Source organism: Amaranthus tricolor, chromosome 2, assembly GCF_026212465.1.
Source record: "Amaranthus tricolor cultivar Red isolate AtriRed21 chromosome 2, ASM2621246v1, whole genome shotgun sequence".
Lineage (NCBI taxonomy): Eukaryota > Viridiplantae > Streptophyta > Magnoliopsida > Caryophyllales > Amaranthaceae > Amaranthus > Amaranthus tricolor.
In genome coordinates, this window is record NC_080048.1 from 3,723,641 (window position 1) to 3,784,829 (window position 61,189).

General features: G+C 30.3%; 2 protein-coding genes and 1 long non-coding RNA gene across 3 annotated transcripts in view; 1 reads left to right on the forward strand and 2 right to left on the reverse strand.

Annotated features, from left to right (window-relative positions):
• The first annotated feature begins 14,623 nt into the window (after positions 1-14,623).
• LOC130805127 (reticulon-like protein B6) lies at positions 14,624-19,160 on the forward strand. The gene is made up of 5 exons (XM_057669783.1): positions 14,624-15,194; positions 17,559-17,739; positions 17,817-17,958; positions 18,552-18,621; positions 18,715-19,160. The coding sequence occupies exons 1-5, from the start codon at positions 14,651-14,653 to the stop codon at positions 18,882-18,884; spliced, it is 1,107 nt and encodes a 368-aa protein (XP_057525766.1). The 5' UTR covers positions 14,624-14,650; the 3' UTR covers positions 18,885-19,160.
• Positions 19,161-19,693: 533 nt separating this feature from the next.
• On the reverse strand, positions 19,694-26,444 carry LOC130805126 (calmodulin-interacting protein 111-like). Its single transcript, XM_057669782.1, has 12 exons — positions 25,737-26,444; positions 24,464-24,585; positions 24,184-24,272; positions 23,971-24,006; positions 23,248-23,341; positions 22,816-23,006; positions 22,112-22,690; positions 21,887-22,003; positions 20,860-21,564; positions 20,697-20,765; positions 20,478-20,612; positions 19,694-20,247 (listed from the first exon to the last, which is right to left on the reverse strand). Exons 1-12 carry the CDS (start codon positions 25,946-25,948, stop codon positions 20,134-20,136), a joined length of 2,463 nt encoding a protein of 820 aa, XP_057525765.1. The 5' UTR covers positions 25,949-26,444; the 3' UTR covers positions 19,694-20,133.
• Positions 26,445-59,431: 32,987 nt separating this feature from the next.
• Positions 59,432-61,189, reverse strand: part of LOC130806145 (uncharacterized) — a 3,609-nt gene continuing 1,851 nt past the window's right edge. Inside the window, exons 1-3 of the long non-coding RNA XR_009040264.1 lie at positions 60,483-61,189; positions 59,968-60,405; positions 59,432-59,881 (exon numbers count right to left, since the gene is read on the reverse strand). The exon at positions 60,483-61,189 is cut by the window's right edge and continues 1,851 nt beyond it. This is a non-coding gene — a long non-coding RNA (uncharacterized LOC130806145). The remainder of the gene's footprint in view (positions 59,882-59,967; positions 60,406-60,482) is intronic.

The following is a 61,189-nucleotide window of genomic DNA, read 5'->3' on the forward strand; positions in this document are numbered from 1 at the left end:
GTATATGAATCAATTAATCAAAAATTTAAGTTGATAATTAATTGAGACCTCATATACTATTACACCTTCACATGAAAAACCTTTGGGATAGAAGTGTGAATGATGCATATCAACATATGCTCTCTTCATACGTGACACTTATTATTTACTTCACTTTGAAATGAGAAGTTGATGAGATTTGAACTCGTGACCTTATGTTACATTATTGACTTTAATAATACCATGTAAAGAATTCAACTTAACTAAAAGTTAAATTGATGGTTGAGGCCTTATAATATGCATGTTATATATTCTATCGATGGATTAAAGATTGCACGAAAATTGATGTCAAAAGTTGTTTTTTCTTGATTAGTAATGCTAACTTTGTATGGGCTCGACGGGAAATCGATGCATTCCTATATAGCATTTGGAGTTTTTTCTGACAAGAATAATAATATATTTAAAAGAGTAAATTAGAAAAAAATAAATAAATATAAATAGTATAATATATTTTAAAGTGTACCTTAATAATAAATTTTATATATTATATGATATTAGATAATATATTCTTATTAACGAATACACAAGATACACCAGTGACGTACGTTAGCAAAATCCTAAAGTTTTTTATTTTTAGGACTAGTCGATCAAGCAAAAATGATTTTGTCATCATGGATTTGCATTTCCATACTTAAGCTATATGTTATGCCTCTTAATGATCCAACATACATGAAATATAACATCACAATATCGAATATTCCAATGCCCTTGTCTCATATGTGGTTGAAATTATTTTTAAAATTTATCTTATTTTTTTAATTTATTCTATTAAATCTGTTTAATTTTTATTTTTAATCTTCATTAATAAATTAAATTTAAATTTTCTTCTTATCCATATATTTCTTGCACTTTTTCATAAAATATTAATTTATTATATTTGAATTTTTCATTAAATATCTATAAAGCAAATTAAATTTGATTTTGGTGAGACAGTGAAAGTATTAAAACAATCTAAGACCTTCAAATAGTTTTGATTTTTAAAAAATTTCTTTCTAATTAATTAAGAAAACAGTTACAGTAGTACAATACCGTTTAGGCTTTTAATCCTTTTATCTCATAATTTGATTGAATTAAAATTATTATATTTAGTGATACAAAAATATGCTAAAATTTTTTACAAATTCCAATTATGTACGTCATTTACTCATTTTACCTTATTTTTACTGATTATTTTTTATAAATTGATCATGCTTATTTGACTTAATTAGAAAATGATCTTAATATATACATTCCTAACAAATACCTTTAATTAAAGTCATGCTTTATTACATGAACTCCATAATCCAACAATGCATGCACTATATGGTCATGCATGGTTTATTATTATCCCCTTTACCTACTTATTTAGGTACTCTCACTTTCAATACAACCTTTTAAGTTAGGTAATTTTTATGGTTACCCAACGTTAGCACAAAACTTTAAAGTTGAGCCATTTATTGGATTTAGGTACTCTCCTTTATGATATGAGTTGTCGTCTTTTTTTTCCTCTTTAAATTTTAATCATAATTTTCTAGGAGCGGAATACACTAAATATTGAAAATGGAAAATGATGATGATATATGTACCAATTCGTCATGTTGGATTGATGGTTGAGAAGTTTATCTTCGACCTTAAGATCACAGATTCAAATGCTGGGATCAAACAATAAAAATATTTATCAAGTAGCATTAACATAAATTGGATTTCTAGTTTTTTAGTTGACCTTTTAATTTATCAAACAACTAGAAAATATATTATATTAATGACTTATAATTCAAAACAAAAATACTAATATTCGTAGTTTTTTCCATAAATTTTTAGCGCTTATTCAGTTCTAGTATTATAACATATCTTAGAGCCTCAACCAATCATCAACTTAAGGTGAAAGAGAAAGGTCTTAAACCCGACATTGATGAGAAGAGATGTAAAAGAAAATAGAAAAAACATTAGATAAACAAAACATGCACACACACAAAGATTAATCCACCAATTGCTCGGCTCCTTGCCTTGTTCAAGCACTCCCAAGAAGCTCTCTTCTTGTTTTAACCAAGCGTCCAACTAAGGTTTCAAACATCAAATGCTCATGCCCCATTGCACACCGATCATCATCCTCCTTTAGCGTAATTTGAGACTTACACTAACATAAACTTTTGATTTAATTAATTTTTTAATACAAATATTTTCCTTTTCTTCCCTTCAATTCAATTCTTTTAATCTAAATAAAAGTTTAAATATGAATCTTACAAGGACCACTTAGAGTAACTCTCAATGGTCTCGCTCATCATAAAAGTGATATTTAAACAGTCGAAGCAAAATCTAAGTACATGCATTAGGGTTGTTCATCTTTTGCACTTGTTACACCATTTAAGAACACGCATTAAATACCTAGTAGATTTTGACCTTGCACTTGTTAGAAATTACTTGAGGCAAAAAATATGTACACGAATGTTATGACAAATTCAAGGGCTCAAGAACTTTCTAGTAGGAATACTAATTGTTTTCTAGCACACTATAATAAAAAAATTAACTTTTAGTGACATGTGTTTAGTGATATTGAAAAAATATCATAAATTTAAATTTTTAGTGCTATAATTATTAGTTTTAAGTTTGAATTTAACTATAAAGTGATTTGATGACACTTTATTTAGCCGTTAGTAACATATATAAGTATAACTATAGTCTATAACGACATTTATGGAAAGTGGTACTAAATCCAATGTTGCGAAAAGCTTTAATAAGGTTTGTTATTATGTTGCTAAAGGGTCAAATAAATTTCACCAACACCACCATATGTACCACTAGAAATTTAAATTAGTGACCATAAAATTAAATGTCACTAAATATATGCCCCTAAAATTATATTTTATTGTAGTGGCTTCGTCTCTTGGAGTTTATATCATTTTTCTTTTTAAACTGTTTAGTTAAAATTGTTATAATTTTATTTTTGACTAGAACTCTACACTCTTTCTTTGATTTTCATCCATATATTTAACTTTCTTTTCATCCAATTAATATTTTCTCTTCAATTCTTTTTTTGGTAAAGAGTAAGCCGAGAGAAGAAGCTAATGGAAATAAATTCATAACTTTATATGAGAAAAATAATACATGTTTTAATTGAGAAAAGAACTAATTCTCTTCTCCAACTCTTAATAATATGAAAAACTATAGTTATAGTAAATTTCATAAGACAAAAATAGAGGCCAAGAACTCTCTAGTAGGAATAAATACTACTATGTAAAAGTTGTACAAGAATTCACAAAAAGAAAAGCTAAAGAAAGTGGGAGTTAATAAATAATATGAGTGAGTTGAAAGAAAAGGCCAAAAAGAAAAGAAAAAGAGCATCTCAAAAACAAATAAATGTACAAATGAAATGTGTATAGCTAATTACAAAGTGCTTTTTACCTCTTCATTTTGGCATTTGCTAGCTTGCTTTTATGCTTTAGAGCCTTCATAAATCTGCAAAATAAATTGGACACTTTCACAACCCAAATGTGTGGGTGGCTTGGCCCACTCTTTTGCTATATTACTTTCACCATCTCTTTCCTCATTAAAAGGAGTTCCATAGTCTTCTAATTCTAACATTTATACCACCCTACTAAAGAAATTAAAGGTTTGACCTAAAATTTTCCTACATATACTTTTATTAGACATTAATTATTTTTTATTCATTATAATTTAAGAATTTAAAATAAAATTTACATCATTTAAGATTAAATGTTATTTATTTAGATAAATTAATGATATTTCTAAATAAAAATTAACCTCATAGAATATTTTGAAGCGAATGTATTTGAGAAATGTATGTATCTTGATTGCCTTATCTTAGATACTGAAAAATAATTTTTTTCTTGACAAACTAAAGAGGGGTGTTCGTTCGAGTTTTAGTCAATTTCGAATTATGTATCTTAGGTCGATTCAAATTGAGTGTTGTGTTCATATTGATTTTATATAATTGTAAATTTGTTTGTAAGTCAAGTCATATCAAATTCGATTACAAGATTGGATGACTATCAAATAATTGGGTGAGTTTTCAACACCACTAAAAACTAGTCAATTGAACTTTTCTCTCCAATTGGCCTAAAATTGTTCTTTAGTTGGTGGAAAACAACAATATTTTGCCCTATTTACATCATGATAATTTAAGTTTAATTTTGCAATCTAATCATATATATTTTCATTGCTACATGACGTATAACAATGTGAAAGCTCTTATAAATAGAACAATGGACATAGGAAAGTATATAGTATATAACGAAACATGAAACATCCCTTGTGATGGATAATGATGAACTCTAATTTATTATTTTATAAAAAAATTTTATATATGCTTTGATTTTCTTTTATTGAGAATGTTAATAATATTAAGACTATCTCCTAATAAATTATTTGTGCCAAATATAGAATAACTATAATTTATTTATTTATTTTGATAGGAAAGTAGGGACTAGGGAGTAATATTTATTTTAGTCATTCTTAAAGTACAAGCTATGAATAGTTGAGTATTATTGTTAAACTAATTAAAATTAAATCTTCATTTAATTAATAATCTTGGGTTTACTTTAATTTATTTTGTCTTCCTTTTTAGTTATTTATAGTCCTACTAATCTATGGTTTGAAATCCCTTTAACCAGCCTTTTTATCCTTTCGAGTATTTAAAGGTAATTATCCATTTTGACTCAAAGAAAAGAAAAGAAAAGAAAAGAGAAGGGTATCCGAAGTTGTAAAGTCCACCTAGCTTATACAACATGCATTTGTGTAAGTAATACAAAGCACTTTAATTTACTCACCCAACTTTAGTACAAAAGGATAAAGAACCAAAGAAATTTTATTACAAAATGTATACAAATTTTCTAGTTTATTAAAAGATAAATTAAAAAGCAAAGACTCAAAGGAGCCTTACCAAAAAAAGAGTAAAGTTGATGTGACATGAATCATTTGTTCAGTTGTTGATATTAAATGTTGGTATCAAATTGAATTTGTAGTGTAGATTTTCATGAAATTTATCATGTTATTCTTGTGAAATTTTAAATGTAAAATGTTTTTTGTTCACAATTATTCAATTACCGCCTAATACCATATCTCCTATCATATAGAAATGTATTAAAGTAAAGTTTATGTTGAAATAAGATGATTATTAGTGTAAAATAAATATGATCTTTAATTTGTAAAGATTTTGCACCAAAGTTATTTCAACTTTCTATTATAATTATCACGCTTTAACATCAACAACCAAATGGGTCGTAAATGTTTGTTATGGTGAGCTATTAACAACTACTAAAACTGCACTATATTGTAAAATTAATAAGAGTAAAATTGGTCTATTAAATTTAACTAAAATAAATAAATTGAAATAATTTAAATTGAATCAAACTAATTTATGATAAGAGTATTATTTATTTTTAAGTTGGAAATCAAATGTCTTATTTTCATTTGTCAATAGCCAAGAATCGACCCAACATGTTGTTTGATTAATCACAAGAACAAGACTTTCATCAAAGGACTTTCACTTATTTAGAATGTGATTCCTTTCTATTTTGTTGGTAGCGATAGAATATAATATATTTTAAAACTTCAATTAAAATGTTTTTATGTAATATACTTTAACGGATAGAGAAAATTCATATGAAATAAACCCTCGTATTTTTGTCTTTCTTTATAACTTTGTGAGCTTATATATTTATTTCAAGTTCTTAAAAATTATTAATCAAATAAAAATCTAAGAATTGTTTTCTTCGACCTTTACTATTATTACATTCATATTTTGTAGGAGGTAAAAGTACTTTTCATAAAAAAAATATCACTTTTAGTTTTTTTTTTCAACTTATTTCAATAAATTTCACTCTATAATTAAGGGTTTTTTCACTATAGTTCTATCAAGCTAATTAAACTCAATAAATAGACAATTTATAATTATATTTGAAAGCAAAATTAAGTGATGAGCTAAACTAATTAGTTAAACTGAATTAATTATAATTGATGAAGTTAAACCAAATTTAAATAAATTAAAATAAACTGAAAATAAGTCAGAGAGAAAATATGATTAGATATAAACAATAATATTAATTTGATATCATATTAATATATTACGACTAATGCGTAGTCTAATATCAACACTCTAGTGGTACCAAATTTGTCACTAATAAATTGAAGTTTCCTAAGTGCAATGATATGAAAGAATGATTTTGGAAAAGAAAACATGTGAAAAAGAAAAAGAATGAAAGAAAAACAAAGCAAACAAGATAATCTCGTGAATAATCGAAGACTTTACAATGGGCTAGGCTTGTCTGCTCCTTTGTCATTCTAGTCACTAAATTGTTTATCAAATAATTAAAAAATTGAGAAGCGAATAAAATTAGATTAATAAATTGTACGGATAATTAAGTCATGTTTCGATTATAATAAGTAATAATGTTTTGAATTTGATTCTCATATAATATATTATCTATTGTCAAAGATGCAACTCAATTAAAAACTTAATAATGGTTGAGGTTTCAAGATATGTTATATACATTAATACGTCTTCTTACACGAGAGTCTATTGGAGTAGAAGTGTGGATGCACAATGCTGAATATTCTACTATAAATGAGGGGTAATTGAGATTCAAACCCGTGACCTTTTGTCTCTTTGGCTTCTGATACTATGTCAAAAAACCAACTCAATCCAAAGATTAAGTTAATGGTTGAAGCCCATAAAATATTATATACTCTAACATCTATTTATTTTTCCTTCAACTTAGCTTGTAAATAAAATAAATAAATAAGTAAATAAAGAGTACAAAATTCGTCATTTGTCACATTAAGATTCATGGGAGGAAATCTTTCAATCAACATAACGATTTCACGAACTTGTATAAGGACATGTTTAATCATTACAATCAAATATTCTACATATATCCTCAAATCCATGATGATGATTATAAGAAAAACATTTTGGATTTAGGGGCCCCCACTTTTTCTTGTTTTTTCTACTATATTCGATTGATAATATTTGTATTAATATTTTGAATACAACTAATTTAGGTTTTTAAGGTATATTTATCGTTGAGTGTGACTCAATAATTATCTATTGGATTGTTGAAATAGAGATCTTGGATGCGTTGGTGAGCAAGGAAGTTTGGAATTACGTAATTCCTCGGTCCCAATTAATTTTCAGCATTTTCTATTTTGGTTCGTCTCATTTAATTTACATTATTTTTATTTTTGGATGATGGCCCACCACTTTTTTTTAATCTCATTCATATATTTTAACTCTTTTTTAATTTCCTCCACACAATTTATTTTCTCTCTTTATTTATTATCACATTTTTAAAAACTACTCTCTTTCTCTTTGATGCAAATCAAAAAGAACAGAAGGAGTATATTATAGTAAAATTGTTGTATCATCAGGGATATGTGGTAAAAATTTGAATTCTATAGGTTTTTGTAAGCTGTGAAGTGATTTTGGTGTTGCTAGAACGAGTAGAGATACTTCTCAAATGAATGGCACTGGTCGAATAAGCATTCCTTTGTTGGAAATATTTTATATGTGAGACAAGATCCTACATCAATAAAATAGTGGACTATTAACTTGCATATATATTGGGTGAGCTAATCTTCCTACTACCATATGGTTTTGGGAAACAATGAACCCCATCAAGTGTATGTGCTTTGTGGGCCTGAGCCTACTGGTGTCCCGTGTCCACACGAGTGGGCCACAGTGAGATTATGTGACGAATTGTCACGGTCTAATATCCTTAAATCCTTAACTCGAGCGAGCTCCGGATTTCTTGAAGTTTGTGCCTTGCCATGATGCTGTTGCAAACAATCACTCATGCTTCGTAAATGGGTTTAAATTAGATTTTTTTTTTAATTCATTGATGCATAATACCCAATACCCATGCACCTAATTTTAACCTAATAAAAATCTTTATTGGGGAGTTTAACTTAAGGTTTGGAGAACAATAAAATGTGAGGATTGAAAGCAACAAAAAGAAACGTTGGAGGGATATTAAACACACAAAATCTTTGAGGTTTCATTAGTGAGATTAGTGAGACGTTCTTACTTGTAATATCTTGTACTCAACCACCCATTAATATAATTGATTTTCTCTCATTTCGTCAAGTTTTATAGTCTTCAAGTGATTTTGTTTGAATTTTTCCACCTCCCAAATTGATGCATTGTTTCTTATATCTCTTCTTTAGTTTCTTGTTCATGTTTACTTCTCAATTACCTAAGCTTATACTAAACTCCACATTAGTTAGCCTTTTAGTCCTAACGTTCTGCTATCATGAAAATTCTATCTTACTTTTTTTTTTTATTTTTTTTATTTATATATCAGTCTTGAATAAGGACATATCAAAATACTCCATACTTTACTCTCTTTTCTATTTTAGTAATGGTCTCCACATTTCTTTTATAATTTCATCTACAAATTCATTCTGTTTTATTATTTTATTCGCTCATTTCTTTACCCTACTTATTATTTATTTGTCTTATTCATCAGTTACAAATTTTTATATATTTCTATAAGAAATGCAAATCAGATGAGACGGAGGGAGAAGCTATAATTAAGGTAACTAGGAGTATGAAGTTTGTTTACCTCGGATTAATTCCTCTTTATTTGCTTCTATGTAAGTGGGTTAGGGGACATGAATAAGTTAATCCATAGTGGTAGTTGGTAGTTAGATTAATTTTGTTGGATTAGAAATAATGATGGTAAGCATACTATTATGAACAAATTATTTCTTTAACAACTAGATTGACTTCATTTGTATACCGCGTGAAAATAACAAGTAGAATAGAGTTTGCACAATATCGGTTATATTTTTTTAAAAAAATATTTTTAAGCATAATTCATATACCTTAATATTTATAAATATATATCATAAAAATTATAAAAAATAAATACAATTCATAAAAAATTATAGTTCTATACATCAATACGAGGTTGCATACATTTGACTGTTCAAACCCGCCCTAGGTGATAGGCTGAGAATCACCTAATAACATTTAATAACATTGGGTAATGAAATGTAATGGAACATCGATAAGACTCTAACAAAATCTCACATAGATATATTTTAACTTCTTTATATATAAACATTAAAAATATTTTTGTTCGAGTAGAATAAGATTAAAATAGCCTTCATATAAAGTTTAATTTATCTTAATTTTGTATTTTTGATTATATTGATATATATCTAATTGTTGAGTTAATAATTAAAAATCCCTATTGATATTGATACACTGGCTTGACCATGTATTGGGTGAAGGAGATAAATGTATGGAGGAGTATAAGATGCACGTACAATGTTGTGCAAGTAATTGCTTGTTGGCCTATCAAATGAACATGGTCTTTGGTTTAACGAGCAACAAGGACCTAGATTATATGTAGTTAGTTCATAAGCAATCATGATGCTTGGACGAGCGAGTAAGGAGCCTGTTCGTCCAAGCATTTTACTGCTAGACAAGCTGCTTTTCTCGATTTTAAGTGTTCAATGCTTCTTGTTTGTAGAATGATAGAGATAAATCGAGTTTATCTTTTGTGCTTATGTATTTATACCTTGGTGCAATGTCGGAAAAAGTTATTGATAGAGCATAAAACATATATTGAGATTTGAGACTTCAACTATCAACCTAAACTTTTGGTTAATTGTCTGTTATCTTATATGATATCAGAAGCAAACATATATAAGAGTCACGGGTTTAAATCTCATCTACTATTTATTTCAAGTGGAATATTTTGCAGTATGCATGGGGAGGACATTTGTTGAACATCCACACTTCTAGCCTAAAAAGTTTTCGTATGAGAGGGCGTGATACAATATAAAACATTTATTAGGACTTTATGTATCAGCTTAAACTTTAGATTAAGTTAGATCCTCACTACAACATAATTTGATTTTAGTGGGATATATTTAGCAACATTTAAAGACCAAATTTCTAATAGTATATATAGAGGATGTAGTGACATTTATTAGACCATTTAGTAGCATAACAAAAACTCACACTAAAGCCTTTTGCGACATAGGATCTAATGATATTTTTCGTAAATGTCACTATAAACTATAGTAACAATTACATATGCCACTAAAGACCAAATAAAGTGTCATTAAATCACTTTATAGTGGAACTTAAAATAAAACCAATAATTATTACACTAAAGATATAAATTAGTGACTTTTTTTAATGTCTTAAATCCAATATCGCAAAAAATTAAATTTGTTATAGTTGTCTTGACACTTGTATTATAAAGATTGGATAGCCATAAATATATTAGGCTTTAAAGTGAATTTATCTTGGTAAGTTTGTACATTTGAGAGATTAATCGGTGAGATATTCTTGTAACGCTAATAATCATCAATTTAATGAATTTTTTCCTTTGTTAGTGAATTTCAAATAAACCTGATCATGGGCGGCCAGGCCCGCCAGCTCGACCCAGCCCGACCCGAAAAGTGAGGGTTTGGGTACTAAAATATGGCCCGATGGGCGGGTTTGTGGTCCGAATTTTTTGGGACGGGTTTGGGATTGACGTTTGGCCCGCGGGCTGGCCCGGTCCGAAAAAGAGCTTGTTCATGATTTGCATTTTGAATTTGTTTTACATTATGTATAATATATAACAATTGTATTTATTTATTTCAATTATTTGTAATTTGTGGGGTGGGTAGGGCCGACAATTGATTGGAATTTGGAAGAAATTTTAATTTTTTTTAATTATTCGTATCAAATATGACTCTATTTCACTCGATAAAAACACGGATGCTTCTTTAATTTCAAAATACTTGTAATATTTTATTTGTTATGAAGTTTGATGTACTAATTCAATTATTAATATTTTTAATTATATGTAATGAAAATTACAAAAGTTATATATTAATAATCTTTGCAATGAAATGAATCAAACAAGATATCACTTAATTATATTTCAACTTATAAATAAAAAAAAATTAAAATAAAATTAAGATTAAGGAATTAATAATAACATTTTTCTAAGTTGCAATTAATTTGAAACGGAAAAAATAATATTTTAATTTTAGTTTTATTGTATGATACAATTAAATAATATATAACATAGGCCTGCAAGCCCGCATATTACGGGTTTGGGCAGGAACTTTTAGGCCCACATTTCGGCACGACCCGGCCCGGCCCGCATCAATGGGCCGTTTTTCCCACCCGGCCCGGCCCGACCCGATGTTTGATCACCTCTAATTTCAAATCACTGAGTGAATTTACTCAAATGATTTTTCAATCTTTCAAATTGATTGTTCTTAAGGTCGACCGGGCCAGGGTGGGGCAAATAGGGGCCTGTGCTACGAGCTCATATAAAAAATGAGAAAAATAATATGGAACATATATATACAGCCTTAAGGGTTGTATATAAGAAGAAATCTTACATTCTTTTTATGTATTTATTATTGTTTTTGCATTGATAACATAAGATTCTTAATTATATTTTATTATTTTGTCATTAATTCTTTCTTGGGAATATAAAAATAATTTCCAAAAAATAATAATTGTTTCATAATTCTAGTTCTAGATTATCTTGGAAACCAAAAATTTTGGTAATAAATAGAATTTGTTAATTTTTATGTACAATCTTAAGGGTTGTAAATATTATTATTCTTTTAATATTTATAATTAGGAGCCTATAATAGTATATTTAGTAATTAGAGATTAATAATATATATTTTACCTCGGGTCTCTCAAATCTTAAGACTGACCTTACTTGTTATTAATCTTCAACTTCAATCTTCTTATTCTTTAACTTTACAATTATTCTCTTTGAATGTTGTAACCTAATTATCCACCATTTCCCCCAACACAAATGAATAAAAATAAAGCCAAAGTGAATAGTGAAGAAATAAAAACCAGCACCATAGTCATGAATAGTCAAGGCACTACAATTTGTTTGTAAATAAATTACAAAATGCAAGTTCGTCGCAGTTGATTACTCATTCATTGGGTCTTTGGTCAATTGATGACATATGTCATCCATCAGCATGATGGAGTGGTGTATAGTCTCCTATCACAGCTAAATAACCTCATTTATATTTTTGATACAAAAACTAAAAAATTTGATATAATATGTTAAAATAATACAGTATTTAATAGTAAATGAGAAAATATAGAAAGAAAAAATGATTGGTCATATGTTCAAATGTGAGGAAAATCCTAATATCACTAATAAGCAAGTTAAGGACTTTTATGTTTGATGTTTGGTGGATAATGTTCCTACTATTATATTGTTTTAGTAAAGAGCGAACCTCATCAAGTGTTAATGCAAGTCAACGCTCATAACTCGTGAGTTTGTGGGCCCAAGCCTACGGGTACCTTGTGGGTGTGCCTAAAAGGGAGGGCCCACAGGATGATCGTGTGACGAATTGTCACGACCTAACATCATACCCAAAAAAATAAAGCAAATTTACTAAAAAAACTAAAATAAAAAATAAAGTAAATTAAATGAAATACAGATGTATATTTTAATTACTTGTAAGAAAGGTCTCATGTAATTTTACACTTACAATTTTTATGATAAAATAATGCCAAAATCATGTTAAAAAAAAAATTAAAGTTTTTCTATTTGTATGTTAATAATAAGGATTTTTGATCTATTCATAACAAAATATTGTGATGTTTTAAGAAATTAAAAAACATTAGATTTATAGTTTTGAATTATGACTTGTGCAAGTTATAAATCTTTTTTTAATAAAGAAAATTAAGTCAATAATTAAAAGAAAATTAAGATTTTCTAATGTGCTTTTTTTCAGAATTAAAATTAATTCATTTATAATCTTAAAGTCATCATTTATAATCTTAAAAATGACTTATTATAACTTTAAAGTGATCAATTTTTATCTTCTTAAAGTGATCACTTAAATGATTACTTACAATTTTAAAGTGAACAATTAAAAAAACTAATTATATGAATCTATCTCATAATGAGATGGTCTCATACAAGACGAGCTAAGTTAATCATTTAATAAAAGAGTCATTTTAAATATAATATGTGTCAATGTAACACAGTGACAAACAAAAGTTGTTTTGGATTCATCTTCGGTAAGCCCAAATGCCTAACAGATGAATGTCAACCAGTTAGAAAGCCCAACGGCAATTAAAACAACGAATGACAAAGTAGTTGTATATCTATTTTCTTACAAGGCCATAATTAAACGTCAGACATTCTACACTTTAAGCCCATCCGATAATTATAGGACAAAAGCTTAATGGTAGGCCCACTTGCCCAGTCACTGATTAAGTTTACACGAATTGTTGTGAGAGATAGTCTCTTTAAAAGACCACATTAAATATATGAGCTAAATCATCATCATCATCATCATCATCATCATCATTCTACCTAGTATATCCCGCGCATAAAGGACTAAGGCCAAGGTCTGGTGAGGGAAAGACAGCGGCGACTCATACCCATAAAGGAGAGCGCGGCCAAAGGAGTCCCTCGGCTCGAGGAACATAAAGACACGTGATTACACGTGCAAGATAACTTAAAGGCCTAAAAAAGGGGAGCTACTACAGAGGAAAACACAAAACTAAAAGAAAGGAAACGATAAGAGCATGAGGTTACGGGCACTAAAAGAAAAGCTAAGCGGACATAAAAAGTCTGGGACATGGATATGTCGTCTTCAACTGCTCCTATCCCTAGTCAGGTCCGCAGAGAGGTTTAACTCATGTAAGTCAACTCTTATTTGCTCATCCCAAGTTCTCCTGGGTCTTCCTCGACTCCTCTTACCCTCTACTTTAATGCTTTCTACACTCCTCACAGGGACGTCGAAAGTCTTTCTCTGCACATGACCAAACCACCTTAATCTATGCTCGCGCATTTTTTCAGATATAGGGGCTACCCCTAGTCTGTCCCTAAACTCTTGGTTTCTAATTCGATCCATCAAAGTGCGCCCACTCATCCACCTCAGCATATATAGGCTAAATAACCCAATTAATACAAATTAAAGAGAAAATAAGAATATGAGTCTTTTGTTTTGAAGTCGTCTCTTTGAGAGACAGTCTCTCACAAGAGTAGCTGGTAAGTTTATCAGATGGGCAATTTATGAAATGTAGTATTGAACATTTGAACATTTGAACTAGAGTTGTTTATAGTTGAGTTAGACTTGATTTATCTGACTTGAAAAGTTTTCAAATGGGGCCTTGAACAACATTCTTGAAAAAGGTTAAAAGTATTAGCCGGCCAAGCCTGTCCATTTATAAGAGCGAGTAAGGATACAAACAATTGAGCGAGCTTTTTTGTTTCAATGAGACGCGACTTCAAAACAAGTCGTCTATATAATAATAATTTATAATAATAGTTTATGTAACCCATATATAAAGCGTGTCTCAAAATGAAATAGTCTAATACAAAACTTTTCATGTGAGACAATTTTATATTGATATATTCTCCATACATGTATATAAGAGCCCACTAAATACATTTATTAACAAAATTAGCTCCTTGTTTAACGTCTGTTACAAGAGTAGCTTATAATTATTATGATATGAGTATACGTAAGAAATCCTTAGGCTCGAGAAGAGTATAGTGAATAGTAATGTAGATCCCAAATAATGTAAGAAGAAATCAAGAAACATAGAAAAAAGAACCCAAATGGCAAGCAATGAGTGCACCACATGTAGACACCACTACTAAATATGATCACTTCCTTCCCCCACAAACATCAAAAATGGTATGCCACTCCTAAATTTTTCTTCTACCACGTGTCAACAAACTCCTTAAATATCTCTCCCTCGTCTCCTCCACGCCGTCACTTCCTCCCGTTCTCCGTCAACTTTCTCTCTCCTCGTTTCTTTCACCCTCCATCTAACTATTCTTCCCATTTTTCTCCCATCTCCAATTTTCTTCTTCTTCTTCTTCTTTTTCTTTTCGGCCATTCACGAAGCTTATCGATCGCCATGGCTGATCACGCTGAAGAACAGCACGAGTCGTTGATGGAGAAGATTGCGGAGAAGATTCACGGTCAGGATTCATCGAGTTCGTCTTCGTCTGATGATGAAGATTATAAGAAGGAGAAGTTGTCGCCGAGTGCAGTTCCTTCATCTGCGCATTTTCCTCCTCCTGAAGTTGTTCCTGAGGCTGAGATGTCTGAGGCTCCGGCTTCTCCTTCATCTTCAGCCAAGAATTTTCGCCTTTTTGGTCGTCAGAAACCTGTTCATTCCGTCCTTGGCGGTGGCAAATGTTCGTATTATTACTATCTCTCCACCATTAATTCGTTGTTCTTTTTCAATTGGCGTTTTTTTTTTGTGTGTTTCTAGTTTTACTTGATATGAACTAGTGGTGATAATTTGAAAACTCGCTTTTGCATTAGTGTTGTTTGATTTATTAGAAGAAACTACATTTGATGAGATGATTATGTGGTGCGTTTTTTAACTTGGAATTCGAGTGGTGCAATGTGAAAATATGGTGTAATGATTTAAAGGGCATACTCTAGCTCGACTTAATAATTTTGATTACATTAGTATTACCTATCTGCTGAAGTTGCTGTTATACCGATGTACTACTAGCTATATGTAGGTCATATTTTACGTGTTTAATTAGCTTATTTGTTTATTGGACACATTCTTTTTTGGGAGAAGAATTTCTGAGATTTTTTAGGAAACTGTCATCTTTAATCGCAGAAATGCAGAGTTTTGGTTATTGTGTAAAACTCCGTATTTCCATAGATTTTACTCATTTATTAGATCTTTGAAAGATATGCATCCATTTTTTTCATTGTTGAGACTTGAGCTTACATATTTCAGGATTTGGTAAGCATAACTTGGAATAACCAATGAGATTTTTGTGGTAATGGCAATAATAGAACTGCATTGTAAAGTTAAATATTAGGGCCTTAAATATATGCAAAACTAGATCAGAATTGTTCTATATGTTGCACGAACACACAATCATTAAAAGTGTTAGAAAAAATTCATATGAAAAATACTTGAGCATTTCTTGAGCAAAATCACAATTACAACAAATATACAACGAGCCATCAACAATACATCAATATGCTATATTTCATACTCTCTCCAATTCGGCCTACTTATTACATTTATCTTTGCTCACACTTTTACTTGTACTTATTCAAATCGAATACCCTATTTGGTTTGGAACCAATTTTAAGAAAATGGAGAGAGATTACATGAGAGAAGTGAGTTAGAGAAAAAGTGATAATTTAATGGCAATTGTGTAATTGGATCTCATAAGGGCATAAATAAGAGAAAAATGTTATCCCGTCCCCTTGAATAAGCATCAAAGAGAAAATATGTTTTTTTCAAGATAAATGTGGATATTTGAAAATAGTCAAGAAGGAGATTGAATTGTGTGGAGGATATTAAAACAGAGTTAAAATTTAGAGTGAAATTAAAAAGATAGTGATGAGTCTTTTCAAAATAGAAATGATGCAAAATGAGAGGAATGGGGAATACCATATAATGAAATGAAATGAGACATTTGATGTGAATATGTCTAAAAAAGAAAATGGAATATTTGATTAGAATAAGAGGAAGTATGTATTGGTCATAAAATTGCAGATTTCTTTAGCTATCTTAAATATTTAGACACAAATGTTTTCTTTATTTGCTGGACAAGGTGGCAGAGCGTATTTATTCTGCAATTTTCAAGGAGAATTTTGTATTTGACCTATTGCTTTGAGAAACTTTTACTGTTGGACTTCTCTTTAATTATTGCTGATTTATTGGTTTCTTATGCTATTATAACATCATAGGATTTTCCTGATGGCCCGATTTTGTGGGCTGATTTCAATGAATTCATTTTTGAGCATGCGTTTGTTATTTTCCTTTGTGTTGGTGTTCTATTGCTAAATTCCAAGTACGCAATGTTATTGAACATTTCTACGGAGGGACTTCTTGCATTTCTTACTGGTGAGCAAGATTTTTCTTGCTATTGACTATTCAGTGTTGCCATATGATATATTCTTCATTTTTGGGTTCTTATCTTGCCGTTGAATTTTGAACAATTAGTGCTTGGAGGAGGCTGTGATAAATTAACATAGTGCATTTTTCTTACTGGATGCTCGATATTGAAGAATCCATGATAAAGATAGCTATGATGATAATTTATTTTCAAGTCCATCCCTTGATTCTGAAAGGACTCCATTACTGTCTACAATTTGTTATTTTTTCTTGTTGAGAGTGCATATAAGACTATAGGAGATGATAGTCACTCTCAAGCATAACATGTATTTTACTTGTATCATGGGGAACAGTTCTTTTATCTTCTAGCTAGATCATCTGTTGGAAGAATGGTTGGAGGGGGGATCCATTTTGGGAGGAAACTCTTGAATATGACCATATCGCTATAACAGCAAGGGAGAGAATACTGTCTGTTAGATGGCAGAGGATGAGAGTGTTAATGTGAGAGCGTGACAAGTACAGAATGGCTGATAGGAGCTGCAGAGGATGCTCTTTTGTTTTCTCATACAGTCTTTTATAATCTTTTCATCCCTTATTCGTTTCTCAGTGTCGGTTTCTGTTGATGGTGGACGTCTGAAAATGTTTTTCCCCATCTAAATTGAGTGATTTGAACTTTTGTCAACAGCTGCTGATGTTATCCTCTGGAGGGACAAGAAGATTTCGGCCTTTGCACTTGGTGTAGCTACTGTTGTTTGGTTTCTCTTTGAGTTGCTTGAATATCACTTGCTGACTCTGCTCTGTCACATTTTGATATTTACGATTTCGTTTCTTTTCCTCTGGTCAAATGCTTCCGCCTTCATCCACAAGTAAGAAGTTTATCCTATGAACTCGTCCGCATTTTTTGAACACAACATCCTTCTGACTATTGTATTGTGTTGGCTAGGGCTCCACCACGGATACCGGATTTCCACATTCCTGATAATTACCTCCTGGAATTCATCTCAGTACTAAGATTCGAGATCAACCGTGCTCTTTCCTTGCTACGGGATATTGCCTCTGGGAAACAGCTCAAGAAATTCCTTGGAGTATGTGTTTTTAGCATCTCTTGTTTTGGTTGATATTTTTTCTTTTTCTTGATGTCAAATCCAAATATTCATAGCCACTATATAGCAGCTCTTTAGACGAATCAAACAAAATAGAGTAAAAATGTAGTAAAGTGACATTTTTTAACGGAAAAGAAAATTAAAAAAAGTTAACGAGTTTGTTTGGGACGTTGGCCGGTTTGACCACCTTGAAGTATTGGCACAAGCTGTTATGGAGGTTTTCGTAAAGACTAATTGTTGGTTGTTTAAAAAGCCAAATGCCAATAAAAAAAGCTACTTATAGTAACTTTTTGGTTTATGTTTCTTCGGGTGTTTCTCAATATAACCATCCAAAAAGCTATAAACCAAAAGCTAACCAAAAAGTTGATGAAAATGCCATTTACCACACACCCAACTATATTTCTTCTGAAAGCTTTTGTGGCTTTCCACGATGTTTTGAGTATCTATATTTCTCAATAGTAACTTTATTGTTGTTGTTGAGTATCTACACTAAAGAGAAGTTATAATTCACATTCCTTTTGGGTGTCTAGCAACGTTGCTTTATCCTAAATGGGTATTGTTGTCTTTGCCAACAGGTGATAGCAGGTTTGTGGGTTGTATCAATTGTTGGGAGTTGGTTTAACTTCGTGACTCTTGTTTACTTGTGTAAGATACTCAACTTCTCGACTGATATCCAATACTGCCGTGATTTTCTAATTATTTCACTAACACGATTTTACCGGGTATATTTCGGATCAGTGTTTGTTCTGTTACACACCGTGCCAGTGTTCTATGAGAAGTACGAGGACCAGGTAGATGCATATGCTGAGAAGGCAGTAAAGGAGCTCAAGAGGCAATATGCAATTGTTGATGAGAAGTATTTAAGTAAGATTCCAAGAGGGCCATTCAAAGACAAGAAGGCTGCATAAAGAGTGAGCTTATAGCTGGCTATGACACGGTTTTATGCTAACTTTTCGCCTTTAATGCTTATTTTGTATGGTTGTATCTGATGAGTTCATATTAGATATGAACTAGGTCTTTTGTTAGAAAGTTCCATGTCCTTGATTCTGTTAAAAAAACTCCTCCTCTAGCTTCTAGTTTATGTTCATCATCTTATGTTAGGGATGGCAAGTGAATATAAGTTTGCGGTAAATCAACTTATCGTCGCCTTTTCTCTTTCTAGTTATTACCAGAATCGTTTCGTATGTTTTCCTTTTTAGTAAATATATCAGAATCGGTCATAAGCTGTGAATATGGTAGGAAGACTATAGAAATAGACCAAATACTCGAAAGGCATGAAAATGTCTTTCAAATTGAGCTTAGAATTTGCAATTGTCTTTGTACATGGATGAAAGAGATCATGTATTCTTTGGTGTGGAACTCTTCACCTGTTTATCTACCACAAGATGTTTGACAAATAGCTGATATAGTTAATAGTTGGTAATTGACAGAAATGGTTGATTTAACTAACTAGCTGGTTTTATCATCTAATCTAACTAGGTGATTTTAAATAAATTAGGAGCAATTTATTTAAAAATAACATATTCATAACAATAAACCGTTTTAACCAGTTAATTTATTAAATACTAGCTTTCTATGGTTTGGCCAACCAACTATTAATTAATGATCATATTATATAAGCTAAAAAATTATTTAATAAACTATTTTATCAAAAATGATGGACTAGCAAGATTCGTAGTATTTTTTTTTTATAGGATCATGGGAAGACTAGCAGTAGTACTAGAAGTAGAACAAAGACTAATAGAAGTAGGACATAATATACAAAATAGGTATTGCCACAGTAATTGGTAGATAAATCACACCAATAATGGAGAGACTAATAAATTGTTTCATTTCTAATAACCTAATTACATACTCCATAGATAAGGCTCTTTAGAGAGCTATAACAAACACAAGCAAACTCTTAGTAGGACATGCCATCTATATCTTAAAACTCGTTTTTTCCACACTCGCCCACCAAACGCACCAGCAAGAAATACAAAAGCTGAACGAACTATATCCATCGCTAAACAAGACTTCAACAATGGAGCTTTCGATTTAGTCCCCTCAATGGAAGTATGTCTATGGAACGTAGTAGATGTTTCTCGTGAGATTCTCCTTCGGCCTTACAGAAAAGCTCGAACATACAACACCGAATCTGTGAAGAAGATGGATGGTCTATAAGAAGTAAGTAAGTTGCTCCTTCTTTCTAGATCCGCCTTCTCCATAGAGCTCGTTCCACTGCTTCAGCTCGTTCATTACTGCTCCCTCAGAAGCGAAACTTGCAGCAACCTACGGTAAAACATTATGCAAGGGATCAAAATATAAGCAAGCTTTTTATAATACAACACGAGAGCCTTGATCTTAAAAGATTAAGTCGGCTACATGAATATCAGTTCCAGTCGTCATCCACATAGATTATCTTTCTCTATTTATTTCGGTTTTCTGCCATCTCGACCTCTAAGTCTAAATTTTCCGTATATGGAAAAAATAAATTTTAGTCATATGATTTAATTTGTTACCTGGTTCTTGGCTTGCCTCATATCCTCCATGTTCAGAGGCCTCAAAACAATAGGTTCTTCCTGCTTTTCGGCTTCTTTGGTCTCAGTTGAAGCCTCGGAATCACTGTTATTCTCTTGAGCTTTCTTCTTCTTTGCCTGTAAGATCATATTCGATTTTGGGTTTTAATTCCATAGCAACACTAACTGAAAAAAGAGGAAGTTTCGAAAGAGAACACTAACCAAATCCTTCTTCCTTTCCCTCTGGAGCAGCTCACGAACAGGCCGGTATGCAGCAGTAATACAGAGATTCTGTTGGGCAAATGTAAACAAAGGTTCGGTTATGAGACCGCAATGGAAGAAACTTAGTACAATGCTTTCGATTTGAATGGAAACAAGTAATAACCTTAAGATCACTTCCGGTGTATCCTTCAGTCATGGTAGCAAGCTCATGGAAGTCCAAATTCTCGGCATGTTCTTTCGAAAGAAGAGTTTTTAAGATCTTTTCTCTATTCTCGATGCTAGGCAAACCCACCATAATCCTGCGCTCAAATCGTCTAATAATGGCTTCATCAAGGTCAAATGGCCTGTTGGTAGCAGCAAGAACAAGAATTTGTTCACCGGGTTTAGTCATCAAACCGTCCCAGTGTGACATGAACTCGTTCTTGATTTTCCTCATCGCCTCGTGCTCCCCGACTCTGGTTCGCTGTCCAAGCATACTATCAACTTCATCAACGAAGATAATGGTGGGTGAAACTTTGGCTGCAAGAGTGAACAATGCTCGGACATTCTTTTCGTCTTCACCAAACCATTTCGAAGTGATGGTGGACATTGAAACATTGATGAAGCTTGCCCCAGCTTCATTGGCAATAGCCTTTGCCAACATAGTTTTACCAGTACCAGGGGGCCCGAAGAGCAGCACACCTCTGCACGGCTTCAAAAGCCCGCCTTTGAAAAGGTCTGGCCTTCTCAATGGAAGCATAACGAGTTCTTGAAGCGACTCTTTTATGTCATCCAAAGCTCCGATATCATTGAATGTGACACCTATTTCATTTGCGGGAATGACCTCTGGCCTAATGCGCTTCTCAAATTCATTGTCCGGGGGCACTTCCTGTTCAAAATAATCACCTTTTCAGTAAAAAGACTTTTGAAAAGTAATAGAACCATGATAAACCGACTATGGTGAATGAGTGATTCCGACTATGGTGTTATTTAAAGGTGTTCATTCGGGTCATCAGGTTGATTTCGGGTTGGTTTGAAATCATGTTTGTGTCCATATTGTTTATTTACATAGTTGTAAATTACTTTTGAAGTCAGGTCAAATCGAATTCGATTACAAGATCAGGTAAATATCGAATCATCAAGTTTATTTTGAACACCTCGGGAGCTATTATTGTCATATCAATTCAACGTATCAGAAGCATGAAAGTTACCTTCACAGGGGGTGCATTTTCAGGATTCTTTGTCAGGGAACCTGTTTCGCCTTTGTTTTCAGCACCTGAAGTGTCGGACTTTCCATCTGTCTTCACGACACCAGCATCATCGGTTTGCTGTAAGTCGTATCGAATCAGATAATAATGTCAGTTTACCTCTTGAAACCAATCCTCGAAACGCAAAAGAGACTGTAAATTACAAATATAGAGAAATGAAAAACAAACCTTTCCGGTTTCACCATTAGTTTCCATTTTAGGCTTTCCCATTTGCTTTCCTTCCTGGAATATACTCAATCCATGAGACAAACTACTAGAAGATATGACGAGTTTCCCATTTCGGTACTCAGGAACCTTGTTATTCATCAAATGGAACGATATTGCAGACATCACAATTTCGTCAATGTGATTACTGAGGGTTATTGTGTCCGAATGGCAGATAGAAGCAAGATCGTCACAAACAAGATCATTCTCCGCAAGAACCTCAGAAATGTGGTTCCGCGTATCCTGAAATTGGATCGTCTTCATGTCCTCTTCCAACTGGGTATTCCAATTGACAAAATGGGTCTCGTCATCTGGAGGCCTAACATCAATGTTGTAGGGAAACAACGCAGAGAGTTGCTCATCGGCTTCTTCATAGTCAGTATCAGCATCGAGCATACGAGATCCCAACACCAAGACGGAACCCTCCAACTTATTCAACAGTTTTTCAAACAAATTGTATATCCTGTCTGACTGAAGCAGCAGCCTTTCGATGTCTCTGATATATAATATAACGGGGCTCTTTTCTGATGTCGCGACTAACACCTGCAGGGATGAAACGATATCTGATTTATTGAATGTTCATATATTTAAAACTGATTTTTAACACGTGAATAGACAGTTAGATCAGAGATCGACAAACAATCAAGCAATGAGATACGAAACTTTACCTTGTAGAGTGCTTGTAGAAATAGTTTCTCGTCAAAAGACCAGCTGCTTGTGCGCTTCGCTGAAGTTGATGCAGACGTTTGAGAAACAACATTACTCATATCGGTTGATGTTGAGGCGTTTCTACGATGCTTTGCAGGCGCAGGACTGCCAGATTTGATGTCCGTTGTGCTAGCTTGCCTGCGTAAAGACCCTGAAAGAAAAATTCATGAGTATTACGGAAAAAAGCCATTGTTGAAAAGAATTGCCCGAGATTTGTGAAATTGTTGGGTAAGTCACATGATTCCTAATCTCCTCGAATCGCGAATCGAAAATGCGAAAAACTTGAGCAAATCACAAATTCAAAAAGCAAATTATGTGACAATGGTTGAACATTCTTCGGATACAAATGATTTTGATGAAAGATTCATTGAGATTATGAGATATATATATACCTTTAGGTGCATCTCTTGGAGGAAACATTGAAAAGGAACCTAGCAAGCTGGAGACATGACTCAGTGTTGCTTCAGATATGGACCTACTCCTCCTCTGAAGTAAAGGATAAAACAAAAAGGTGTGAAAAATACAGCAAAAATTCATGGTATTTTTATTCAAACATTTGAAAACTCGATTCGGCCTCAAGGAAGCTACATCAAACAAGCAAAGTATTTGATCCTAATGTCAGTAAATGACTCCCACTTAAGTTCACACCTAGGGGAGTTAGAAGGTGTTTGATATTCACATCATGACCCTTTAACGAAACGTCGACATAATCAAATGAGTCGTTTCATAACAGTTTATGAAAATCAAAATCAAAACCAAATAACAAAATTTTTGGAGCCATTAAGAGTCGACACAAAGAATTTGTTAAAGAAAGGCAAATTTATGGGGATCTTTCAACCCCATCAAGCAAAGTATATGGAATTTTAGACGGGGCAACAAAAATTGAAAAAATTTTGAAGGCCGCAATTTCAGAAATTATGATATTTTCTAACAATTTTGTATCTTTAGACACCAAATAAATTTTATATAATTTAATATTGAGGCCCCTGATTTTTCGGCACCCTGTACGGTCGAGCATATTGAACGTTCTCAGAACCTTCCCTGATTTTAGATTAACCAACACAATATCAGATATTAAAAGGCCTAAAATTTGTAACAGTGAGAGGAAAGCTTACTGTATCCTTTTTCTCGAGGCCATACTTGTTTTGCATCTGCAAGAACCAACAAATTAACATTAGTACATGTACATCGAATCATCACCGGAGATTGTATCAATCATCAACAACAATATGTAATCACCCTGAATGCCTAGGCGGGATGCAGGGTAGATCGAACCTTACCTTTTTAATAACAAAAAGAATTCGTATAAATCGGGTTGAGATAATTACCTTTATGGAGAAATCAACTACATCCAACAACAACAACTTTGCATCAAAGTGGTTTGCCAATGCTTTAGCGAGCAATTGTTGGTAGAGTTCTACAAAAGAAGAAGCCACATATTAGTTAGAACGTAACAAGGAACAAATCTTTGCACATCTAATGTAGTTATTCTGATGTCTTTTTGAATTTGCTACATTATGCAAACAGAAATGAGAGTTTTTAGATCTGGGGTAGCAAATTCGAAGGGGCAGAGCGAGCCGTAATAAGGGACACAAAAAGATTGCTTACCAGCTGGTCCTGATAACAGGATAGCCCTGCTTCCAGGTGACAGATTCTTGGTGAACTTTGAGATGTCAGTATGCTTTAGATGCACATAAGCTGCGCTTGTCAAAAGTGCTCGGGTTTGCTCACTGTTACAAACATCAAATAACAAGATTGTAAAATCGAGAAAAACAATAAGATCTCGGTCGATATGCTAAATATTGGCATACTAAAACCCGAAGGGATAAGCTGAAACGGTAATAGATCAGTTTCACTGGTCGTCTACACTAAAAATTAATGTCATATTAGCAATCAATCAAATTAGGCACCATGTGAGAATCTTAGCAATCAACCATCATTTGGAAAAATCAAAGCTCAACAAAAAGCCTAAATAGTAAAAATCAATATGCACAAGAGAACAAGAAATAATTCCTAAGAAAATGGATAGAATATACTAATACTTAACATCACTTGAATATTTTACAATAATATTTAGATAATTGAACAAAAACTATTCCACATAATATTATTAAACAAATTTTTACACAGAAAATCATAGAACTATCCTGATTCTTGGCTTTTTGCAAGCAAAACCAATTAAAAGAATTGAAACCATCAAAAATCATGATAAAATCTAAGATCATATTATATCTTTGTCAATAATCATAAATTTCTTCCATATAACATCTATAAGGAAAAAGAATATAGTCTTAAAAGGAAGGAAACACTTTATCAAGCATATATTCACAAATTCTCAACAACTTCAATATTTGCATCAAAAACCCAAGACAAAAATGATATTTTTCTATAATATTAGATTCATATAATCCAGAATCAAACCAAAAAAGAATCACATAACTCAAAATTCCTATTCAAAAATATAATATTTTTTTGTACCTTTCTTCATCAACCCACCAAAATCAACAAATAATCAACACTTATACAAGAATCTATGTAATAAAACTCAAAATCTCTAATATTTGCATCAAAAACCCAAGACAAAAATGATATATTTCTATAATTTTAGATTCATAAAATCCACAATCAAACCAAAAAAGAATCACATAACCCAAATTCCAATTCAAAAATCTTTCTATTTTTTTGTACTCTTTCTTCATCAACCCACCAAAATCAACAAACAATCAACACTTTTACAAGAATCTATTTAAAATACTCAAAATTTTCTAATATTTGCATTAAAAACCCAAGAAAATACTCAATCTCCATCAACCCACAAAAAAAAAAAAGACAAAAACTTTATCCACAACTTAATAATCCAAGTATAAGTCATAAAATTTACCTTAGATAATAAGGAAATTCATCAAAAGAGACTTTAGTCTCTTTTCCATCAACAATCAATCTGGATAACTCAGATTCAATCTGTTCGGCAGAAATGCTATCCAATGAAGAATTTGAACCAATTAATTTACCAACACTTTGGCCAGAAGCTAATCCAAGCCCAACCCCAACACCAACACTTAAGGCAGATAACAGAAAACTTTTTTGCTCCATTAATTCTTCAGATTCTTAAACAAAAACCCACAAAAAAGATTGAATCTTTTTTCAAAAAAAATTCTAAAAATGTGAAGTATTAGAAGATTTGGTGAGATGGGTTGTTTTATTTTGCAATAATTTAGGGGAAAATGGAGGAAAAAGACAGAATATTAACAGCAAAAATGGTGGGATTCTTGCCTGTTTATTTAGGTGGTTTGGTTTGATGATCTTACAAGCATTTGGGTCCTATCTCATCCTATTTATAGAGGATTATTAGGCATTGGTGGATGTTAACTTCAACAAAAAAAAAATTAAAGAAAAATAAAAAGGAAAAAGCTTTCTGTAATGTTTATGGAGTACTAACTTTGTAAATAGTAGTACAATTGATTAGTGTTTTACTCCATTATTAATTATTACAAGAAAATATAAATAATAAAACAAAAAAATAAAAGTGAAAAAGAAAGAGAGGAGGAAAAGGCCAATTGGACACAGTTGTGACCTTTTTCTGACTTACAGGTTAAGGAGTCTTGTTTTCTGACTCCCATTTTATTTGATTGGATTTTGTTTCTCTTCTCTTTTTTCTGATTGGCTCTTTTCTTTCTTTATTACTTATTTTTCTATTTTTATAATGCTCCTTTGTCTTTTTATTTGGGTTTATTAAAGAATCTTCGTTTTAAAATACTCGCTACATAATAATTTATAACACTATTTATCGATCAAACTTATTTTATATATTGCGGTTAATGTATAAGAAAAAATATTGTCAAGAAGTTGAATCTTATTTGAATCGTCTAATTGCATACTTTCGTAATATTAATTTTTTAGAATTTTTAGATGTGTATTGTTCAATATATAAATGATCTAAAGAACACATTAAATTGCATACAAAGTCAAATGTAACAAGTATAGTGAAACAGAGAAAGTATATATAAGCATAAACAAAAGAAAATTAGCTATTTTCATACGTTGTGAGAATCAAATATTGGTTGCAAGGGTTTAAAGATAAAACTCTATCACTAGGTTGATCGAGGATTGTACTTTGATTTTGCTCGAGAAAACAAAATTAATATTTTCTCTGTTCCATTATACTTGCTATATTTAATTTTTTACGCAATCTAATTTGTTATTTTGATTATTTATATATTGAACTATACACATTTAAAAATCATTAAAAGTTAGTGTTATGAAAGTATATATGCGATTAGACGATTGAAACAAGATCTTACTTGATTATATTTTTTGGTGCACATTAGCCAAAATATATAAAATAAACTTGAACGATGAACAATGTCCATAACCGTACCGTAGCAAGTATTTCAGAACGGATGAAGAATATTAATAATATCTAGTAGTAAAATAAGGCACGTTATTAATAAGTGGATTGAAGAAAATTCTATATACACCGAAAAAGATAATAAGTTTATGGATAAGATATAATGAAAGAATGAGTTTCCGAATTATTTAAGAGAAGACTGTTGTCAAATATAGATTTGCTGAAAATAGGGAGGACAATTTAAAATAAAAAGTATTGTAAAATCAAACAAAAACGGAGTAATTTGGTTTGTTAATGCAAACTGACTAATATTTGTTTATAATTTTAACTACACATGTTATTTTGAGAAAATAAATTATTACAATGACTTAATTTTTATTGCTTAATTATCTCTCTTTTTTTATAGGAGATTTGATGCGATGTTTTGTTTTGAGTTTGGTTTGAGTCATTTTGATACAGGAATGCTTCATTTATTTTCAAATTGCGTTGAGTCACAATTATATTGCATTCATGGGTATTTGATTTAGATCAAGTCATATTGAGCTAAAGTAAATCATAAATAGTTTATATTAATTTTCATAAATAGTTTATATTATATTAAAATTAATATTCATGTTGAAATGGTTTTGCAATGTTGGATCATAATCGCTCCAACATTAATTAGGCCATTGTGAAAAAAATTAAGTATCATTATAGATGTCATAATTGTTATAACCCTCTTTAAGGGATTTAATCTGAAATTTTTATTAGTAGTGTTTAAAACAATCGTAAGGAACACACATACATACATATATATATATATATATATATATATATATATATATATATATTTATATATAATAGGTTATGGTCTTTAAAACAATTGTTTTTGAAAATTCTCTAACAGATATATGTTGATCTTAGAATGCACCTGTGTTTTTAAAGGTAACTCTTGGTTACTTACTTACTCTTCAAAAAAAAAAAAAAAAAAAAAAAAGAAGGGATAGAGTTAGGGGAAGTTCTAGTGAGGAGGAAGGCTTTGAGAAGGAATAATAGAGTTTAGTTTTTAAATTTTATAATTTTTATAGAGATTTTTCTAATTTATATAAATTTTAGATTATGACTTTTTGATTTTATTTTACAAATTTATTTTATTTTCTATATTTATTTTAAATTTTATATTTATTTTGAGTTTTTTAAATTAGATGATGCAAATTAAAATGATGAAATAATAGTAAAATATAGTTATTGTAATGGCAGATTTTGTATTTTTGTTTGTAGATTGAAGAATATTGGTTGGTGATTGAGTATATTAATTAGTTAGTTATATGGAATGATACTTTATAACTTATTATGACTCTAATTTTGTTTTAAAATTTGTCAAATGACAATGTTACAAATTATTTTTAAAAATGAAATTTTTTCATGAACAATAACTTTAATCAAGCAGTGAATGCAACTTTTTCATTGTTAAATATAATTATATATTTAAATTAACGTCATATTAATAAAAATTGCTGAAGATCTATGGTTGGAGATTTATAGTCGTTGAATGTTGATGATGCATGCTCCATGCTGCCAAATTTGTTATTTGTAGATACCTCCAACATGGGAGGCAGCAATAAGTTTTAGTTGCACTTGCACTAACTACTCCGTAACTTAGTAGGAGTAAAATTTTATAAAATTACTCCAAGTGGCCAGCATGGTCCTTTAAAGTTTAAACATTAATTTCCCAAATCTCGAGACTCTTTAGTCCATGTACAACTATTTTTTAAATTAAACAATTACTTATACAGTTTAAATTGTAGTATTATTTATTATTTAAGCTTATTTTATATATTGCAGCTAATAATATAAAAAAATGTATTGTAGTAAGATTTTTAATCACATATTTTCATTATATTAAATTTTTACTATTTTAAGTAAAAACATTGTGAAATATAAGAAGTATAATAAAATGAAAGAAGTATATATTTTTTAGCTAGGGCTTTTCTCATATATATAATGAATTATTTTTATGAATGAGATAAAAAAGTAAGTAAATTATGAGAATGAGAAAAAATATAAATTATGATAAAAATATAAAAAAGTAAATTTAATAGGGCAAAATGGCAAATTGATGTTGGGACGAAGAGGAGTATATAATTAATTATTTTGTGAAATATTTTGTCAGAGACATAGGTGTGGGGGTGGAAAGATGAAAAAGATTTGCCACACATTCAATACAATATTTGTAGTTTTGATGCCATAACTACTCATACATAGTTGTAATAATTATTTTTAATTATAACGTCCACCTCAATGATTTGTATCACTAAAACAATTACCCAAAAATTCTTATATGGATTTGGTTTACATATTTTAGAGTATACTAATTTTAAAAGATAAAAAATAGCAAGTTTTTCCATTTGACAAATACATCAAGTATAATTCTTGGAAGATATTTTCTATTTTTAAGTTGGTGCAAACTAAAATAGTGTGAAATAAGTTTATATAAAACTTTTGCAACAATTGCATGTTTTACTCTTATATATACATGCATGCAGGGCCGGCCCTAGATATTTTGGGGCCCATGACGAAATAGCACATTGGGGCCCTTTCCCTTTGCAACTCATCACCTATATAGACCTTTCTACAAACATTAATTTTACTTTTTTAACATGGGGCCTTAGGCGATAGCCCCTCTTGTCCACCTCTAGGACCGGCCCTGCATGCATGCAGATGCAATACACACTTTTATATTTGAGATTGAAGTATTCTATCATGTTTAAATAAGCATTGTATAGAAATCTATGAAACTGATTGTTGAAGCATGATATTACTTTTAATTTATATGTGAGACTGTTATATCCTATTAGGTTTAAATTTGTATAAGCACGTACAAAATCATTAAAAGTGTGATATTCTCTTTGTTCATAAATAATTATAACTAATTGTTATACATATTATTCGATAAAATATCAGTAACAGATGTAAGAATAATAGAATAAAGGAAATATATTTTCCACATCACAATTACATGTCAAAGTGACCTTAGACTATTAGTGAGAGAGCCAAATTGGTATAGCCTAGATTAGTACATTTCCTAACTTGTCATACTAGGATTAGTCCCCCATAATAATCATGCTTGAAAGCTACTCCTAATTCCTTTGTAAATTTAGTGGAATTTAAGGAATAGGACGGTGGAAAGGAGACAACAATATGTTTAGGAAAGGATCTAGACTAAAAGGATACATACTAAAAAAAATATTAACGTGAATAACATAAATTTTCATTAATTTTCATTTAATATTACTAACTGTTGATAAACTATGAATAATACTAATTTTCGATAAATTATGAATAATACAAATTTAGGAGTGTTTATCTAGAATAATTTTAATTTTTAATTATAGTAGGTTATTTGACAAACAATAAACAAAAGTTGGTATTATAATCCTTGAAAAACACCTCTAAATTAATTTATTTTAAATTGATATTATTTATAGTTAATCAAAAGTTATTATTAAATTGGGAGAAGTTTGTATTTCCGCAAGTAAGTTACCCTATTCAAAATGATATATTTAGATGAGCATGAATTTTAATTTTTCTTGACAATAGGCGAGCAATAGCATGAGTTATTCATAGGAGTACAACGAAATTTTAATGCTTTAGTTAGAAAATTGAGCTTGATTCGAAGAAATTATTAAGGATATAATTTGATTTTTTGTAACGTATTGAGGAGATAATAAAGTCGATTTAAGAATTTTAAATGTGAGTTGACTATTTGGCTTTTATAATTTCTACTGTAATACAAATAGACTACCAACATAAGCAATGCTACAAGATGAATAATATATTAGGATTAAGTCAAAACTTTCTTTTATAATTTTTTAGTCATGTTATTGGTCTTATAGTCCTATATTGTATCTTGTATTGTTTTGTCTTATTTTTTTTTTATCTTATCTTGTCTTACTTTGTCCTTTTTTTTTTTCCGGTTCTTTCTTATATTGAAGAATTTTTTAACTGCATTTTTCTTTATGAATATGTGTTGCCATCTTTTATAATTCTTTAGACTATAAATATAGTTTCTATGGATGCGAAATTCTTCTAAAATTAACACATTTTTGTACCAAAAATAGTGAATTTCTCAATTACAGTAATGTGCATAATGTGATATTAGTTTTTATAATAAAAATTAAATTTAGGTTGTTTTCCTAACATATTTAAGATCAATTAGTATAGATTAATTAAATTAAATTCTATACATAAACATCATTCTTAACATCGTTTTTCTTTTTCTGTGTTAAAATTTAATTATTTTTTTAGTTTAATTTAACTCAATTTAAAATATAAAACTATAAAGAGAATACATTCTTAATCCATTAACAATATAAAAGCATATAGGAGTAAGACATTTTACATGTTATGATTTTGCATTGAACTATCTGACTTTCGATGCTAATCTTTGCGCCAACTACAAATGAATTGAAAATCAAGAAATGTGAGTATTATGGTAAAAATGTACTCTTCACTAATATTGTTGTTCTATTTGATATTTTTGAACTATTTAAGTGTTCAACAATTATTTTTTATTTTTATTTTTATTATTGATCTATAAGCTAGTGAAAACATACGAGTAAGGTAATTTAATGCAAATTGAGAGATTTATGATTGAATATGTGGATTTAACAAAAGTGCAAAAATCAAATAAGACAATAATAGTGAATAAAGGATATTGTTTTATGTAGATAAAATAAAATATAAGTTAAATGTATGAATGGGAATTAAAGAAAGAATTTACATCATAAACAAAAATTAAAAATAGGGCAATTTATAAGGTTTATTCTTTGCAATAGAAAGAGACATAAAAGTGTTCACTCGGGTCATTGAGTCGATTTAGGGTCAGATATTTCAGGTCGGTTTAAAATTAAGTCTTGTGTCCGCATTGATTATATTATAATTTTTTAATTTATTTTCAATTCGGGTTAAATTAAATTCAATTACAAGATCAAATAAATATTAAATTGTCGAATTTGTTTTGAATACGCCCTTATAAGTATAAGAAACGTTACCTAGACAAAAAGTGAAGGTACGTGTTGCAAATCAAATGCCCATTCAAAAGCGAAAGCCGAAAGCCAAAGGTGCAAGTTATTCTACTCACTTGTACATTTGTTTATGTATTAATGCTTGATTTTTGGACTAATTTGAAAATAAACCTTCTCTTTTAAATGGAAAATCTTCGTCAAAAAGAAAACTTTCTATTAAAAGTCAAAGCGGCCGGATTTTTTTCTTCGTGAATTAAATAATAAAAACATATATGTAACCAATTAAAAGAACAATAAAAGCCTCAAATATTTTACACGATTCGCTCAACTAAAATTATGTTGTATTGATTGAATACCAACAAGAGTAATTGACTCAATAACATAAAGAAAAATTACAATAGAAAGGGGAGAATATTTATACTAAAATTGATGTGTTTAATTAGGCTAGAGTTTATTTAAATAGTGAATAATTTACAGAATAATAAGTTCTTTTTATACTAACTGAATCGATCTCTAAATAATAAGATCAATTTAAGATAATATTTATATATAAAAAAATCAATTCAAATTTTTAATTGAGTTGGTTTCTTAACAACTTTTTAATGTATTATTCAATTACTAGTATAAAATTTCGTGCAATTTATTAGTATGAAATATATAAAAATATAACTTCAAAGAGTAATGCAAGTATATATTATGGTGATTAAATTTATTAAATACATGACTTTTTTAAGCAAAAATTTAACACTGATTTTTTTTAATGTATCGAATACATCACTTTTTCATCTAATTGAATATATCAAATTCTAGGTTAGGTATATAGAATTGCTCCAATTCAAAAAAATCAAATTTTAAATTAGATAAATATTATTATGTAATCAACTATCAAAAACTAATATAATTTATTTGTCAAGACTCCATTAAGATAATATTTATCATTTTCGAAACATTTTATTAGTTTGTATGATATAATTGTATACATTATTTTACCCATTAGTGCAAGTTTCCATCATTCCATATTCATTTTTTGTGTACGAGATCCATCATAAGCACGTTATTAAATTAAATGCATGCATGCAATCACAAATATTATTAAATCTTTTGATTGAAGATTGACCAAACAAACTATCATCACTAAGGAAAGTGGAAAATCAATAAAAGGAGAAAGGATAGTAGGTCGAATATTAACTAATTAAATACTCGTCTTATTCTGTTTAAATTTTAGCTTTACATATTTCCTCCATTTTAAAATATTCATTATAATTTTGTAATATTAATTTTTTATAATTTTTAAATTTGCATATTTCATATATTAATAATCTCAATAATACATTAAATTGCGTAAAAAGTCAAATATATCAAGTATAATGGAACAGATGAAGTATTTATTTTTTACAATATTAATCAGTTATTATATGTATTTTATTCTCATTTTATAAGCCAAAACATACTCAATTGAGATTTTATTTAATTTGACTCAATATAAATTTTATTAATATTAACCTTTTATTATACAAATATAATTAAAACTATCTACAATTGAAATAATAGTGTTTAAAATCAAACAAGAGATTTTATTAAAATACGAGTAATAATAAAGTATGTACGAAACAAATCTTCTTTGAAGCAGAAAAACTTGTAATTTAAATGTGTGTTAATATCCACTACAATGAGGATCCTATTATTATCGAATATAAAATAGGTCTTTCATGTCAACTTTGATTTGATAACTTCAAGACTAAGCAATCGATATATACATAGTACGTTATTAGCGTTACATATATTCTGTAAATTTAAAAGTATGAAATTGCATTATTTTGCCCATCTCATCAAATTAGTTAGAACTTTAAACATTTATTAAGATTTTAATATTAATTCACTAAGATACATTTATTTTTTTATAATATTAGATTTAGTGGCATTAAAAAATGCCACTAATTCATATTTTTAGTGTAATAATTATTGGTTTTTATTTTAAGTTTCATTATAAAGTGATTTAGTGACATTTTATTTGGTCTTTAGTGGCGTATGTAATTGTTACTATACTGTATAGTGGCATTTGTGAGAAATGTCACTAACCTATGTTGCAAAAAAGCTTTAGTGTGATTTTTTATTATGCTGCTAAAGGATCTAATAAATGTCACTAAATCATCTATATATACTATTAGAAATTTGAAATAGCGACATTTAAATTAAAAGTCGCAAAATACATCCCACTAAAAGCAAATTATGTTGTGGTGATTTAATTATTTATATGAAGCCCAATAGGATACCACATTTTAAAATTCTAATATATATATATATATATATATATATATATATATATATATATATATATATATATATATATATATATATATATATATATATATATATATATATATATATATATATATATATATATATATATATAACTCTGAACTTAATATTTGTGTAAATTTGTTGCGTAACTCAATTCATGTCAAATGATATATTAAAAACAAGATGGATAAGATTTAAACTTGTATTTCCTCCGTTTCAATTTACTTGCAATATTTGCCTTTTCACGCAGTTCAATGCACTAATTTAATTCTTAATATCTCTAATTATGTATAATAAAAAATAATAAAAATTTGATATTAATAAGTTTTGCAATCAGACGAATCAAATAACATCTCACTTAATTATATTTTAACCTATAGATTAAAAACTATTCACAAATTAAGAGTGATGAATCAATAATGTCATTTGTGTCAATGTTGCAACTAATATGAAACAAAGAAAATATTTATATATTCATTTTATATCCATACAACACATGTACTTCTCATTTACGTTAAAGACATGATTGTTTGTCTTTTAGTCATGTTAACTTTGATTGTATTATACTCCTTCTAATTCTTTTTAGTTTTTCTATTTAGTTTTGACACATTATCCAATACACTAATTTAATTTTAAACAACTTTAATTGTGCATAATTAAAAATTAAAAAAAAATTTAATATTAATAAAATTTACATTGAGACGAATCAAACAAGATCCCACATTACTATATTTTGACGTTTAGATTAAGAATAAAATAAAAATTAAGAGTGATCGATGAATACTGTCAAAAAACTAAATGAGACAACTGAAAAGAATTGGAGGGAGTATTCAACAAAAAAATTTCATTCATGATAGTTGAGGGCTCAGTGTTGGTTTTACTATTCTCCATTTCTTTTTAATAATGAGTTATTTTTATATTAAGTATCTGATCTTGAAATTAATTAAAAAAAATTATATATAGAAATATCTGATATAATAAAATATGCATTAAAAAGTATATATTAAATAAGATTTTACTTAACTGGTTTTTCTTTACACAATTAAAAAATATTATAAACAAGATTTATTGATGAATATTCCTTATTATTTAAGTGTAGTTATTAATTAAAAGAAAGGATAGTATATTCTTTGAAGTACTTTCTTCAATCTTCCAATTATGTGAGAACCTTTTAAAAGTGGTTAATTTTTATAATAAGGGGAAATAAAGTGCATGTTGCAATGCAACACGATTTTTTCTATTATCAAGTGTCTCATAACTTTGTTTTAAAAACTATTAATTTATAGTTCATATTTATTTGATGTTGTTCTTGTCTAAGACTAGACCAATCACCGGTCAAATACAAGTAATTAAAGTTACAAGTATCAGTTTGCCTGATGATGATTGGTCTTTGTTGATGAGTTAAGTTACTATTTAGAACATCTTCAATAGTGATCCTGCATAGGTTAACAAACGAGAGCCGATAAGGAGTTCTCCGGAGAGTTCTCCACCGATGTCTAAGTTAGTAAGAGTATTACCTAACTCACCAAAATGAGTGCACTATGGTCTTTTGCTCAACAAGATGGAGATTCGGGCTTGATTGTGAACGTGAGATCCATTTTAAGATAAACCAATCGAGAGTAGAAGAATGATTGCCTTTTATCGATACTTGTAGTAATCAAGGTAACGTACCTAAGAAACAGTGAGAGAATTTGTATTTATAGTAGGGATTGTTCACTAAATACTGTCGAAACCCACCTGTCAATATTACTAATTTGCCATAGATTATCTAGATCCGCATTTAGGTATTTTTTTCAAAAAGTACCTAATAAAAAAGTTTTTTTAAAAAATATCTAACAAAATTTTTTTCTTTTCCAAAGAATACCAAGTAACGTTTTCCTTGAATTGACCGTTAAATATCGTTACTTGGTACTTTTTGAAAAAGAAAAAATTTTATTACGTATTTTTTTGCAAAATTTTTTTTATCAGATACTTTTTGAAAAAAAACATTTATTAGGTATTTTCTGACAATTTTTCTTAATTTTTATCCAACAACATTCTTTTACGTTAAGTCGTTAACTCATATTTAACCCATGGTAAATGAAAAACTAAATAGCATGCACAAGCCTATATACAACAAGGTCACCAACGACAAAATTAGGGCGGCAGGTAAATATTTTTTAAGCATAGTATTATTAAATTAATTAGTGATTTCCCCATAGTTTATAATGTTGAATTAACAAGTAATAAATTTATTTAAGTAAATACAAGTTAGACAGGAATCAACATAACGACAAATATTATAGTTAAAACGAAACTAAAAATGCAAGTACAATGTCTTAGCATTATTATACTTATACTCTACTATGGTCCCAAAGATTGTCATTTAATTTATATATATATAGGATTATTAATAAATTAGTGATCCTAAATTCACCTTAATTAATTCTTGCTAGTAACCATTGTTCTGGGAATCTAGCCCATATGATCATAGATTCTAAAGTTTGTTAAGAATGTGTTGCTTTACTCTTCATCTAAAATTAAATAATATTCAAGTGAGATATTATTAATTTAATTCATCTCAATTCAAAGATTATTTTTAGTATTAATTTTTTTATAATTTTTAATAATGTTAAAATAAAGATATTAAGACATAAATAAGTGCATTAACATATGCGTAACTAAATGGGACACTTAATATGAGATAGAGAAAGTAGTATTAAATAAAAAATTAAGAAACAATTTATTTGTTTTTAAAAATAAAATAGTAGTTAATGTTTAAATTTATGTTGATATTTATTTATGAGATCCACTTGACTAGAATGGACCATCCTCATATGATAAAAAAAGGTCCAAACTAGGTGAAGTAAAGGCATTAACTATCAGCTTAATTAAGTTGATTTCTTCACACTAACTATTTTATTTTTGATCTCCATCTTCATTTTATAATTGATAATACAACACAAAACACTTCTAATAAAGTGAAACAAAATATAAATCAACTATTGCATTCAATCACTAATTTAAATTTTTGGTTATTAATAAATTTACCTTTTCACATACTTTCAAAGTCAGCACAAGCTAAGATGGGAAAATAGGGTTAATTCTTCTATTAGTAGGTGATGAAAGTCAAACACTATATTCTTATGTCCTATTAAAAATCCAATATTTAAGTTGTCAACATAAAAGCATCATCATCATCCTACCCAGTATATTCCGCTCATAGAAAAATTATGGACAGGGTCTGGGGAGAGAAGGACGGCGGCAACTCATACCCATAGAGGAGAGCGCGGCCAAAGGAGTCCCCCGGCTCGAGAAAGAAACGAAAACGGAACGAAAACAAAGAAAACGAAAAGAAACGAAGGCGTAGCTACACGGAAAAGATAAAATAAAGGTCTATAAATAAAAAAAGTAGACCCACCTACAAAAAAGGGGACAAAAAAAGTAAGAAACAAAAAACTAATAAAGAAACAAGAGGAGCAAGTTGACACGAACACAAAGAGCTAAACTACGAGGACATCAGTAGTCTAAAACATGAATATGACGCCTCCAACTACCCCTATCCCTAGTCAGGCCTTCGGAGAGGTTTAATTCACGCAAGCTAACTTTTATCTGCTCATTTCAAGTTCTCTTGGGTCTTTCTCGACTCCTCTTACCCTCCACTATAATGTTTTCTACTCTCCTCACAGGGGCGGCGAGAGTTTTTCTTTGCACATGTCCAAACTATCTCAATCTATTTTCGAGCATTTTTTTAGAAATAGGGGCTACCCCTAGTTTGTCTCTAAACTCTTGGTTCCTAATTCAATCCATCAATATGTGCCCACACATTCATCTCAGCATACGCATTTTTGTAACTTCCATCTTATGTTCATGAGCAAAGCGGTCTACTGCATAGGATCCTACTATCAAAGGGGTCCTAAAAATCCATTTTTATACTTATTTGATTTATTGTTTTAATTACTGCGAACAACATATACACTATTTTACACGAGAGTAACCAAGTAATAAAGAGTCAAATATTATTAGTGTAATCAATAGAGATATTTTATCATATACTGATATTTTAATTATTTTTTCCTTTGAATAATAAGAGTTTATAACATAAATTTAAGACAAGACTCCTAAAATTTAGGGACGACCCTGCATAAAAGCCATATGAGCAACAGAGCAAGAGATAGGATACACATGTTAATACTGAAATTAAAGAGGTTCTCGTCTAGTAGAGGGTAATAATCTAAAAGGTTAAAGAATGAGAAGCTAATAGTTTAGTAGTCCTAACTCCTAATTAATTAAGATTAGTAAATAATTATAGTGGGCATGTCGTGTAACCCACAAGTAAAAATGAATTATATAATGAAGTGGCATCATGTGATGCTGATCTGGAAAAGTAGATTGAGGAGTAGGAAAGATACATTTGCTGCCTCCCAAGAATATGTAGATCCAATATTGATTTCTATAATTATGTGCGTCTTTTTTACTTTTATGATCCCTACCATTTGTCTTTTATTTTATCAATCACAAGTCCATGTTTACAAACTTGGAGGGTGAAAAAATGCCACAACTAACAATATTTGTCCAACCATTGGTTTTTAGTAGAATATTTTAAGATAAGGCATATGGGCCAGTGAAAAACAACAACAATGTTAAAGTTTTAATTTATTTAGTATTTGGATCAATTAGATAAATTAGTATACTTTCTCTGTTTCAAATTTCTTACAATATTAAAAATATTGTTCTATTCATTTATTACCCTTGATTTATGATTATTTTTAAATCTGTAAGTAAAAACATAGTCAAGTAAGAAAATTTTATAATTTTTTATTATACATAATTTGAGATATTAAGTATTCTATTAGTGCCTTAGACTGTGCGAAAAGTCAAACGTTGTAATTATTTTAAAACGGAAGAAGTATGTTCCAATTATTGTCCATATTTAAAAAAAATCGTGTCACTTCATGTTAAATGCTAATTTATTTTTCTAATTCAATATATCATTTAAGATACATATACAAATAATTTAACATTGTAATCTTATGAAATATATTTTTACACATTAAAACTATGTACTAATTTTATTTAATTTTTTTTTTAATTTGAGGCTATATAATATGACATTGTATTATTTGAGACAACTGTAATGTAGGGTAAAGTGATAAAAATAAATTAATTAACTTTTTATGCTACAAAACTTATGTAACTTATTAAAGGCGTTGGGTAATAAAAAATGCTTAAAACATCTAAATGTAAACTCATATATCCTACTTTAATTTAATATATATAATAAATTTATTACTCCAATTTAATTAAGTGGCTCTCATCTAAAGGTGAGATTTAAGAAGCTTAGATGTATAAAATTTTATCCTTGTTAAATAATAAAACTAAAAAAGAGAACATTTTCGATTATTCAACAACAAGTAGAGCTTCACATAAATAATTTTTTAATTAATTTGATGAGTTGCACTTAATTTCCAATCTTAAGCTATATATAAAATTTTGTTTATTTGATTTAGGTGATCGTTTATAGTGTCCCTAAAACCAAGAAAATGAAGTAGAATGTTATAGAAAAAGGCATCAAACATCAAAATAAAGTAGGCTATATAAAGCAATAAAAGTACAAAATAAACTAAAATCACATGTAGCATACAGAAATGTAAGTTACAAAGACATCCAAGAAGGGGAAATGTCTCCATCTCTTTGTGTTGTTGTCAATTAGCATCGTGCTTCAGTTGCAAAGTTATCACCTAATCAAGAAACACATGCAATACTAAGTCATAACCAAATCATATATATGGTTATGTGTAATCATTAAATACTTTATATTGCAAAAAATACACAATAAGTAATTTATAATGTAACATACAGTTTATATATATATATATATATATATATATATATATATATATATATATATATATATATATATATATATATATATATATAAAAGATCGCTAGAAATTAGTAAAGTAAGTTGAATTTAGTAAAAAAAAATAATTGTGATTGAAAAACCACGTAAAATAATAAAGATATTTAAAATAGTTACGTATAGAGTTGTCAAAATTTAATCCGATTTAAAATTGATCTGAAATTCGATCGAAAATTAGTGAGTTATAACTTGAAAATTGTGACCCGTAATCCAAAATGCGACTTGAAAATGCCAAAATGATTGGGTCAAATCTAAACAAAACCCAAATTCAATTATATTGACTTATTTTTAGTTCCACGTCATAATATCAAATTTATCCGATCAAAAGCGACGGACCCACAACCCTATTCGACCGACTATTTTAACTGGTATAGTTGTGTAATACTTTGCATTGATAATTATGAAATTATGAATTAGCTTATTAGTTGAACGTTTTCTATTTCACACTCAAGGTCGTTTCTAGGATAGTGTTGAAGTGCAATCGCTTAGAATCCAATTTATGAAGAGGCCAAATTGAATTGATTCTTATTATTAAAAATTAGCTTGTGTAGAAGTACCTTATTATTATATAATCTTAAATGCGTACATTTATTTGACATTAATGTAATGGAAAAAAGTGAAATTATATGATGTATAATTGAGAAAAAAGAACTAAAACTTTATTTATACAAGAGCCCTTTTTTGACATTTCGCCTCTAAAAATTGTCAGAAACAACACTGTTCACCCTTTACTAATAGATGTTTACAAAATGTTTAATTCATCTTCTTAAATATTCTTACATGTAGAAAATTCTCATTACTCAATAATAATAATAATAATAATAATAATAATAATAATAATAGAAGTAATATAAATCAATTTCATTCAAGCTAGTTCTTATTAAACAAATTATATATAACATCTCTATCTAGATCCTCTTCCACCAAATTAAGGTCATTGTCAAAAAATATTAAAATTTGGACACTGTCAGATGTCAACAACGTAAAACCTAACTTTTTGGCCAGAAAACTAAAATGTTGAGTATAATAGTTCACAACTTTTAATACACCTACTCAATTAATATTAATATATACTTCTATAATTTTGTTTTATTAAACATAATTAGTGCTTCTTCATGGTCTTACCTTTATTATTTTTATTAGTGGAAAAAGGAGCTGTATTATGATGCTTTACTTAATTAATTGGGATTTAAACTTTACAATTGTAAACATGGGAAAATACCCTTAACATGATCTCCCGATTCAGAATTGCCGGCTATTTTTGTGATTATAACCTTTCACTTACCCATCAAGTCACTTCTTTTTACAAGAAAGGAATTATAAGGATGCATCTTTACTTTTTCCGATCTATTTACCAGGTGCATAGGTTTAGATAATAAAATCGGTAACGATTTAAAGATTTTATTTAGAATATTCATTAAAATATTATTATATTTATCTATTTTATAAAATATCTTCTTTTGAATTTAAAATACTTAGGAAATTATTGTGTAAACATATGCACGTACTAGATGGGTAGGTTAGAAAAATCGTAATAATAAGAATAACAATAATATTTTAGTTTTTAGCTTAATTTAACGAAAAAATAAAAAAATTTCATGTGTTTCTCATGGAGATGAAATCTATTTTCCTCAAATATGTTGTATTTTCTTTGTTCATAATTTTTTTATTACGCTTGATTGATTACTCCTTATTTAGGAAAATAATGAATAAAATATAATGTACGAAAAAAGATGTTTGAGAATGAATCAGTGTTAATAAGCAGCATGAGATTCTTCGGGAAAAATGACACCTCTTTGTTTTTATATGTGATTTTAAATAAAATTTATGAATTTTAGTGTAAAATTTTGACTATGATTTCTTATCAATCTATACTAAAAAATATATTTATGTAAAATCTTGATAGATTTATCTCAATAATATTTTTTAATTATCAATATTTTAGACTTTTTAAAAATCAACAATAAAAATTATTTTACTTTTAAATTAACATTGAAATTTACACAAAAATTAATGAAAAATATAAATAAAAACAGAGGGAGTAATATATACTTCACTTAATACATGATCTGACTCACACATCATATGTGATTTATTTCTGGCTTATTGTCATTTTACAAAATCAAAATTACTTTTGGTTTTCAAAAGTACTATGACAAAATATGACCTTTTTAAATCAAGATTTGTAATATACAAAATAATTAATATTTGAAGAATAATGAAGGAAGAAATTATACTTGTATCTTTTAAACCTTCACTCTAGCTTGTAATAAGGAAGAATTTTGAATTTTCTCACCTTTCATGCATGTCTATTTATAGAGAAAGGAAAATGAAAGCTACAAAATTTTGAAAAGCTATATCTATTCAATATTCTCATGAATGAGTAAATTTTGTCGACCAACTTTCCTAGCAATTAAAGGTAAAAGTAAGCACTAACCGATTTAAGTAGCCCTATTTATTTAAAATTCGCTATAAAATAATTTAAGTATATAAAATGAAATCAATTTAACGTAATTGTCAAAATACATATACAAAATTTTAAAACAATTTTATGTAAAATACTATAAATGAGTTATGTATTTGACAAATAACTTTTTAGTTGATTTTTGATTTTTGATTTTTCATTTGTTAAATAACCAAAAAGTGCTCGTTGTTAATTAATCGATCTAAAAAACTACTCCTTTCGTTTTTTTTGTTTGTCCACTTTATTTTTTACACGTTTTTTAAAGCAAATTTTGAGTCTTAATATCTGTAAGTATGCATCATAAAAAATTATAAAAAATATATATTAAAAACTTTGTATTAAGACGAATCTAACAAGATCCTACACGAATATATTTTATCTTCAATATATAAAAATCAAATTTAAATTTAAAAACTTAAAGTGAACAAAAAAAAGAGAAAATATCTTTTAAGCAACATAAAAAACTAACATAAAAAACTAACATGGATAGTTTTTCATTATCTACTACTTTTTTACTCATTTTCTTTAATAACAAACAATCAATAACAAATATTTAATAATTACACTAAACATTTTCACTCTTTAAAAAACTAATAATAAATAAAAAAATCTATATTATTCAATCAACTAATCAAACAAACTAACTAATCAACTAATCAAACAAACTAACTAATTCACACAATGAATAATCAACGGTTAAAAACTTCTCAATTTAAAATCCATCAAATAACTCGAAGCGTTTTTGTCAAAATTGAAAACGAAAAAAAAAAGTTGTTTGGCATCACGCCAAGCATTTAAACTTTTCCTTTTATATTAATTTAATGACTTGTCACTACCTAAACCCCATTGGCACGGCATGTGATTGATGCTTTTGGAAAATCTTTACGTGGACCCAACAAATAAATATTCCTAAGAAGTTAGCCTTCATTAGCTACCTTAACCAAATGTACGTCTAAATGTCTAATTATTTACATTTACATAAAATGATTAATTATTATCACTTGGGAAAGCAAAATTTTCTCTGTCTTTATCAAAGTGGAAAAAATTTCATTACATTTTCACTTTTAAGGAATTTACATGGAAAATGCATAATGTGGAAGAAATAAATTTTTCAACGATCATTTAAATAAATTTGAGTTTAATTGATTAACTAGAAAATCGATTGAATTCTAAATCCAATCATAAAGCATCAATATATTAATGACATATGGATTTCATAATTGACTATATAATCGATTTAAAAACCTTGGAATCAAATATTTGAAATAACTTGTTAATATATGCTTTTGGCTAGCTGATAAAATATAATTTAATTATATGATCAAATCAACTATATATCTATGTTAATTGTTTTTCAAAAAAAATTATAGAAATGTAGAATTAAATACCCTAATAATCTCAATTTAAGAAAATATCGATTAATAGTGTTATTAATTTCTCAATTCAAAACATAAAATCCTAAGTAAAAACAATTTTTTGGACCATATATTAATAGGATTATTGTATTTATAGATATATTGATTTTTGTATATAGTTGTACTTAATAAGGGAAACAACTCATTTTTCTAATTGGTCACTTTAAGATTATTAGTGATTACTTTAAGGCTATAAAAAGTAATTAATTTAAGATTATCATTGATCACATTATGATTGTAAGTAATCACTAACGGCCCGTTTGGTAGGTGGTATTAAACGGTAGTAATGAGAATGAAAATTAGTGTAATTTTGGTTGAATAATCTCTTGCTACCTTGATGGTCATGCTTGTCCAACTTCAATCATCTCATTTTCCTATGCATTACCTTTTGGAGATGTGGTATTAGGTGGTAATACAAATTTATAAGCAAAAAATCTATTTTTGATCAAAATTACATTACCATGGGAATGAATATGAAAACTTTTGTTAAAATTTTACATTATAAATCATTCCCATTATCACCATTTAGTACCACTAACCAAACGGGTCGTAAAAAGTTATAAATGATCAATTTAAGAATGAAAATATATATTAAACCAGTGCAATAAAAATGGTTTCACCATGAAACTATTTCATTGGAGAATTTGTGTTAGGGAAATAAATGGTGCATAAGAAATATCATACCACACAAATATCTACACCTTGATTAATTAAAGTTAAAAAAAGCCTAAGACAGTGCATAATCATGTGATTAAGTGCTTAAGCACTAGTTTAAGAATATAAATTGTTATCATGTAATACAATTAAGAACCCCAAGACTGCAAAATCATGTGCTTTTTAGCTGTGCAGTTAAGCAAGATTAGTTAGTGAGACCTTAATTATTCTCTGCCCTCTTTATTTGTAAGCTTGAAATTGACAGACGACACACTCTCCCTCACGTGAGCATAAAAGCTGCACATCCTCTTTTGTTGGAGGGAATTGGATAAAATGGAAAAACACAATCTCTAATTCTCTATCATAATTCAAGCACCAATGACTTTTCTTAGGGTAGGAATGACTTTTTATGTTCGTATCTATAAGATCAAGTAAGCGAACTCGAAAGATGAAATTAATATTTTTATCTAAATGATTAAAATCAAATTTTCAATCAAAATGATAAAAAAAAAAAGTATTTAATCACTAGACTAACCCATAATATATAGAGCTTTATAATTCTATAGAAAATAAACAAATTAAATAGATTATTATTCATTAGTATTATTTTTATTATTGTGATCAATAAGACGTTCAATAGAACTTATCGAACTTATTTGTACGTAGTTTGTTTGAGCAAAATAACAAAAAATAATTTGTAATATGTTACATTTGCATGTTTTTAGGTTTACTAAATTTATTTTATTATTTTTTTTTGGTACATGGTAAATTGAGCAAGGGAAAAAGAATATTAGGAAATGAGGTAATGAGAATCAAACTCAGATTAATTCGTATAGAAAAAGTTATTATACATACTTGAATTGAGATAAAATCTGATTATCATATATATTTGTATAATTTATTATTAAAGGCTTAGTACTTACATTTGCCGTTTTATGACCCCAAAAATTGGAAAAAAAGCATGGGTTATTTAAATAAATGAAAGGAGCAATTGTATGAGGTAGATGAAAATGCAATTTGTTAGTAGTTTTGTAGCTAGATGTCAATGTTAAGAATTCCCAATAAAGAAGCTAGGAAACAAAGCTAAGTAATCAAAAGGTTTAAAATCATTCTTTTTGAGTGGTTGGTATTGACTTAGATTTAGAGCTTTTTCCAATGGTACGTGGAAAGTGCTACACTAATTTTCTTGGACCCTTAAAGTTGAAGGCAAATGCAATGGACGTGTACATAAAGTCTCTTTTCAACAAAGTTGATGAAGTTGAGACTTTGAGTTGTACGTCTCAAAACTCTCCTTTGCTCTAGTAATTTACCTCTATGAGTTTGTGTGGGTGTATGGAAAAACTATCATATTTTGATAGAATATATATTTAATATATGTTGGGGTTTTAATCATCGATTTACGTTTTAGGTTGAATTAGTTACGTATCATAAGTCAATGTGACAGAAAACTATAAGTTTGAATATCATCAATCATTTGTTTCATGTAGAGTATTTGGCACTAATAAGTATGCGGTGGGCTTGTTTATCCTAGTTTCCACAATCAAGATATAATGAGATGTTTGACAATTGACTAATTCAGTTGGCTTGTTTACCAACTGATTATATTGACTTTTTCCTACATGTTACGACACTTGTATAAGCCAATCTTAAAGAGAGGTTGGAAAAAATTAGAGTAGTTGTTTTGTTTGTTGTATTGGAGAAATTAAAAAGTAGTTAAAAGCATAAAAAGTGAATAAAAAATCTACTTAAAAGTAGGTAAAAATTAGAGTAGTTGTAATTTGTTTATTGTTAAAAATAGAAATGGAAAAGATTGGAAAAATACATATGACATGTAAGTAATTAGGAATAACATTTTACATTGTTATGTAAGATTTTATCGTTTTCTTATTATATGGACAAAAAGTTTATTTTCAATATTTTATTTTTCGAAATAATTATCAAGCTAAGGGATGAAATAATTACTCCCTTCATTCTCTAATGTTCTTCTTATGTGAAATATTCTACCTTAAGGAGAAAGAAATTTAATCAATGTTTTTGACACATATGTACAAGATAAAATATATCCATGTGAGATCTCGTTAGATTGGTCTAAATATATACTTTTTTATTATGTATTTTTTTATATTTTTTTATTATATATATTTAGAGATACTGAAGTTTAAAATTTGCATTGAAAATTGTGCAAAAAGTAAATGGGAAAAACAAAAAGAAACGGAGGGAGTATTATTTATATGATTTATCTAGAAATGAAAGTGGGTCGGGCCAGCATAAACGCCATCTAGATATGACACAATTTACGATATGACTTGGCACAAAGCACAATAGACATGACATATAAACACTTTTAAAAGACTATACTTGGGAAGTACATCCTCCGTTTTAAATTAGTTACAATATTGGTAAAAATGGCACTATTCATTCATTATTTGTGATTAGTTTTTAATCTATAAGTTAAAATATAGTCAATTGAGAACTTGTTTGATTTCTCTCATTGCAAATATTATTAATATTAAATTTTTATAATTTTTTATTATTCATAATTAAAGATATTAGGAATTAAATTGAAAGGGAGGGAGTACAACATAATTTAGCATGATTCACGAAGGAGATGACACGTGGACGACACATTATGAATACACAATTTAAGGGTTAATCCATTAGGAGTATTCCAAAGTTAGATGGCGAACTAGGCCCAAAAAATATGACATGAAACAATTACAAAGTGGAAGTTCCATCACACAGTATATATGACTTTGTTTTGTCTCCAATTAAAGCCAATTGAATTAAACAGTTAAGGTTTATGATTAGATTTAGACAGGTCATTGCCTAGCTTTAAACTTCACAGCCATAGAATGTTTGCCACATTCTAGTGCATCTATTTTAGTAATTGATGTTCAACATAGTTGAACATTGATCTAGGTTTCAAGGCCATACATGCAACTATTAAACCATACATACTGTATCTGTCTTTTTGAATTTACCGATAAAAATGACTTTTTTTTACAATATATTACTTTAGTCGTAAATACAAAAAAAAAATACATATTAAAGTCATTTTTTGTGAGATGGAAGAGTATTTTTAATATTTTAAAAATATATACATAACAATACCACTTCATAGTATTGGGACCAATGAGGAGAATGGAATGTAAATTAAATAAATTTTTGTTATAAGGATATTTGGCAAACAACTGATAACTAAAAACTAATAGTTAATTGAAATGACTGATTAGATTTTATCAACTGGTTTAACCAGTTGTTAGGAGCAACTTGTTAAAAAAAGGTGATTCAAGTGGTTTCAACAAAATCATTTTCTAATATTAGCATTAAATTGTTTTACCACTCAACCATCTATTTGTGCAAAAATATCCTTATAATCATTTCTACAAAACCGGTTATTTATTGTAGAAGATTATTATGTAGCATCGATTTTGTATCAAAAATCATAAAATGTATATATTTACAAATATACGATATACTTCACGTACTACATAAATATAAATACACTCAAAAAAGTTCATTATTCTTGCTTTAATACTAACAGAACATTTATTTTAAAATGGCATGCAAGTTTTAAAGGAATGTTGTTATTCATATCCATAAACTTTGTTAAAAATAATGCCTTTTATTTTCTTTTTATAAGAAATATTCCCATTTATATTTTCTACTAAAAGCACGTAAAACTACATTCTGTGTAGATATGTGGAAGCGAGAGACAACATAGGAGTTTTTCATTGGCTTATATAAAGTATAAACATAAAGTACGTAGTATAGTATGTAGAATATAACAAGTTGCATTAATTTTTAGTTTGCCTCTACCTTTTATAATTGATTGAATCCACTTCATGTGGATGTGGATGTGGATTTTGTATTTGAGAAACATTTTTTATTTCATCTTGTGTTAGGTCAATCATATATAAGTATAAGGCATGCTAGCACCTTGCTCCTTTTATAAAACGTAAATTAAAATTAAAATTTACAATTACTGAAAAAGAAAATGGGTATATGTTGTCAAGGATTCAATTCAGTCAAAAGTTTAAGTTGATGGTTAAATCACCGAGATATGTTTTATACTCTTACACACCCCTTCACGTACACAAGAGTCCTTTGGACTAGAAGTGTAAATGCAAAATAAACTCTTCTCATATCTAACGTTGAATATTTCACTTTAAATAAAGGGTGATTGAGATTCGAACTTGTGACCTCTTATCACGTTAACTCTAATACCATGTTAAGAAACCAACTCAACCAAAAATATAAGATAGTTGAAACCCTAAAATATGTTATATACTTTAACGCACACTACATATCAAGTTATATGGGCATAGTACATAATACTTATATGTACCCTTTAAACATTATATAAACTTTTTTTTTATGTACTATTTTTATGTTTTGACCGACTTGATGATTTTCCTATAAACCTTTGAAGTTAATTTTGACTTTTTTTTTGTCATAGAATAATCTCAAAGTTTATGTATGCCTAAAGGCATTAGTCATCAATTATCATATTCATATAGATGCTACACATGATGCATCACAATAAAACAAAACATAGTGAAGAGCATTACTAATTAACTTTACCTAAACATACCTAAATCACTATTAATTATTGGATACTATCATTCATATAAATACAAAAACACAATAGTTTATGGAAACATATATAGTATGAAAATAATAATTATTATTAGACATATATGATTATGTAATTCATTAGTTTGTCCACACTTGTTTGTTCGACCTATAAACTAAGCATTTTAAATTTTCTGTATGTAGGACAACCTAATAATAATAATAATAATAATAATAATAATAATAATAATAATAATAATAATAATAATTATTATTATTATTATTATTATTATTATTATTATTATTATTGACTTTGTTATTATTATATTGTTACTAAAATCAAATCAATAAGGAATAAAGATAGGTTGATAATAATTCAAATCCATCATGTAATCTACCAGCAAAAATTTATTTATAATTTGGAAATATAGTTGTAAAATGAAAAATTGTCCAACTAATGGAGGATGAACATACTTGCAAACACTAAACGGAAACATTAGCTGATGTACTGCGATTTTTTTGACTTTATGCTGCATTTTGACCACAAACAATTATAATAGCAGCATATACATATATCATTTATTTTCTACTTCGATTATAATTAGAGCTAGAAATAAATCATATGCTGGTTCTTTTTAGCTATTTGATTTTTTTAAAACTTATTTAATAAGAATATCATTATATCATCTTTTATAATACAAATAGTGCTCAAACTATTAAAATTTGGATAAACAAATAAATAACTGATATCATCTTTTATACTACTAATAATATTAGTAACACTCAACCCACTAAATTCTGAATAAAAAACCTAATATTACCATAACGTTTTTATAATACAAAGTAGCACTCAAATGATCTAATCACTCAATTTATTGAGATGAATTATAGCTTATTGACCCAAATGTTTATTCCAAAAGTTTGAATGAATCATTTTTGGATGCAAACTTAGTTACAACAAAAGCTTATAAACAATACACAAAACCAGGTTGGCTAAGGTAGAAAAAGCCAAAAAAAAGTGGAAATGAACAACTTTGAGTGAAGTGGGGGTGCTAAGAGAAAGCACTACAAAAAAAAGTAGAGAAGACACATTCTAGCAAGCCAAAAGCAAGGCAAAACCGACGGTACAAACAAAGACTAGACCACCACATACATCACTCTTCTTGTCACATCAATTTTGCCTTTAATATGTATTGGCAGAAAAATTAAGAAAAGTGAGTAAGTGAATTTTATGAAAAAATGAAAAAAATGTGTAGATAAATATTAAAAAAAGAGTACATATTATAGTCAAAAACAAAATAATGTAAATTTTATGGGACAAATTAAAAAGAAAATTGTAGCAAATTTGATATAATAGAGGAAGATGTGTTTGGTTTTGCTTAAAAACAATCCATTTGCATGAAGTAGTATCAACTATCATCGTTTCCAAAAAAAAAAGTAGTATGAACTATCAAGTAGCTAGCTAGGTCAACGTTCTACATGCTACTAGCTTAGATTAGGGGTCTCACTTGTTTGGGTGTAGCTTAGATTAGGGAACTCTCACCAAATCGTCAACTACAAGCTTTAGTTTTAGGAACTCTCACTAAAACTCTAACTCTTCAAATTTGGAACACTCAAATTTGGACAATTAAAATTGACTAAACACAAGTCAAGTTCAATAAACAAAACACAAGTTTTTTTGGCAAATTTCTGGATGTGTTTTTCATTCATCAAAGTATGCTATATATAGCATTCTTACATTAAATAATTACAACCTTTCACTTGCCTAAATAAATTCACAAAAGAAAATAAAAAGACAACAAAATAAAAGAGAATTAAGTGGCTAATCAATGTCCACATTAATCTCCATTACACACACTTAAGACTAATTAAACAAAGATTAAAACTAGGGAAGAAATGGCCAGCAATTAAACTCTTCACATGGCTCCTTCAAGTGTGCAAAGTAACATCCAAAACAGCCCGTTCATTTGCCTGGTAACTCCCATTTACTCCTCCATTTAAGCTTCTTTATTATTGCATTTTACTCCTACAATAATGCCTAGTAACCCCCACTTAAAGAGGTTAACATTCAGCCATAAATACTCCTAAAAACATGCCCCTTTGAATTCCAAAACTGCAGCTTTAAATGAGATTAAAAACCAGCTTTAAATTTCCTTAAAACATGCCCCTTCGTATTCCAAAACTGTTTGGAATTAATTCCTTGTAACCGACACCCTTTAATTTATACTTTCAACAAAGTACTTAGTCATACTTAGCAAAGTACAACCATTTGATGACTTATTTGGACCGTGCATGCTATGATCAAAATAAGACTTGGACAAAATTAATTCCCTTGCATTGGATTGGACTTGGACATCTTGGACACTTGTAGCTTGACCATCTTGGTCATCCTCCTCTTCTTCAAAGGGAATTGCCCTCAATTCTTCATCATCATAATATAGTGCAAGATCACCCACATTGAACGTACTTGAGACGCCATGCCTTCCACCCAAATCAACCTTGTATGCATTGTCATTGATCTTTTCCACTACTTCAAATGGACCTTCAGCTCGTGGCATGAGCTTGTTTTTCCTTTGACTAGGAAATCTTTCTTTCCTCATGTAAATCCACACTAAGTCACCAACTTCAAAGTTCTTCACGTTTCTAACTCTTTTGTTGGCTTGTTTCTTGTAAGTCTCATTGGCCTTTTCAATATTCTTCCTCACTTCCTTGTGAATCTTGACCATGAACTCGGCTTGCTCTTTTGCACCTCCATGCACAAACTTATCTTGAGGTAGAGCAATAAGATCAATAGGAACATAGGGATTAACCCCGTAGACTACTTCAAAAGGTGAATACTTTGTAGTAGCACTAGGAGTCCTATTGTAAGCAAACTCGGCATGAGCAAGCTTAACATCCCAATCCTTGGTGCTCTTACTAACCAATGTTCTAAGCAAAGAACCAAGAACTCTATTCACCACCTCGGTTTGACCGTCGGTTTGTGGATGATGTGATGTAGAAAACAGCAACTTAGTCCCCATGAGACGCCATAATGACTTCCAAAAATGACTTAGGAACTTTGTATCTCGATCGGACACAATGGTGCGTGGCACCCCATGAAAACGAACCACTTCCTCAAAATATAGCTTAGCCACTTTCATGGCATCTTCAGTTTTATGACATGGAATGAAGTGAGCCATTTTTGAGAACCTATCAATAAACACCATTATTGAATCTTTACCCCTTTGAGTTCTAGGTAAAGCTACAATAAAATCCATACTAACATCTTCCCAAGGTCTCTCGGGAACTGGCAAAGGCTTGTAAAGACCCTTATGAAACACCATTTTTGCCCTTTGACAAGTAGAGCAACGACTAACCACATGATGAACCGTAGCTAACATCTTTGGCCAGTAAAAGTGAGCTTGAAGAAGCTCCATTGTCTTTTGAATCCCAACGTGACCAGCTAGACCTCCTCCATGAACTTCATGAATCAACAAACTTCTAATTGGACACTTAGGAATGCATAATCTATTTCCCTTGAAAAGAAAACCATCATGTAAGGAAAATAAATCATAAACTCCATGAACACATTTCTCCATGACGCCATTAAAATCGCCATCTTCCTTGTAGTACTCTTTGATCAAATCAAAACCAAGAATCTTAGCTTCCACCACTCCAAGTAGAGAATGTCTTCTAGATAAGGCATCCGCAACAACATTAGCTTTCCCACTCTTGTATTTAGAGGAAAAGTTAAATGTTTGCAAGAACTCCACCCACTTAGCATGCCTCGAATTCAGCTTCTTTTGGCCATGAATGAATCTTAAAGACTCATGATCAGAATGTAGTATGAACGGTTGTGGCCTCAAATAATGTGACCAATGATCTAAAGCTCTTACCATTGCATAGAACTCTTTATCATAGGTGGAATAATTCAGCTTGCCTTGGCTCAACTTCTCGCTAAAATAAGCGATTGGACGCCCTTCTTGGATCAACACGGCGCCAATTCCTCTCCCACTTGCATCACATTCAACCTCAAACGGCTTGGAAAAATTTGGAAGTGCAAGAATAGGAGTGTTGCACATTTTTTCCTTCACTTCTTCAAAGGCCTTTTGAGCTTGTGGAGTCCACTCGAACGCCCCCTTTTTAGTACACTCAGTTATAGGAGCCATGAGTGTGCTAAAATTCTTGACAAACCTTCTATAGAAAGAAGCCAGTCCATGAAAAGAACGGACCTCCGTGAGTGTTTTAGGACTAGGCCATGATTGAATTGCTTCAACCTTGCTAGGATCCACCTTCACGCCATCACCTGAAACTATGTAACCAAGAAAATTGACCTCATATAACATAAAATCACATTTTTCAAGTTTTCCATACAATTTTTGTTTTCTCAAAACAGTGAAAACTTCAAGTAAATGCTTCAAATGCTCATCCCTATCTCGACTGTAAATAAGGATGTCATCAAGGTATACCACCACGAACTTGCCAAGAAATGGCCTCAACACTTCGTTCATCAATCTCATGAAAGTGCTAGGTGCATTTGTAAGACCAAACGGCATCACGAGCCATTCATACAACCCATGCTTCGTTTTGAAAGCTGTCTTCCATTCATCCCCTTCCCTCATTCGAATCTGATGGTAACCACTTCTCAAATCAACTTTTGAGAACACCTTCGAACCACTTAACTCATCAAGCATGTCATCAAGCCTAGGAATTGGAAACCTGTACTTGATAGTAATATTGTTAACAGCTCTACTATCAATGCACATACGCCAAGTACCATCTTTTTTTGGAACCAAAAGAGCAGGAACAGCACACGGACTCATAGACTCACGCACATAACCCATACCCATCAACTCTTCTATTTGACGTTGTAACTCCTTAGTTTCTAAAGGATTACATCTATAGGCAGGTTTATTTGGCAATGGTGCGCCTGGAATGAGATCAATTTGATGCTCAATTCCTCTCAAAGGTGGTAACCCCTTAGGCAACTCATTAGGAAAAACATCCTCAAACTCCTTAATCAATTGTGCCAAGTTAGGATTTTGACTCACAAATTTTTCGTGGATTTCTTTGGAATATAATAAGAACAACTCTCCCTCACCTTCAAACTCCCTCTCAAATTCTTTAAAGGACAATAAAGAAATTTCTTTGTGTGGTTTTTGTGAAAGCCGTGGGGGTGGTAAAGGGTGTAATTTTTTTTGTTTCCCTTGGTGAGTTATAGTGTATGTATTATGGTATCCATCATGAAATGATTTTCTATCCGTTTGCCATGGCCTACCGAGCAGAATATGACAAGCATCCATTGACACAACATCACACAATTGACTATCATGATAGGAGCCAATAGAAAAACTAACCATGCATTGCTTTCTAACTCCCGTACTAGAATTAGAATCTAACCAACTCAACTTGTAAGGGTGTGGATGATTAGTGGTGGTAAGACCAAGTCTAGACACTAAAGTCTTTGACACAGTATTAGCCTCACTACCCCCGTCAATAATTAAATCACATACCTCGTCACCAATTTTACATTTGGTGATGAAAATGTGTTGCCTTTGTGGCGCCAAAGGCTCCTCCACTCGTGCTTGCAATGCCCTCCTAACAACCAGATTGGTTTTGTCCTCCATCTCCGGAAAGCAATGATCTTCTTCCCCATCCTCTTCATTGGGATTCTCGATCTCCTCTTCTTCTGTTTCAAAATCCTCCCAATTAATGTTTTGCGTGGCCATAAGCTTAACCTCTTGGATTGTTAAAGCTCTTGAGTTAGGACAATCCTTCTTGAAATGACCTCTACCTCCACACTTGTAACAGACAATGTCGCTAAGTTTGAAGTCTTTCTTGTCTTTCTTAAGTGCTTCATTTGACTTGCTAAAGGAAGAACCCTCCTTCAAGGTGAAGGGTGGTTTGCGCACCACTGGAGTAGTGGTAGGCGTTTTCTTCTTTTTCCTCCTAGCATCAAACTTGGTCACAAGCTTGCAAGCTTCCACAAACGTGAGGTTAGTGTAACCTTCAAGCTTGTCTTGTAATTCTTGATCCAACCCAGCTACAAAACGCCCCATTTTGAGCTCTTCATTTTCAGTTACTTCACACACAATGGCAAGCCTATCAAACTCTTTGATGTAGTCTTCCACGGAATCTCCATTTTGTTGCAAAGTACTCCACTTCACATATTGGCTTTGCTTGTAATTGTGAGGAATGAAACGGTCTCTCATCCGTTTCTTCATCTTGTTCCAAGTTGATATGGGAGCTTTACCCCTAAGGGTACGTGCCCTTTGTTCCCCTTGCAACCAACTGTCACCATAGCCCTTCAGTTTCACCTTGGCTATCTTATATTTCTGCACTTCTTCTTGAATATCCTTATACTCAAAGTACCTTTCCAAGGATTTCTCCCATTCCAAGTACTTCTCTGGATCAAGTGACCCATCAAAGGAAGGGACGTCTACTTTGAGACTCCTATCCTCCCTCCTAGGTGGAGGTTCTTCATCTTGATCTCTCCTATCTTGCTCGTTCAAGAGTCTTGCCATTAAGGCAGCAAGATTCCCTTGTAGATTGGCATTAGTCTCGGCCAACATTTCTTGACTAGCAATGGATCGATTGAGAGCTTCCAAAGCTACCCTCAAATCTTGATTCTCTCCCGTGATATGTAGGTATTCGACCCCTTTGGAAGTGTATGGAAAAACTCCCCCTACCTGGCGCGCCAAATGATGTGTAAACAAGACGAGAAACCTTGTTACAAAATGATAAGTTAAAGGGGTCACACGTTTTTTAGTATATTTTTTTTTGTATGATCAGATTAGTTAGGGGAACTCTCACCCTAAACTTGAGGATATAACAAGGAGGAACACTCACTCACTTGTTTGGGTGTAGCTTAGATTAGGGAACTCTCACCAAATCGTCAACTACAAGCTTTAGTTTTAGGAACTCTCACTAAAACTCTAACTCTTCAAATTTGGAACACTCAAATTTGGACAATTAAAGTTGACTAAACACAAGTCAAGTTCAATAAACAAAACACAAGTTTTTTTGGCAAATTTCTGGATGTGTTTTTCATTCATCAAAGTATGCTATATATAGCATTCTTACATTAAATAATTACAACCTTTCACTTGCCTAAATAAATTCACAAAAGAAAATAAAAAGACAACAAAATAAAAGAGAATTAAGTGGCTAATCAATGTCCACATTAATCTCCATTACACACACTTAAGACTAATTAAACAAAGATTAAAACTAGGGAAGAAATGGCCAGCAATTAAACTCTTCACATGGCTCCTTCAAGTGTGCAAAGTAACATCCAAAACAGCCCATTCATTTGCCTGGTAACTCCCATTTACTCCTCCATTTAAGCTTCTTTATTATTGCATTTTACTCCTACAATAATGCCTAGTAACCCCCACTTAAAGAGGTTAACATTCAGCCATAAATACTCCTAAAAACATGCCCCTTTGAATTCCAAAACTGCAGCTTTAAATGAGATTAAAAACCAGCTTTAAATTTCCTTAAAACATGCCCCTTCGTATTCCAAAACTGTTTGGAATTAATTCCTTGTAACCGACACCCTTTAATTTATACTTTCAACAAAGTACTTAGTCATACTTAGCAAAGTACAACCATTTGATGACTTATTTGGACCGTGCATGCTATGATCAAAATAAGACTTGGACAAAATTAATTCCCTTGCATTGGATTGGACTTGGACATCTTGGACACTTGTAGCTTTGTGATAAACTATTTCTCTAATAAAAAGTCAACATTATTTACAATTAGTTTTTATTTATCCCTAATATTATTTGAAATGAAGGGAAACTAGTGAAGAATCCAATCTTAACTATCTTTCTCAATAAGTAAAAAGCATCAACAAACAAAGAAGATGAGAAAACCCTAAAACTAGTAATTAACTAAATAAAATTTCTAATGACAAGGTCTATCATTGTCTTGACATCCTTAATAAAAAATATCTCTTATAATAATAGGTTTATGCATAATAATTAGAAAAAACAATTGCATAAATAGTAAATTATTGTGATTGATTGGAATATGTTGATTTGGACTTATTCTTAATACCAACAAGTTGAGTCTTAAAAGTGGGATTAGGAAGGGCTGCTGATGGCTAATATTGTTAGTTTAAGTTCCTTAATTTATTGATTAAGCTAAGCACCGAAAGGTTTAATTTTTGACTAGCATGAGAAAGTTTACCTTGTAATAGCATGATGCTTTTGTCTTTGAAATAAAGGGCATCTTTCTAAATACAGAAAGACTTTTACTTTAAACTAAAGTCTCACCAAAAATAGATATTAGAAAGTGAAGGTAATTAATATGATGCTTTTTGATGCAATGACTAAAAGTGGTGTTATTCATTTGGTAGGTGAATGTGTTTAATCCTATTTGTGTTTAGTTTTTGGTAATGAGAGGTGCATGTATGAGATATTGTGCATAAATAAGTTTATTGAAGTTTTGGATGTTGGCCTTTGAAAGGGTAAAAAGCAAAAATGTGTGATTCATTTAGTAGGTAAAAGTCTTTTCTATTGTTTATTTTTGTATTGGGAATTAGAAGCAAGAGGTTTTTGGTAATCAGTTATTGGCTAATTAGATCAGTTTGATGCTAATTATTTTTTTATTAATATTTATATCGTTGCATAAGTTAGTTGTTATGGAGAAATTTTACAAAATTTATTATCAATTTTTTTAAAAAAAGAGAGATTCAAAAGTTAAAACCCAATAAAAAAAGTTACCAAACACATTTTTTAATTACTTAACAAACTTAGAAGCTACAAATCTCAAGTAAAAAAGCGTTTCACAAACAAATTTAACCTTCAGCAAGTCTTGTATGAGACCGTCTCACCGTGAGATTGGTCATACAAGCAGCCTAAAGTTAAACTTACATAGCAGTTAACTAAATTATAACAAATTTTCTATTAAGTTTTAAGAAATTAACAATTAAACCAGCCTATATTAAGCTGTCTCACGATGAGACAGTTTTAATTAAGAATTTGTATTTAATCTTAGCCTCACTTTTCATATTTTTTTGGTGATATAAGCTTTTGGGTATGTTTAAGACAAGCTAGGCTTCGTAGGTCCAGACAAGAGTTATGGGCCAAATGTTAAAAAGAGATGAATAAGCTAACTTATTAAAAAAAAAAAGCACCAAATAAGGACAATTCAACTTATTTTCAAAAATAAACGTCTAATTTCCAAACTTGAGGTCTGGTGCCGTTCGCAGTTAATAACTGCGAACAGAAACACTGGTCCAAAAAGTCAAAAAGGGTCAACCCCTGTTCGCAGTTACTAGTGGAAAAAACCTCATTTGCTGCGTGTCATTTGCTGCGCTTTTCCTTAGACGCAGCAGTAAATAACAAAAAAAAAAAAGAAAAAAAATATATAGTACAAATGCTGCGGTTTTCCTGATGCCCGCAGCAAATAAGCATTATTTGCTGCGGTTTTATTAAGCCCGCAGCAAATAAGTGCTTATTTAACGAAAAAAAAAGTAAAATAAAAAAAAAGCATTATTTAATGCGGTTTTAACAAAACCGCAGCAAATAAGTATTAAAAAAAAAAGGCGATTATTTGCTGCGGGCTTCTTAAAAACCGCAGCAAATAGTCAAACACTATTTGCTGCGGTTTTTTAAGAAGACCGCAGCAAATAGCCTTTTTTTATGCTACGGTTTTAAACCGCAGCATTTAAAATAGGCCATTTGCTGCTATCACTATTGCTGCGGGCCAAAACCGCAGCATATTATGGCCAAATAACCGCAGCAAATAAAGTTTTTTCCACTAGTTCAATCTTTGACTTTTTTTGACTAGTTCAATCTTTTATAAATACCAAAACCTTATAACTCAATTCATTCATTCATATTCAACAATTTATCATCCTAAGTTAAGGTAATTTTCAATAATTTATATTAATTCTTTATTGTTATTGTTGAATTGAATTATTGTTGATTTTTTTAATGCTTCTAAATATATACAAATGTTTGAAATATACAACTAAATAAACATATATATACATAGTCAATCAAAATACACAAAAACCTAAAGCTAACGATCATCATCCTCATCTACCCTATCCAACTGATTTGGTCCCCTACGCCTCCTACAGTAGTAAGAAGCGTTCGTGTGTCGCTCTGATAGGGGAGGGGACTGGTATTTTGATGGTTGGGATGGCCCAGCTTGCGAGGTCCTCTCAACGTCACTGGGGTATGACAAGTCCATCTCATACAAATGAACGTCATAAGGAGGAGATGAGACGTGCACATAGGCGATAGCCGATGATGACTCCGCTGCGACTTCCGGTATGAAGTGTTGGAACTGCTAGCTGAGGAGCATGCCTTGTGCAATTTCCCTCACTGGCTCCTCGTGGCTAGACCGGATCACGGCTGCCACACCTTGTGCTTGCAATTAATAGTTAGTTAATATAACATTATATTATTTAATCAGCAACAGAATAATTTAAATGCAAATGAAGACTTACAAATTAGGTTATCGTAGGCGCTGCAGGAGCATAATGGGTCGGTGTAATGATGCCACGTGGTGTTATCCATCGGCGAGTGATGGAGAAGAACCACGGCATGTAGTCACGTGTAGTAGGCGCGCCAACAACATCGATTGGCGCATCGTGGGCTAGTAGCTCCAGTCTGTGATCCCAACGAGCGATGTGGCGCCCGTTGATCTCCGTCCAATTCATCGTACCCTGATCCTTGCACGAAATCAGGTGCAAGTTGGGTTTAGTGTCGCAAGGTAGTGGAATGCCCTGTACCAACTCATATTGGCGTAGTACGCGCTCCGATAGATTTACTTCGACAATGTCAAAGCATATGAGTGGCACATAAGCTCTCCACGCACCTAACTAAATCTCCGAGTGCTCGGGCATAGCTGCGTAGGCTTTGGCAGGGTACGGGTCCCACAAAAACTATAACATATGTTATGAAAATGTAAATTATGTGTTAATTAAATTACAGTAATATTAATGAGTACTGAAATATTTACCTGATTAGGTCACAGCAGGTCTAATTGATCCCGGTAGAATCCTAGATAGGTCCGTGTGTGATTGCGCGTTCGGCGCGCAAAATTCCACTGTGATCCATATGCAACATCAGGTGGAGGTTGTTGCAGAGGAGCAGCTTCACCATGATCAACACTTCTGCAAGGTTGGCCGATCAAAATATGCTCCCACGCCCACAAGTAACAAAAGCAAATGTAATTAGTATGTAATTTAACAAGTATAAAGTAGAATCAAATGTTATTGTTGTTACCTGTAATAGGGTCTTACAATATCCTTTACATTCTTCTTGGCAGCACCACAGAGCCTTCTGTACAAGTATCCTAGGGCCGCGGAGCCCCAACTATACTCGATGATGCGCTCCTAGGGGTCGTCAAGTAATGTCAAATATAGGAGCTAAACTTGGATGTTTATTTTATCAGCAAACAAGACAGCTCCTATCAAATATAAGAGGTACGCCAAGGCGTACCTCGAAATGCTGCCCTCATCAGCACGTTCACATGTGTCCTCCAAGTAACCATGCATTAGCACGTTCACGTCTTTGAACGAAATAATCGTTTGCCCGCTAGAAGGTGAATTCAACTAGTGTTGTCAAAGGTAACAAACGTACACCCTTCATCACATAGTTGAAAACTTTAGCTAGCACCATACCTATGACCTCCATCACGACACAACGACCACTTAGACATCTCAC

What these genes read in the sequence shown, in the direction of transcription:
- LOC130805127 (XM_057669783.1), top strand. Translation starts at nt 14,651, where the DNA reads ATGATCACTTCCTTCCCCCACAAACATCAAAAATGGTATGCCACTCCT. An exon ending in CGTCCTTGGCGGTGGCAAAT is followed by an intron (nt 15,195 to 17,558) that starts GTTCGTATTATT and finishes TTTTGTCAACAG; the next exon opens with CTGCTGATGTTATCCTCTGG. An exon ending in GCTTCCGCCTTCATCCACAA is followed by an intron (nt 17,740 to 17,816) that starts GTAAGAAGTTTA and finishes TGTGTTGGCTAG; the next exon opens with GGCTCCACCACGGATACCGG.
- LOC130805126 (XM_057669782.1), bottom strand. Translation starts at nt 25,948, where the DNA reads ATGGAGCAAAAAAGTTTTCTGTTATCTGCCTTAAGTGTTGGTGTTGGG. An exon ending in TAGTTGATTTCTCCATAAAG is followed by an intron (nt 24,007 to 24,183) that starts GTAATTATCTCA and finishes TGGTTCTTGCAG; the next exon opens with ATGCAAAACAAGTATGGCCT. An exon ending in TCCAAGAGATGCACCTAAAG is followed by an intron (nt 23,007 to 23,247) that starts GTATATATATAT and finishes TTTTTCTTTCAG; the next exon opens with GGTCTTTACGCAGGCAAGCT.